Genomic DNA, 71,223 nt, shown 5'->3' with positions numbered 1-71,223 from the left:
GACCTAGATAGGGATCCAAACACGAACCTGGACCCAGAAAGGGTCCAGACCTGGACACAAACCCGAACACAGACTCGGACCTGAACTCAAACACCCACACCTAGAATTAGACCCAAACCTAGACCCGGACCCGGACCCAAACTCGATCCCAGACAAGGATCAGAACCAAGGACATAGACCCAGAACTTAATCCAGACATAGATCGGGATTGGAACTTGGGACTCAAACCAAACCTAGACCAAGACCCAGGAGGCGAACTTACACCTGGAGCCTGATCTGGACCTAGATTGAAATCCGGACCCGAACCCAAACTCAGACTAGGATACGACCTCCGACCCGAACTCAAACGCAAACTCAAACTCAGAATCACAAAAGGAACTAGAACCGAACTAGGACTAGGACCAGGACAAGAACCTAAACCCAAACCCAAACCTAGATCAAAACCAAAACAGAGACCCAAACTCGAACCGAGACTAGGACTCGTACCCGAACCTAGACCGGGACCCAAACCCACACAAGAACCGGGACCTGGAACCAGAATCAGGATAGGGACCTGGGAAACAGAACGAGGACCAGGACCTAGTACCCGACCCAGACCCAAACTTGAACCTAGGACCTAGCTCGTGACCAGACACAAGAAATGGAACCAGACTGGGACCCGAGATTGGGATCCGGATCTTGACCGAAGGCTTGGACAAAACACGTAGTCGGTGCCAGGATTTGGAACAAAGCCCTGGACCCGAACCCTGACAAAGACGTGAACCCACACCCGGACATGAACCCTGTCCCAAACCAAAAAGTGGACCCGAACCCGTACCCTGGGACCCAAAATTGGAACCAAAACTGGAAGTTGACCGGGACTGGAACTAGGACTTGGACTTGGAATCGTAACTGAAATTGGACTTAGAACCATAACCGAAACCGGACCAGTACCCAGACTCCAAATCCGATCTAGACCCGAATTGGGAGCCGGACCTGGATCCCAACCCAAACCTGGACTGAGGACCCAAAATTGAACCTGAACTCATACCCAAACAAGGAAAAAGACTCAGGACAGAGAACCAGGGTCGGGAACTGGGACCGCACCCCAGTCTCGATCCCGAACCCAAATTCAGAAATGGGACCTGGGACCTGAACCTGAACCAGACTGAGACCCGTGACAGTGATCGAGATCTTGACTCGGGATTCAGGTAACGGGGCCTAGAACAGACCAGTAGTCGGTGTCTTGATCTGGGACTCAGACTAGGACCAAAACCCAGAAGAAGAACCAAACCCGAACCAAGACCTAGCCTTGGAACCAAAAATTAGAACCTAAACAAGAATTGGCAAACCATGACCATAGAATAAGACTAGGACCATGACCAAGACCTAGACCAAAACCTAGAACCGAACACAGACCTAGCCTCAGACCAAGACCCAGATTGGGATCGAAATGTTGGACCTAGATCTTGACCGAGATCCTGACCTAGACCCAAACTTGGACCCGCACCCGGGACCCGAACTTGCACTTGGACCCGAACCTAGACCCAGATCGGGGTCCAGACCTGGACACAGACCTTTGACCCGAACTCAAACACCCACACCTAGAATCAGACCCAAAGATAGACCCAGACCCGGACCCAAACTCGAACGCAGACTAGGATTAAAACCGAGGACATAGACCCCAGAACTTAAACCAGACTCAGATTTGGATTGGAACTTTGGACTCGGACACAACCTAGACCAAGACCCTGGACGCGAACCCACACCCGGAGCCTGATTTGGACTTAGACTGAAATCTGGACAAGAACCCAAACTGAGACTAGGACTCAAAATCTTACCTGAACTCAAACCCGAACTCGAACTCACAATCGCAAATGGAACTAGAACCGAACTAGGACTAGGACCAGGACCAAGACCTAAACATAAAACTGAACCCAGATCAAAACCCAGACAGAGACCTAAACCCGAACCGAGACTAGGACTCGAACCTGAACCTAGACCGGGACCCAAACCCACACAACAACCAGGAACTGGACCCAAAATCAGGATAAGGACATGGGAAACAGAAGTAGGATCGAGAGCTAGTACCTGACCAAGACCTGAACTTGAACATAGGACCCAGCTCGTGACCCGACACCAGAAATGGAACCAGATTGGGATCCGGATCTGTACCCAGGGCTTGGACAAAACCCGTAGTCGGTGTCCAGATTTGGGACCAAGCCCTGGACCCGAACCCTGACAAGGACCCGAACCCACACCCTTACCTGAACCCAGTCCCAAACCCAAAAGTGGACCCAATCCCGTACCGTGTGACCCAAAATTAGAACCAAAATCGGAAGTTGACCGGGACTGGAACTAGGACTTTGACTTGGAATCATAACTGAAATTGGACTTAGATCAAGAACCGTAACAGGACCAGGACCTGGACTCCAAATCAGACCTAGACTCGAATTGGGAGCCAGACCCGGATCCCAACCCAAACCTAGACTCAGGACCTGAACCCAAACCTGAACTCAGACCCAAACATGGAACCAGACTAGAGACACCAAACTAGGGTTGGGACGTAGAACCGCACCCCAGTCTCGATCCTGAACACAAACTCAGAATTGGGACCTGGGACCTGAACCAGAACCAGACCAAGACCCGTGACGGTGATCCAGATCTTGACTCAGGATTCGAGTAACAGGGTCTGGAACAGACCAGTAGTCGGTGTCTTGATTTGGGACTCAGACTAGGACCAGAACCCAGACGAAGAACAAAACCCGAACCAAGTCCTAGACCTGGGACCCAAAATTAGAACCTGAACAAGAATAGCTAAACTAGGACCCTAGAACAAGACTAGGACCATGACAAAGACCTAGACCAAAACCTAGAACCGAACACAGACCAAGCCGCGGACCCAAACTGAGACTGGAACTCGGGCCCGAACAGGGTCGTGTAGGAAAATGGAACTGAGACCCCGACGTGGACCTAAATCTGGGACCGGATCCCAAACACAAACTTGGACCTCGATAGGGATCCAGATATGAAACTAGACTCAGACCATGACCTAGAGTGAGATCGGAATGTTGGACATAGATCTGGACTGAGATCCTGACCTTTACCCAAACTTGGACCAGCACTCGAGACCCGAACTTGGACATTGACATGAACTTAGATCCAGATCGGGGTCAAGACCTGGACACAAACCCGGACAGAAACTCGGACCCCTACTCAAACACCCACATCTAGAATCAGACCCAAAGCTGGACCCGGACCCCGACCCAAACTCGAGCCCAGACCAGGATCAGAACCAAGGACATAGACCCTCAATTTAAACTAGACTCAGATCGGTATTGGAACTTTACACTCGGACACAACCTAGACCAAGACCCACGACGCGAACCCACACTCGGAGCCTGATGTGGACTTAGACTAAAATCTGGACCCGAACCCAAACTCAGACTAGGACTCGAACTCTGACCCGAACTCAAACTGAAACTCGAACTCAGAATTGCTAATGGAACTAGAACCGAACTAGAACTAGAACCAGGACCAGGACTTAATAAGGACCCGAACTTCAAAGTGAACTCAGACAAAAACATGGAACCAGACTAGGGGCAAAGAACTAGGGTCGGGACTTTGAACCGCACCCCAATCTCGATCCCGAACCTAAACTCAGAAATGGGAATTGGGACCTGAACCATAACCAGACCGAGACCTGTGACAGTGATCCAGATCTTGACTCGGGATTCATGTAACGGGGCCTGGAACAGACCAGTAGTCGAGGTCTAGATCTGGGACTCAGATTAGGACCAGAACCTAGACAAAGAACCAAACCCGAACCTAAACCTACACTTGGGACCCAAAATTAGAACCTGAACAAGAATTGCCGAACTAGGACCATAAAACAAGACTAGGACTGTGACTAGGACCCAGACCCAGACCTAGCCTTAGACCCAAACTGAGACTGGAACTCGAGCCTGGACACGATCGTGTACCCATACCGAAATTGAGACCCAGACCTGGTTCTTAATTTAGGACCCAATCCCAAACACAGACTTGGACCTAGATAGGGATCTGGGTACGAACCTGGACTCGGACCAAGAGCCAGACTGGGATCGAAATGTTGGACCTAGATCTGGACCGACATCTTGACCCGGACCCAAACTTGCACCCGCACTCGAGACCTTAACTTGGACCTGGACCCGAAGTTAGACCCAGATCAGGGTCCAGACCTAGACACAAACCCGGACACAGACTCGGACCTGAACACAAACACCGACACCTAGACTCAGACCCAAAGCTAGATCCAGACCCAGACCTAAACTCGAACCCACACGAGGATCAGATCCATGGACTTAGACCCAGAATTTAATCTAGACTCAGATTGGGATTGGAACTTGAGACTCGGACCCAACCTAGACCAAGACCAAGGACGCGAACCCACACCCGGAGCCTGATTTGGACTTAGATTGAAATTCGGACCCGAACCCAAACTCATACCAGGACTAGAACTCCGACCCGAACTAAAACCCAAACTCGAACTCAGCATCGCAAATGGAACTAGAACCGAACTAGGACTAGGACCAGGACAGTGACCTAAACCCGAACCCGAACCCAGATCAAAACCCAGACAGAGACGTAAACCCGAACCGAGACTAGGACTCGAACCCGAACACACAAAATAACCGGGACCTGGACCCATAATAAGGATAGGGACTTGGGAAACAGAACTAGGACAGGGACCTAGTTTCCAACCCATTCCCGAACTTGAACCTAGGACCCAGCTCGTGACCCGGCACAAGAAATGGAACCAGATTGGGAACCGAGATTGGGATCTAGATCTAGACCCATGGCTTTGACAAAACCCGTAGTCGGTGTCAGGATTTGGGACACAGCCCTTGACCCTAACCCTAACAAGGACCCGAACTCGTACCCTGTGACCTAAAATTGGAACAAAAACCGGAAGTTGACCGGGACTGGAACGAGGACTTGGACTTGGAATCATAACAGAAATTGGACTTAGATCTAGAACCATAACCGAACCAGGACCCGAACTCCAAATCAGACCTAGACTGGAATTGGGAGCCGGACCCAAATCTCAACCCAAACCTGGTCTCGGGACCCGAACTTGATCTTGAACTCAGACCCAAACATGGAACCAGACAGGGGACGCAGAATCAGGGTCGGTCCTAGAACCGCACCCCAATCTCGATCCCGAACCCAAACTCAAAAATTAGACTTGGGACCTGAACTTGAACCAGACTGAGACCCGTGACAGTGATCCAGATCTTGACTCAGGATTCGGGTAACGGGGCCTGGAACAGACCAGTAGTCGGTGTCTAGTTCTGGGACTCAGATTAGGGCCAGAACCTAGACGAAGAACCAAACCTGAACCCAGACCTAGACCTGGGACCCAAAATTAGAACATGAACAAGAATCGCCGAACCAGGACCCTAAACCAAGACTAGGACCGCGACTAGGACCAAGACCCAGACCTAGAACCGAACACAGACCTAGCCTTAGACCCAAATTGAGACTGGAACTCGAGCCCGGACACGGTCGTGTACCCAGACTGAAACTGAGACCCGAACGTGGACTTAAATCTGGGACCAGATCCCAAACACAGACTTCGACCTAGATAGGGATCCGGATACGAACTTGGACTCAGACCAAGACCCAAACTGGGATCGAAATGTTGGACATTGATCTGGTTCGAGATCCTGACCCAGACGCAAACTTGGACTCGCACTCGGGACCTGAACTTGCACCTGGGCCCAAACCTAGACCCAGATCGCGGTCAAGACCTGGACACAAACCCGGACACAGAGTCAGACCCGAACTCAAACACCCACACCTAGAATCAAACCCAAAGCTAGACCCGGACCCGGACCCAAACTCGAACCCAGACCAGGATAAAAAACAAGGACATAGACCCAGAACTTAATCCAAACTCAGATCAGGATTGGAACTTGGGACTCGGACCCAACCTAGACCAAGACCCAAGACGCGAACCCACACCTAGAGCTTGATCTGGACCTAGACTGAAATCCAGACTTGAACCCAAACTCTGACCGGGACTCAAACTCCGACCCGAACTCAAACTGAAACTCGAACTCAGAATTGCTAATGGAACTAGAACCGAACTAGAACTAGGACCAGGACCAGGACCAGGACTTAATCCCAAACCCGAACCAAGATCGGGACCCAAACCCACACAATAACCGGGACCTAGACCCAGAATCAGGATAGAGACCTGGGAAACAGAACAAGGACCGGGACCTAGTACCCGACCAAGACCCGATCTTTAACCTAGGACCCAGCTTGTGACCCTACACCAGAAATGGAACCAGACTGGGACCCGAGATTGGGATCCAGATCTGGACAGGTGGTTGGACAAAACCCGTAGTCGGTGCCAGGATTTGGGACAAAGCCCTAGAACCGAACCCTGACAAGGACCCGACCCCACACCTGGACCTGAACCCAGTCCCAAACCCAAAAGTAGACCCGAACCCGTACCCTGTGACCCAAAATTGGAACCAAAATCGGAAGTTGACCGGGACTTGAGCTAGGACTTGGACTTGGAATCATAACTTGATGCAAACCAAGAAGCGTCTAGACTTGCCGATCACGAACATGGGAATGGAGTTAAATTTGCACAAGACCATTTGTCACTTCCTAGTTGCCAAATTACAAGACTTAGAGCCAAAAATTTCAAGGAAGCACTAAATGGGCTAATCCAAGATAATTGGGCTGATTCTAAAAAGACCAAAATGGGTTCAAATAATAATCAAGGCTTAGTCCATGTCATCAAAGCCATTGAAGAGACTAATAAGCATACAAAAACGTGGTCAACATGGTTTGACCATTAAAGGGCATGAATCTGTTGAATTTCAAAAGATATTAGGTGGGGGAATAATAATGGCCTTGGTTGGTTATGTTAAATACATTGAATTTAGTCATCTAAATAATTTTGGCAGCCTTAAGAAGTCCAAAAGGCTAAAAACGCGGGACTTGTTTGTATTAATGTTTGTGTTGCTTTTATAGCTATAGTTTTGACTTTTCCTATTCTTGGAGGGTTGTTCCAAGTATAAAAAGGGGGTACTACGAATTGTAAGGGCGGATTATGTTTTCAGAAATATTATTGTGAGGTGTGTTTCTCTTTGTTCTTAAAAGAACTCTTGAACTTATCAAGTTAATCTTGTGGTGTTCAAACAACCAAACTTATCACCTTGATTCTTGAGAGATTCTTAAGTTTCTAGGTGTGGCGTTTCAATCCTTTGTAGTCTTGGTTTTCATCTAGTTAGGTGACGGGTCAAGGCTCAACAAATCTTGTCTACATGATCTTGGGGCTCCAAGCCATCGTTGTTATTGGGTTTCATCACAATTGTTGGTGGAGTTCATATCATAACGGAAATTGGACTTCGATCTAGAACCGTAACCGGACCAGGACCGGACTCAAAATCTGACTTAGACCCGAATTGGGAGCCGGACCCGGATCCCAACCAAAACCTAGACTCGGGACCCGAACTTCAACGTGAACTCAGACACAAACATGGAACCAGACTAGGGACACAGAACCAGGGTCGCGACCCAGAACTGCACCCCAATCTCGATCCCGAACCCAAACTCAGAAATGGGACCTGGGACCTGAACCAAAACCAGACCGAGAACTATGACAGTGATCCAGATCTTGACTCGGGATTCGCGTAACGGGGCCTGGAACAGACCTGTAGTTGGTGTCTAGATCTGGGACTCAAACTAGGACCAGAACCCAGACGAAGAACCAAACCTGAACCCAGACCTACACCTGGGACCCAAAATTAGAACCTGAATAAGAATTGTCGAACTAGGACCCTAAAACAAGACTAGGACCGTGTCTAGGACCCGGACCCAGACCTAGCCTCAAACCCAAACTGAGACTGGAACTCGAGCCCCGACACGGTCGTGTACCCGTAAGGAAATTAAGACCTGAACCTGGTTCTTAATTTAGGACCCGATCCCAAACACAGACTCGGACAAAGACCTAGACTGGGATCAAAATGCTGTACCTAGATTTGGACCGACATCCTGACCCAGACCCAAACATGGACCCGCACTCGAGACCTTAACTTGGTTCCCTAGTCTAGGTCTGAGTTTGGGTTTGGTTCTTCGTCATGGTTTTAGTCCTAGTGTGAGTCCTAGATCTAAACATCGACTACTGGTCTGTTCCAAGCCCCGTTACCCGAATACCGAGTTAAGATCTGGATCACTGTCACGGGTCTCAGTCTGGTTCTGGTTCAGGTCCCATTTCTTATTTTGGATTTGGGATCGAGACTGGGGTGCAGTTCTAGGTCCTGACCCAGGTTTTGTGTCCCTAGTCTTGTTCCATGTTTGGGTCTGAGTTTAGGTTCATGTTCAAGTCCCGAGTCAAGGTTTGGGTTCGGGTTCGGGTTCGGGTCCGGCTCCCAATTTGGGTCTAGGTCTTATTTGGACTTCAGGTCCTCGTCCGGTTACGGTTCTGGATCTATATCCAATTTTAGTTATGATTCCAAGTCCAAGTCCTAGTTCCAGTCCCGGTCAACTTCAAGTTTTGGTTCAAATTTTGGGTCACAGTGTACGGGTTCGGGTCCACTTTTGGGTTTAGGACTAAGTTTAGGTCCGGGTGTTGGTTTGGGTCCTTGTTAGGGTTCGGCTGCAGGGCTTGGTCCCAAATCCAGACACCGACTATGGGTTTTGTCCAAGCCCTGGGTCAAGGTCCAGACCCCAATCTCGTGTCCTAGTCTGGTTCCATTACTGGTGCCGGGTCACGAGTTGGGACCTAAGTTCAAGTTCGAGGCTGGGTCGAGTACTAGGGCCCAGTCCTAGTTCTGTTTCCCATGTCCTTATCCTGGTTCTTGGTTCAGGTCCCGGTTATTGCGTGGGTTTGGGTCACAGTCTAGGTTCAGGTTCTAGCCGTAACCTCGGTTCTGGTTTCGGTCTATATCTGGGTTTTGATCTGGTTCGGGTTTGGGTTTAGGTCCTGGTTCGGTCCTAGTCCTAGTTCGGTTCAAGTTCCATTTGCGATTCTAAGTTCGAGTTTAGGTTTGAGTTCGGGTCGGAGTTCGAGTCCTGGTCTGAGTTTGGGTTTTGGTCTTGATTTCAGTCTAGGTCCAGATCAGGCTTTGGATGTCAGTTCGCGTCCTATGTCTTTGTCTAGGTTGGGTCCGAGTCCCAAGTTCCAATCCCGATCTGACTCTGGATTCAGTTCTGGGTCTAAGTCCTTGGCTCTGATCCTGGTCTGGGTTTGAGTTTGGGTCCGGGTCCGGATTCAGCTTTGGGTTTGATTCAAGGTGTGGGTGTTTGAGTTCGGGTCCGAGACTGTGTCCAGGTTTGTGTCCAGGTCTAAATCCCGATCTAGGTCTAGGTTCGAGACGAGGTCCAAGTTTGGGTCGCAAGTACGGTTCCAAGTTTAGGTCTGGGTCAGGATCTCAATCCAGATCTAGGTCCAGCATTTCCATCCCAGTTTGGGTCTTGGTCTGAGTCCAGGTTCATATTTGAATCCCTATCTAGGTCCAAGTCTGTGTTTGGGACCGGGTTCAAAATCTTGGTCCAGGTCTGTGTCTCAGTTCCGGTCTGGGTACACGACCGTGTCCAGGTTTGAGTTCCAGTTTCAGTTTGGGTGTGAGGCTAGGTGTGTGTTCGGCACTAGGTCTGGGTCTGGGTCCTGGTCACGGTCCTAGTCTTGTTCTAGGGTCCTGATTCAGAGATTCTTGTTCAGGTTTTAATTTTGGGTCCCAGGTTTAGGTCTGGGTTCGGGTTTGGTTCTTCGTCTAGGTTCTGGTCCTAGTCTGAGTCCCAAGTCTAAACACCGACTAATGATCTGTTCCAGGCCCCGTTACCCGAATCCCGAGTCAAGATCTCGATCACTGTCACGGGTCTCAGTCTGGTTCTGGTTCAGGTCCCATTTTTTATTTTGGGTTTCGGATCGAGACTAGCGTGCGGTTCTAGGTCCCGACCCTGGTTTTGTATCCCTAGTCTGGTTCCATGTTTGGGTCTGAGTTCAGGTTCAAGTTCAGGTCCCGAGTCCAGGTTTGGGTTGGGGTCCAGGTCCGGCTCCCAATTTGGGTCTAGGTCTGATTTGGACTTCAGGTCCTCGTCCGGTTACGGTTGTGGATCTATGTCCAATTTTAGTTATGATTCCAAGTCAAAGTCCTAGTTCCTGTCGCGGTTAACTTCCAGTTTTGGTTCCAATTTTTGGTCACAATGTACGGGTTTGGGTCAACTTTTGGGTTTGGGACTAGGTTCAGGTCCGGGTGTGGGTTCGAATCCTTGTTAGGGTTCAAGTTTAGGGCTGGGTCCCAAATCCAGACACCGACTATGGGTTTTGTCCAAGCCCTGAGTCAAGGTCTGGATCCCCATCTCGGGTCCCAGTCTGGTTCCCTTTCTAGTGCCGGGTCACGAGCTGGGTCCTCGGTTCAAGTTCGGGTCTGGGTCAGGTACTAGGTCCCGGTCCTAGTTTTGTTTCCCATGTCCTTATCCTGATTCTAGGTTCAGGTCCCGGTTATTGTGTGGGTTTGGGTCCCAATCTAGGTTCAGGTTCGAGCCCTAGCCTCGGGTCGGGTTTAGGTCTCTGTCTGGGTTTTGATCAGGTTCAGGTTTGGGTTTAGGTCCGGGTTTGGTCCTAGTACTAGTTCGGTCTAGTTCCATTTGCGATTCTGAGTTCGAGTTTAGGTTTGAGTTTGGGTCGGAGTTCGAGTCCTGGTCTGTGTTTGGGTTTTGGTCCGGATTTCAGTCTAGGTCCAGCTAAGGATTTTGATGTGGGTTCGCGTCCTATCTCTTTGTCTAGGTTGGGTCCGAGTCCCAAGTTCCAATCCCGATCTGAGTTTGGATTCAGTTCTGGGTCTAAGTCCTTGGCTCTGATCCTGGTATGGGTTTGAGTTTGGGTCCGGGTCCGAGTCTAGCTTTGGGTCTGATTCATGGTGTGGGTGTTTGAGTTCGGGTCCAAGACTGTGTCCAGGTTTGTGTCCAGGTCTGAATCCCGATCTGGGTCTAGGTTCGGGTCGAGGTCTAATTTTGGGTCGCGAGTACGGGTCCAAGTTTGGGTCTGGGTCAGGATCTCAATCCAGATCTAGGTCCAGCCTTTCCATCCCAGTTTGGGTCTTGGTCTGAGTCCAAGTTCATATCTGAATCCCTATCGAGGTCCAAGTCTGTGTTTGGGACCGGGTTCCAAATCTAGGTCCAGGTCCGTGTCTCAGTTCCGGTCTGGGTACACGATCGTGTCCGGGTTTGAGTTCCAGTTTTAGTTTGGGTTTGAGGCTAGGTGTGTGTTCGGCACTAGGTCTGGGTCTGGGTCCTGGTCACGGTCCTAGTCTTGTTCTAGGGTCCTGATTCAGAGATTCTTGTTCATGTTTTAATTTTGGGTCCCAGGTTTAGGTCTGGGTTCAGGTTTGGTTCTTCGTCTAGGTTCTGGTCCTAGTCTGAGTCCCTGATCTAAACACCGACTAATGGTCTGTTCCAGGCCCCGATACGCGAATCCCGAGTCAAGATCTCGATCACTGTCACGGGTCTCGGCCTGGTTCTGGTTCAGGTCCCATTTTTTATTTTGGGTTTCGGATCGAGACTAGGGTGCGGTTCTAGGTCATGACCCTGGTTTTGTATTCCTAGTCTGGTTACATGTTTGGGTCTGAGATCAGGTTCAAGTTCAGGTCCCGAGTCCAGGTTTGGGTTGGGGTTCGGGTCCGGCTCCCAATTTGGGTCTAGGTCTGATTTGGACTTCAGGTGCTCGTCCGGTTACGGTTGTGGATCTATGTCCAATTTTAGTTATGATTCCAAGTCCAAGTCCTAGTTCCTGTCGCGGTTAACTTCCAGTTTTGGTTCCAATTTTGGGTCACAATGTACGGGTTTGGGTCAACTTTTGGGTTTGGGACTAGGTTCAGGTCCGGGTGTGGGTTCGGGTCCTTGTTAGGGTTCGGGTTTAGGGCTGGGTCCGAAATCCAGACACCGACTATGGGTTTTGTCCAAGCCAGGGTCAAGGTCCGGATCCCCATCTCGGGTCCCAGTCTGGTTCCATTTCTGGTGCCGGGTCACGAGCTGGGTCCTCGGTTCAAGTTCAGGTCTGGGTCGGGTACTAGGTCCCGGTCCTAGTTCTGTTTCCCATGTCCTTATCCTGATTCTAGGTTCAGGTCCCGGTTATTGCGTGGGTTTGGGTCCCGATCTAGGTTTAGGTTCGAGCCCTAGCCTCGGGTCGGGTTTAGATCTCTGTCTGGGTTTTGATCAGGTTCAGGTTTGGGTTTAGGTCCGGGTTTGGTCCTAGTACTAGTTCGGTTCTAGTTCCATTTGCGATTCTGAGTTCGAGTTTAGGTTTGAGTTCAGGTCGGAGTTCGAGTCCTGGTCTGTGTTTGGGTTCTGGTCCGAATTTCAGTCTAGGTCCAGATAAGGACTTTGATGTGGGTTCGCGTCCTATGTCTTTGTCTAGGTTGGGTTCGAGTCCCAAGTTCCAATCCCGATCTGAGTTTGGATTCAGTTCTGGGTCTAAGTCCTTGGCTCTGATCCTGGTCTGGTTTTTAGTTTTGATCTGGGTCCGAGTCTAGCTTTGGGTCTGATTCATGGTGTGGGTGTTTGAGTTCGGGTCCGAGACTGTGTCCGGGTTTGTGTCAAGGTCTTGATCCGGATCTAGGTCTAGGTTCGGGTCCAGGTCCAACTTTGGGTCGCGAGTGCGGGTCCAAGTTTCGGTCTGGGTCAGGATCTCAGTCCAGATCTAGGTCAAGCATTTCCATCCCATTTTGGGTCTTGGTCTGAGTCCAGGTTCGTATCTGGATCCCAGTCTAGATCTAGGTCCAAGTCTGTGTTTGGGATCGGGTTCCAAATTTAGGTCCAGGTCCGGGTCTCAGTTCCGGTCTGGGTACACGACCGTGTCTGGGTTCGAGTTCTAGTTTCAGTTTGGGTCTGAGGCTAGGGGTGTGTTCGGCTCTAGGTCCGGGTCCGGGTCCGGGTCCTTGTCACGGTCCTAGACTTGTTCTAGGGTCCTGGTTCGTAGATTCTTGTTCAGGTTCTAATTTTGGGTCCCAGGTCTAGGTCAGGGTTCGGGTTTGGTTCTTCGTCTGGTTTCTGGTCCTAGTCTGAGTCCCAGATTTAGACATCGACTATTTGTCTATTCCAGGACCTGTTACCTGAATCCCGAGTCAAGATCTGGATCACTGTCACGGGTCTCGGTCTGGTTCTGGTTCAGGTCCCATTTCTGAGTTTGGGTTCGGGATCGAGACTGGGGTGTGGTTATAGGTCTCGGCCTTTGTTCTGTGTCCCTAGTCTGGTTCCATGTTTGGGTCTGAGTTCAGGTTGATGTTTAGGTCTCGAGTCCAGGTTATGGTTGGGATGCGGGTTCCGCTCCCAATTCGGGTCTAGGTCTGATTTGGAGTTCCGGTCCTGGTCCCGTTACGGTTCTGGATCTATGTCCAATTTCAGTTATGATTCCAAGTTTAAGTCCTAGTTCCAGTCCCTGTCAACTTCCAATTTTGGTTCCAATTTGGGGTCACCGGGTACGGGTTCGGGTCCATATTTGGGTTTGGGACTGGGTTTAGGTCTCGGTGAGGGTTCGGGTCCTTGTTAGGGGTCAGGTTAAGGGCTGGGTCCCAAATCTAGACACCGGCTACGAGTTTTGTCAAAGCCCTTGGTCAAGGTCTGGATCCCAACCTCGGTTCCCTATTCAGGTCCATTTCTGGTGCCGGGTGACGAGCTCGGTCCTATGTTGAAGTTTGGGTGTGGGTCGGGTACTAGGTCCCGGTCCTAGTTCTGTTTCCCAGGTCAATATCATGATTCTAGGACTAGGTCCTGGTTATTGTGTGGGTTTGGGTCCCGGTGTAGGTTCGGGTTTGAGTCCTAGCGTCGGTTCGGGTTTAGGTCTCTATCTGGGTTTTGATCTAGGTTCGGATTTGGCTTTGGGTCTGATTCTAGGTGTGGGTGTTTGATTTTGGGTTCGAGTCTTTGTCCGGGTTTGTGTCTAGGACTGGACCCCGATATGGGTCTAGGTTCGAGTCTAGGTCCAAGCTCGGGTCCCGAGTGGGGATCCAAGTTTTGTTTTCGGTTAGGATCTCGATCCAGATCTAGGTCCATCATTTCGATCCCAGACTGGGTCTTGGTCCGAGTCCAAGTTTGTATTCGGATCCCTATCTCGGTCCAAGTCTGTGTTTTGGATCGGGTCCAAGATTTAGGTCTAGGTTCGGGTCTCAGTTCTGGTCTGGGTACACGACAGGTTCGGGCGCGAGTTCCAGTCTTTGTTTAGGTCTAAGGCTAAGTCTGTGTTCAATTCTAGGTCTGTGTTCGGGTCCTGGTCACGGTCCTAGTCTTGTTCTAGGGTCCTGGCTCGACGATTCTTGTTCAGGTTCTAATTTTGTGTCCCAGGTCTAGGTCTGGGTTCGGGTTAGGTTCTTTGTCTGGGTTCTGTTCCTAGTCTGAGTCCCAGATCTTCACACCGACTACTGGTATCTTCCAGGCACTGTTACCCGAATACCGAGTCAAGATCTGGATCACTGTCACGGGTCTCGGTCTAGTTCTTGTTTAGGTCCCAAGTCCCATTTCTGAGTTTTGGTTCGGGATCGAGACTTGGGTGCGGTTCTAGGTCTCGACCTTGGTTCTGTGTCCCTTGTCTGGTTCCATGTTTGGGTCTGAGTTTAGGTTAAAGTTCAAGTCCCGAGTCAAGGTTTGGGTTGAGATCCGGTTCTGGCTCCCAATTCGGGTCTAGGTCTGATTTGGAGTCCGGGTCCTGGTCTGGTTACGGTTCTGGATCTAGGTCCAATTTCAGTTATGATTCCAAGTCCAAGCCTAGTTCCAGTCTGGGTCAACTTCTTGTTTTGGTTCCAATTTTGGGTCACAGGGTACTAGTTCGGGTCCAATTTTTCGTTTGGGACTGGGTTCAGGTCTGGGTGTGGGTTCGGGTCCTTGTGAGGGTTTGGGTCAATGGCTAGGTCCCAAATCCAGACACCGACTAAGGGTTTTGTTCAAGCCCTAGGTCCAGATTCGAATCCCAATCTCAGGTCCCAGTCTAGTTAAATTTTTGGTGCGAAGTCACGAGCTGGGTCCTAGGTTCATGTTCGGGTCCGGGTTGGTTACTAGGTCCCGTTCCTAGTTCTGTTTCCCAGGTCCCTATCCTGATTATGGGTCAAGGTCCTGGTTATTGTGTTGGTTTGGTTTTCGATCTACGTTCAGGTTCGAGTCCAAGTCTCAGTTCGGGATTAGGTCTCTGTCTTGGTTTTGATCAGGGTTCGGGTTTGGGTTTAGGTCTTGGTCCTAGTCCTAGTCCTAGTTCGATTCTAGTTCCATTTGAGATTCTGAGTTCGAGTTTGCGTTTGAGTTGGGGTCGGAGATCGAGTCCTGGTCTAAGTTTGGGTTCGGGTCCGGATTTCAGTCTAGGTCCAAATCAGGCTTCGGGTGTGGGTTCGCGTCCTGGGTCGTTGTCTATGTTGGGTCCTAGTCCAGGGTTCCAATCCCGATATGTGTCTTGATTCTGTTATGAATCTAATCCCTTGTTCTGATCCTGGTCTGGGTTCGGGTTTGGTTCATCGTCTGGGTTTTGGTCCTAGTTTGAGTCCCAGATCTAAACACCCACTACTTGTCTATTCTAGGCCCCGTTACCGAATCCCGAGTCAACATCTAGATCACTGTCACGGGTCTCGGTCTGGTTCTGGTTCAGTTCCCATTTTTGAGTTTGGGTTCGGGATCGAGACTCGGGTGCGGTGCTTGGTCCCGACTATGGTTTTATGTCCCTAGTCTTGTTCCATGTTTGTGTCTAAGTTTAGGTTCGGGTCCAGAGTCTAGGTTTGGGTAGGTGTCCGGGTCCGGCTGCCAATTCGGGTCCAGGTCTGATTTGGAGTCCGGGCTCTTGTCCGGTTACGGTTCTGGATCTATGTCCAATTTCAGTTCTGATTCCAAGTCAGAGTCCTAACTCCAGTCCTGGTCAACTTGCAGTTTTTATTCCAAGTTTGTGTCACAGAGTACGGGTTCGGGTCCACTTTTGGGTTTGGGAATGGGTTCAGGTCCGGGTGTGGGTTTCGATCCTTGTCAGGGTTCGGCTCGAGCGCTGTGTCCCAAATCCAAACACCGACTATGGGTTTTGTTCAAGCGCCGGGTCTAGATCTGGATCCCAATCTCAGGTCCCCATCTGGTTCCATTTCTTGTGACGGGTCACAAGCTGGGTCCTAGGTTTATGTTCGGGTCTGGGTCGGGTTTTAGGTCTCGGTCCTAGTTCTGTTTCCCAGGTCCCTATCCGGATTCTTGGTCTAGGTCCTGGTTATTGTGTTGGTTTGGGTCCCGGGGTAGATTCGGGTTCGAATCCTAGTCTCGGATTGGGTTTAGGTCTCTGTCTGGGTTTTGATGTGGGTTCGGGTTTGGGTTTAGGTCCTGGTCCTAGTCCTAGTCCTAGTTCAGTTTTAGTTCCATTTGCGATTCTGAGTTCGAGTTTGGGTTTGAGTTCAAGTCCTGGTCAGATCTAGGCACCAACTACTGTTCTGTTCCAGGCCCCGTTACCCGAGTCCCGAGTCATCATCTGGATCACTATCACGGGTGCAGGTCCCATTTCTGAGTTTGGGTACGGGATCGAGACTGTGGTGCGATTCTAGGTCCCGACCCTGGTTCTGTGTCCCTATCTGGTTCCATGTTGGGTCTGAGTTCAGGTTTGGGTTCGGGTCCTGAGTCCAGGTTTCGTTGAGATCCCGGTCCGGCTCCCAATTGGGGTGTAGGTCTAATTTGGAGTCCAGGTCTTGGTCCGGTTATGGTTTTGGTTCAAGTCCCGGTCAACGTCGAGTTTTGGTTAAATTTTAGGTCGCAGGGTACGGCTTCGGTTCCACTTTTGGGTTTGGGACTGGGTTCAAGTTCGGGTGATGCTTCGGGTCCTTATTAGGGTGAGGTTCAATGGCTAGGTCCCAAATCCGACACCGACTACGGGTTTTGTCCAAGCCCTTGGTCGAGATCCGAATCCCAATCTCGGGTCCCAGTTTGGTTCCATTTCTGGTGTCGGGCACGAGCGTGGTCCTAGGTTCAAGTTCGGGTCTGGGTCGGGTACTAGGTCTCGGTCCTAGTTCTGTTTCCCTGGTCCCTATCCTAATTCTAGGTCCAAGTCCCGGTTATTATGTGGGTTCGAGTCCCAGTTTAGGTTCGGGTTCGAGTCCTAGTCTCGGTTCGTGTTTAGGTCTCTGTCAGGTTTTGTATCTGGGTTCTGGTTTGGGTTTAGTTCCTGGTCTTGGTCCTAGTCCTAGTTCGGTTCTAGTTCCATTTTCGATTCTCAGTTCTAGTTTGGGTTTGAGTTCGGGTCGGAGTTCGAGTCATGGTCTGAGTTTGGGTTCGTGTCCGGATTTTAGTCTAGGTCCAGATCAAGCTTCGGGTGTGGGTTCGCGTCCTGTGTCTTGGTCTAGGTTGTGTCCCTAGTCTGGTTCCATGTTAGGGTCTGAGTTCAGGTTCGGGTACGGGTCCTGAGTCCAGGTTTGGGTGGGGATCCGGATCTGGCTCCTAATTCGGGTCTAGGTCATATTTGGAGTCCGGGTCCTGGTCTAGTTACGGTTCTGGATCTATGTCCAATTTCAGTGATGATTCCAAGTCCAAGTCCTAGTTCCAGTCCCGGTCAACTTCCGGTTTTGGTTCCAGTTTTTGGTCACAGAGTACGGGTTCGCGTCCACTTTTGGGTTTATGACTGGGTTCAGGTCTTGGTGTGGGTTCAGGTCCTTGTCAGGGTTCGGGTCCAGGGCTGGGTCCCAAATCCAGACACCGACTACGGGTTTTTTCCAAGCCCTAGGTCCAGATCTGGATCCCAATCTCGTGTCCACGTCAAGTTCCATTTCTGGTGTCGGGTCATGAGCTGGGTCCTAGGTTCAAGTTCGGTTCTGGGTCGGGTATTACGTCCCAGTCCTAGTTCTATTTCCCAGGTCCCTATCCTTGTTCTTGGTCCAGGTCATGGTTATTGTGTGGGTTTGGGTCCCGATATAAGTTTGGCTTCGACTCCAAGTCTCGGTTCGGGTTTAGGTCTCTGTCTGGGTTTTGATCTGGGTTCGGGTTTGGGTTTAGGTCCTGGTCCTGGTCCTAGTCCTAGTTCGGTTCTAGTTCCATTTGCTATTCTGAGTTTATGTTTGGGTCAGAGTTCGAGTCTTGGTCTGAGTTTGGGTTCGGGTACGGATTTCACTCTTGGTCCAGATCAGGCTTCGGGTGTGGGTTCGCCTCCTAGGTGTTGTTCTAGGTTGGGTCCAAGTCCCAAGTTCTAATCCTGATCTGAGTCTTGATTAAGTTCTGGGTCCAAGTCCTTGGTTCTAATCCTGGTCTGGGTTCAAGTTTTGGTCCGGGTCCGGGTCCAGCATTTCGATCCCAGTGTGGGTCTTGGTCTGAGTCCAAGTTCGTATCCGGATCCCAATCTAGTAACAAGTCTTTGTTTGGGATCGGGTCCCAAATTTAGGTCCAAGTCCGGGTCTCAGTTCCGGTCTGGGTACACGACTGTGTCCTGGCCTGAGTTCCAGTCTCAGTTTGGGTCTGAGGCTAGGTCTGTGTTCGGTTCTAGGTCTGGGTCCAGGTCCTGATCACGGTCCTAGTCTTGTTCTAGGGTCCTGGCTCGGTGATTCTTCTTCAGATTCTAATTTTGGGTGCCACGTCAAGGTCTGGGTTCGGGTTTGGTACTTCGACTGGGTTCTGGTCATTGTCTGAGTCCCAGATCTTCACAGCCACTACTACTTGTTCAAGGCCCCGTTACCCGAATCCCGAGTCAAGATCTGGATCACTGTCACGGGTCTTGGTCTGGTTCTGGTTCAGTACAAGGGTCCCAATTCTGAGTTTTTGTTCGGGATCGAAATGGGGATGCGGTTCTAGGTCCCGACCATGGTTCTGTGTCCCTAGTCTGGTTCCATGTTTGGGTCTGAGTTCAGGTTCGGGTTTGGGTCCCGAGTCCAGGTTTGGGTTGGGATTCGGGTTCGGCTCCCGATTCGGGTCTAGGTCTGATTTGGAGTCCTGGTCCTGGTCCAGTTAGGGTTCTGGATTTAGGTCCAATTTCAGTTATGATTCCTAGTCCAAGTCCTAGTTCCAGTCCTGGTCAACTTCCGGATTTGGTTCCAATTTTGGGTCACAGGGTACAGGTTCGGGTCCACTTTTTGGTTTGGGACTTGGTTCAGGTCCTGGTGTGGGTTTCGGTCCTTGTCATGGTTCGGGTCTAGGGCTGGGTCCCAAATCCAGACACCAACTACAGGTTTTTTCCAAGCCCTGGGTTTAGATTCGAAACCCAATCTCGGGTCCCAGTCTTGTTACATTTCTGGTGCCGGGTCACGAGCTGGGTCGTAGGTTCAAGTTCGGGTCTGGGTCGGGTACTAGGTCTAGGTCCTAGTTCTGTTTCCTAGGTCCCTATCTTGATTCTTGGTCTAGGTGTCGGTTATTGTGTGGGTTTTGGTCCCTGTCTAGGTTCGGGTTCGAGTCCTAGTCTTGGTTCGGGTTTAGGTCTCTGTCTGGGTTTTGATTTGGGTTCGGGTTGGGTTTAGGTCCTGGTCCTGGTCCTAGTCCTAGTTCCATTTGCGATTCTGAGTTCGAGTTTAAGTTTGAGTTCGAGTCGGAGTTCAAGTCATTGTTTGAGTTTGGGTTCCGGTCCGGATTGAAGTCTAGGTCTAGATTAGGCTCCGGGTGCGGGTTCGCATCCTGGGTCTTGGTCTAGGTTGTGTCGCGTCCCAAGTTTCAATCATGATATGAGTCTGGATTAAGTTCTAAGTCTATGTCAATGGGTCTAATCCTTGTCTGGGTTCGAGTTTGGCTCCGGGTCGAGGTCTAGCTTTGGATCCGATTCTAGGTTTGGGTGTTTGAGTTCGGTTCCCAGTCTGTGTCCGAGTTTGTGTCAAGGTCTGGACCCCGATTTGGGTCTAGGTTCGGGTCCAGGTCCAAGTTTGGGTCCCGAGTGCGGGTCCAAGTTTGCGTCTGGGTCAGGATATCGGTCCTGATCTAGGTCCAGCTTTTCGATCCCAGTCTCGGTCTTGATCACAGTCCAGGTTCGTATCCGGATCCCTATCTAGGTCCAAGTCTGTGTTTGGGATCGGGTCCCAAATTTTGGTCCAGGTCCGGGTCTAAGTTCCGGTCTGGGTACACGACTGGGTACGGGCCAGAGTTCCTGTTTCAGTTTGGGTTGGAGGCTAGGTCTGTGTTCGGTTCTAGGTCTAAGTTTGGGTCCTTGTCACGGTCCTAGTCTTATTCTAGTTTCCTGGTTCTGCGATTCTTGTTCAGGTTCTAATTTTGGGTCCCAAGTCAAGGTCTGGGTTCGGTTTTTGGTTCTTCGTCTGAGTTCTGGTCCTAGTCTGAGTCCTAGATCTAGGCACCGACTACTGGTCTGTTCGAGGCCACATTACCCGAATCTCGAGTCAAGATCTGGATCACTGTCACGGGTCTCGGTCTGGTTCTGGTTATCATGTGGGTTTGGTTCCAATTTTGGGTCACAGGGTACGGGTTTGGGTCCACTTTTGGGTTTGTTACTCGATTCAGGTCCGGGTCCTTGTCAAGGTTCGAGTCCAGGCCTGGGTCCCAAAACCAGACACCGACTACGGGGTTTTGTCCAAGCCCTGGGTCCAGATGCGGATCCCAATCTCGGGTTCCAGTCTAGTTCCATTTCTGGTGCAGTGTCACGAGCTTGGTCCTAGGTTCAAGTTCGGGTCTAGGTCGGGTACTAGGTCTCGGTCCTAGTTCTATTTCCCAAGTCCCTATCCTGATTCTGGGTCCAGGTTTGGTTAGCATGTGGGTTTGGGTCCCGGTCTAGGTTTGGGTTCAAGTCCTAGTCTCGGTTTGTGTTTAAGTCTCTGTCTGGGTTTTGATTTGGGTTCGGGTTTGGTTTAGGTCCTAGTCCTGGTCCTAGTCCTAGTTCCATTTGCGATTCTGAGTCCGAGTTTAGGTTTGACTTCGAGTCAGAGTTCGAGTCATGGTTTGAGTTTGGGTTCGAGTCCAGATTGAAGTCTAGGTCTAGATCAGGCTCCGGGTGTCGGTTCGCATCCTGGGTCGTTGTCTAGGTTGGGTCGAGTCCAGAGTTCCAATCATGATATGAGTCTGGATTAAGTTCTGGTTCTATGTCAATGGTTCTAATCCTTGTCTGGGTTCGAGTTTGGGTCCGGGTCCAGGTCCAAGTTCGGGTCCCTAGTGCGGGTCCAAGTTTGCGTCTGGGTCAGGATCTCGGTCTTGATGTAGGTCCAGCATTTCGATCCCAGTCTTGGTCTTGATCAGAGTCCAGGTTCGTATCCGGATCCCTATCTAGGTCCAAGTGTGTGTTTGGGATCGTGTCCCAGATTTAGGTCCAGGTCCGGGTCTCAGTTCCGGTCTAGGTAGACGACCGGATACGGGGGCCAGAATTCCTGTCTCAGTTTGGGTCGGAGGCTAGGTCTGTGTTCGGTTCTAGGTCTAAGTTTGGGTCCTTGCCACGGTCCTAGTCTTGTTCTAGTGTCCTGGTTCTGCGATTCTTGTTCAGGTTCTAATTTTGGGTCCCAAGTCTAGGTCTGGGTTCAGTTTTTGGTTCTTCATCTTGGTTCTGGTCCTAGTCTGAGTCCCAAATCTAGACACCGACTACTGGTCTGTTCCACGCCCCATTACCCGAATCCCAAGTCAAGATCTGGATCACTGTCACGGGTCTCGGTCTGGTTCTGGTTATCATGTGGGTTTGGTTCCAATTTTGGATCACAGGGTACGGGTTCGGGTCCACTTCTGGGTTTGGTACTCGATTCAGGTCCGGGTCCTTGTCAAGGTTCGGGTCCAGGGCTGGGTCCCAAAACCAGACACCGACTACGGGGTTTTGTCCAAGCCCTGGGTCCAGATACGGATCCCAATCTCGGGTTCCAGTCTAGTTCCATTTCTTGTGCAGTGTCACGAGCTTGGTCCTAGTTCTATTTCCCAAGTCCCTATCCTGATTCTGGGTCCAGGTTTGGTGAGCATGTGGGTTTGGGTCCCGGTAAGTCCTACTCTCGGTTCGGGTTTAGGTCTCTATCTTTGTTTTGATCTGCGACCGGGTTTGGGTTTAGGTCCTGATCCTGGTCCTAGTCCTAGTTCGATTCTAGGTCCATTTGCGATTCTGAGTTCGAGTTTGGGTTTGAGTTCGGGTCTGAGTTCGAGTCATGGTCTGAGTTTGGGTTCGTGTCCGAATTTTAGTCTAGGTCCAGCTCAGGCTCTGGGTGTGGGTTCGCGTCCTGGGTCTTGGTCTAGGTTGGGTCCGAGTCCCAGTTCCAATCACTATCTGAGTCTTTATTCAGTTATAGGTCTTAGTCCTTGGTTCTGATCCTAGTCTAGGTTCGAGTTTGGGTTCGGGTCCGGGTATAGCATTGGGTCTGATTCCAGGTGTGGATTTGAGTTTGGATCTGAGTCTTTGTCTGGGTTTGTGTCCAGGTCTTGACCCCGATCTGGGTCTAGGTTCGGGTCCATGTCCATGTCCAAGTTTGTGTCCTGAATACGGGTCAAAGTTTGGGTCTGGGTCAGGATCTTCGTCCATATCTAGGTCCATCAATTTTATCCCACTCTGGGTCTTGGTCCGAGTCCATGTTCGTATCCGGATCCCTATTTAGGTCAAAGTCTTTGATTGGGATCGGGTCCCAGATTTAGGTCTAGGTTCTTGTTTGGCTCTAGGTCTAGGTCCGGGTCCTGGTCACGGTCCTAGTCTTGTTCTAGGGTCCTGCTTCGGCAATTCTTTTTCAGGTTCTAATTTTGGCTCCCAGGTCTAGGTCTGGGTTCGGGTTTGGTTCTTCGTCTGGGTTTTTCTCCTAGTCTGGGTCCCAGATGTAGACACCGACTACTGGTCTGTTGCAGGCCCAGTTACTCGAATCCTAAGTCAAGATCTGGATCACTGTCACGGGTCTCGGTCTTGTTCTGTTTCAGGTCTCAGGTCCAATTTCTGAGTTTGGGTTCGGGATCGAGACTAGGGTGCGGTTCTATGTCCTGACCCTAGTTCTGTGTCCCTTGACTGGTTCCATGTTTGGGTTTGAGTTCAAGTTCGGGTTGGGGTCCGAAGTCCAGGTTTGGGTTGGCATCCGGGTCCGGCTCCCAATTCGGGTATAGGTCTTATTTGGAGTTTGTGTCCTTGTCTGGTTACGGTTCTGGATCTAGGTCGAATTTCAGTTATTATTCCAAGTCCAAGTCCTAGTTCCAGTACTGGTCAACTTCCCGTTTTGGTTCCAATTTTGGGTCACACGGTACGGGTTCGAGTCCACTTTCGGGTTTGGGACTGGGTTCAGTTCCGGGTGTTGGTTCGAGTCCTTGTCAGTGTTCGGGGCCAAGGCTGGGTCACAAATCCTGACACCGACTACGGGTTTTGTCCAAGCCCTGGGTCCAGATCCCGACCCCAATCTCGGGTCCCAGTCTTGTTCCATTTCTGGTGTCGGGTCACGAGCTAGGTCCTAGGTTCAAGTTCGGGTCTAGGTCGCGTACTAGCTCTAGACCTCGATATGGGTCTAGATTCGGCTCAAGGTCCAAGTTTGGGTTGGGTCAGGATCTCCGTAAAGATCTAGGTCCATCATTTCGATCTTAGTCTGCGTCATGGTGCGAGTCCAGGTTCGTATCCGGATCCTTATCTAGGTCCAAGTCTGTGTTTGGGATCGGGTCCCAGATTTAGGTCCAGGTCTGGGTCTCAGTTCAGGTTTGGGTACACGACTGGGTTTGGGACCGAGTTCCAGTCTCAGTTTGGGTCTAAGGCTAGGTCTGTGTTCGGTTCTAGGTCTGGGTCCGGGTCCTAGTCACGGTCCTACTCTTGTTCTAGGGTCTAGGTTTGGTGATTCTTGTTCAAGTTCTAATTTTGGGTCGCAGGTCTAGGTCTGGGTTCGGGTTTGGTTCTTCGTCTGGGTTCTAGTCCTAGTCTGAGTCCAAGATCTAGATACCGACTACTGGTCTGTTCCAGGCCCCGTTACCCAAGTCCCGAGTCACGACCTGGATCACTGTGACGGGTCTCGGTCGGGTTCTGGATCACGTTTCAGGTCCCATTTCTAAGTTTGGGTTCGGGATCGAGATTGGGGTGCGGTTCTAAGTCCCGACCCTTGTTCCGTGTCCCTAGTCTGGCTCCATGTTTGGGTTTGGGATCCAGTTCCGTCTCTCAATTCGCGTCTAGGTCTGATTTGGAGTTCGGGTCATGGTTTGATTACGGTTCTGGATCTAGGTCCAATTTCAATTTTTATGCCAAGTCCAAGTCCTAGTTCCAGTCTCGGTCAACTTCCGGTGTTAGCTGTGGGTTTGGGTTTGGGTGTTAGCTGTGGGTTTGAGTTCGGGTTCGAGTTTGTGTCCGGGTTTGTGCCGAGTCGTGTCTTGGTCCGAGTCCAGGTTCTTATTCAGATCCCTATCTATCTCCAAGTCTGTGTAGGGATCGGGTCCCAAATTTAGGTCTAGGTCCTGGTCTCAGTTTCGGTCTGGCTACACGACCGTGTCCAGGTACACGACCGTGTTTGGGTACACAACCGTGTCCGGGCCTGAGTTCGAGTCTCAGTTTGTGTCTGAGGCTAGGTCTGTGTTCGGTTATAGGTCTGGGTCCGGTTCCTGGTCATAGTCCTAGTCTTGTTCTACTGTCTTGGTTTGGCGATTCTTGTTCAGGTTCTAATTTTTTGTCCCAGGTCCTGGTCTAGGTTTAGGTTTAGTTCTTCGTCTGGGTTCTGGTCCTAGACATAGTCCCAGATCTAGACACCGACTACTGGTTCTAGATCTAGGTCCAATTTCAGTTATGATTCCTAGTCCAAGTCCTAGTTCCAGTCCCGGTCAACTTCTGGTTTATGTTCCAATTTTGGGTCACTAGGTACGGGTTCGGGTCCACTTTTGGGTTTGGGACTGGGTTCAGGTCCTTGTCAGGGTTCGCGTAGAGGGTTGGGTTCCATTTCTGAGTTTGGGTTCGGGATCGATACTGGGGTGCGGTTTTAGGTCCCGACCTTGGTTCTGTGTCCCTAGTCTGGTTCCACATTTGGGTCTGAGTTCAGGTTCGGGTTCGAGTCCCGAGTCCAGGTTTGGGTTGGGATGGACTGCCTCCCAATTCGGGTCTAGGTCTGATTTGGAGTTTGGGTCCTGGTCCGGTTAAGGTTCTTCATCTAAGTCCGATTTCAGTTATGATTCGAACTCCAAGTCCTAATTCTAGTCCCGGTCAACTTCCGTTTTTGGTTCCAATTTTGGGTCATAGGTTACGGGCTCGTGTCCACTTTTGGGTTTGGGACTCTGGGTGTGGCTTCGGGTCCTTGTCAGGGTTCGGGTCCAGGGCTGGGTCCCAAATCCAGACATAGACTACGAGTTTTGTCCAAGCCCTAGGTCCAGATCCGGATCCCAATCTCGGGTCCAAGTCTGGTTCCATTTTTGGTACCGGGTCATGAGCTGGGTCCTATGTTAAAGTTCGGGTCTGGATCGGGTACTAGGTCCCGGTCCTAATTATGTTTCCTAGGTCCCTATCCTGATTCTTGGTCCAGGTCCCGATTATTGTGTGGGTTTGGGTCCTCGTCTAGGTTCAGGTTCGAGTCCTAGTCTCGGTTCGGGTTTAGGACTTTGTCTCTATTTTGATCTTGGTTTGGGTTTGGGTTTAGGTCCTGGTCCTAGTGCTCGTTCGGTTCTAGTACCATTTGAGATTTTGAGTTCGAGTTTGGGTTTATGTTTTGGTCGGGAGCTAGGTCTGTGTTCGGTTGTAGGTCTGTGTATGGGTCCTGGTCACGATCCTAGTCTTGTTCTAGGGTCCTGGTTCGCCGATTCATGTTCAGGTTCTAATTTTGGGTCCCAAGTCTAGGCCTGGGTTCGGGTTTGGTTCTTCGTCTGGGTTCTGGTCCTAGTCTGAGTCCCAATTCTAGACAACGACTACTGGTCTGTTCCAGGCCCTGTTGACCGAATCCCGAGTAAAGATCTGGATCACTTTCAAGGGTCTCGGTCTGGTTCTGGTTTATGTCCCAAGTCCCATTTGTGAGTTTGGGTTCGGGAGCGAGACTGGGGTGCGGTTCTAAGTCCCAACCCTGGTTCTATGTCCCTAGTCTTGTTCCATGTTTGGGTCTAAGTTCAGGTTCGGGTTTGGGTCCCGAGTCCAAGATTAGGTTTAGATGGTCCGGCTCCCAATTCGAGTTTAGGTCTGATTTGGAATCCAAGTCCTTGTCAGTTACTGTTCTGGATCTAGGTCCAATTTCAGTTATGATTCTAAGTCCAAGTCCTTGTTCCAGTCCCGGTCAACTTCCTGTTTTGGTTACAATTTTGGGTCACAGGTTTCGGGTTTGGGTCCACTTTTGGGTTTGGGACTGGGTTCAGGTCCGGGTGTTGGTTCGGGTCCTTGTCATGGTTTGGGTTCAAGGCTGGGTCCCAAATCCAAACACAGACTACAGGTTTTGTCCAAGCCCGGGGTCCAAATCCAGATCCCGATCTCGGGTCTAAGTCTAGTTCCATTTCTGCTGCCGGGTCACGAGCTGGGTCCTAGGTTCAAGTTCGGGTCTGGGTCGAGTACTAGGTCCGGGTCCAAGTCTGTGACCGCAATTGTGCCCAGGTCTGGACCCCGATATGGGTCTAGGTTCGGCTCAAGGTCCTAGTTTGGGTCTGGGTCAGGATCTCCGTCAAGATCTAGGTCCAGCATTTCAATTCCAGTCTGGGTCATGGTCCGAGTGCAGATTCGTATCTGGATCCCTATCTAGGTCCAAGTCTGTGTTTGGGATCGGGTCCCAGATTTAGGTCCAGGTCTGGGTCTCAGTTCCGGTCTGGGTTCACGACCGTGTGTGAGACCGAGTTCCAGTCTCAGTTTGGGTCTAAGGCTAGGTCTGTGTTCGGTTCTAGGTTTGGGTCCGGGTCCTGGTCATGGTCCTACTCTTGTTCTAGGGTCCAAGTTTGGCGATTCTTGTTTAGGCTCTATTTTTGGGTCCCAGGTCTAAGTCTGGGTTCGGGTTTGGTTCTTCGTTTGGGTTCTGGTCCTATTCTGATACCAAGATCTAGACACCGACTACTGGTCTGTTCCAAGCCCCATTACGCGAGTCTCGAGTCATGACCAGGATCACTGTCACAACTCTAGGTCTGGTTCTTGTTCACGTCCAAAGTCCCATTTCTGAGTTTGGGTTCGGGATCGAGACTGGGGTGCGATTTTAGGTCCCGACCCTGGTTCCGTGTCCCTAGTCTGGTTCCATGTTTAGGTTTGAGTTCAGGTTTGGGTTCGGGTCCTGTGTCCAGGTTTGGGTTGCGATCTGGGTCTGGCTCCCAATTCGGGTCTAGGACTGATTTGGAGTCCGGGTCCTGGTTTGGTTACGGTTCTGGATCTAGGTCCAATTTCAGTTATGATTCCAAGTCCAAGTCCTAGTTCCAGTCCTGGTCAACTTCCGGTTTTGGTTCGAATTTTGGGTTTGAGTTCTAGGTGTGGGTTTGAGTTCGAGTTCGAGTCTGTGTCTGGGTTTGTGCCCAGTCTTGGTCTTGGTCCGACTCCAGGTTCGTATTCGGATCCCTATCTAGGTCAAAGTCTGTGTAGGGATCGAGTCCCAGATTTAGGTCCAGGTCCAGGTCTCAGTTCTGGTTTTTGTATACGATCGTGTCTGGGCCTGAGGCTAGGTCTGTGTTCGGTTCTAGGTCTTGGTTCAGTTCCTTGTCACAGTCCTAGTCTTGTTCTAGGGTCCTGGTTTGGCGATTCTTGTTTAGGTTCTAATTTTGGGTCCCAGGTCTAGGTCTGGGTTCGGGTTTGGTTCTTCGTCTAGGTTCTGGTCCTAGTCTAAGTCCCACATCTAGACACCAACTATTGGTTCTAGATCTAGGTCCAATTTCAGTTATGATTCCAACTCCAAGTCCTAGTTCCATTCCCAGTCAACTTTTGGTTTATGTTCCAATTTTGGGTCACTAGGTACTGGTTCGAGTCCTTGTCAGGGTTCGGGTCCAGGCTGGGTCCCAAATCCAGACACCGACTACGGGTTTTGTCCAAGCACTGGGTCCAGATCCGGATCCCAATCTCGGGTCCCAGTTTGGTACCATTTTTGGTGCCGGGTCACGAGCTGGGTCCTAGGTTCAAGTTCGGGTACTAGGTCCTGTTCCTAGTTCTGTTTCCCAGGTTTGTATCCTTATTCTGGGTCCATGTCTCTGTTATTGTGTGGAGTTGGGTCTCGGTCTAGCTTCGGGTTCGAGTCATATTCTCTAGTCGGGTTTAGGTCTGTGTCTGGGTTTTGATTTGGTTTGGGGATTGGGTTTAGGTCCTAGTCCTGGTCCTAGCCTGAGTTCTGTTGTAGTTCCATTTGTGATTCTGAGTTCGAGTTTGGGTTTGAGTTCGTGTCGGAGTTTGAGTCCTGGTCTGAGTTTGGGTTCGATTCTGAATTTCAGTCTAGGTCCAGATCAGGCTCTGGGTGTGGGTTCACGTCCTGGGTCTGGATTCAGTTCTCGGTCTAAGTCCTTGGTTCTTATCCTGGTCTGGGTTCGAGTTTGGGTCCGGGTGTAGCATTGGGTCTGATTCTAGGTGTGGGTGTTTGATTTCGGGTCCTTGTCTTTGTTTGGGTTTGTGTCCATGTTTGGACCCCGATTTGAGTCTAGGTTTGGCTCTAGGTCGAAGTTCGGGTCCCGATTGCGTGTCCATGATTGGTTCTGTGTGAGGATCTCCGTCCAAATCTAGGTCGAGCATTTCGATCCCAGTCTGGGTCTTGGTCCGAGGCCAGGTTCGTATCCACATCCCTATCTAGGTCCGAGTCCATGATTTGGGTCCAAGTCCGGGTCTTTGTTCCGGTCTGGGTACACGACCGTGTCCGGGCCAGAGTCCCAGTCTCAGTTCAGGTCTGAGGCTAGCTCTGTGTTCGGTTCTAGGTCTTGGTCCGGGTCCTGGTCAGGGTCCTAGTCTTGTCCTAGGGTTCTTAATTCGGCAATTCTTGTTCAAGTTCTAATTTTGGGTCCCAGGTCTAGGTCTGGGTTTGGGTTTGGTTCTTCGTCTGGGTTCTGGCCCTAGTCTGAGTCCCAGATCTAGACACCGACTACTGGTTTGTTCTAGAACCCGTTACCCGAATCCTGAGTCAAGATCTGGATCACTGTCACGGCTCTCGGTCTTGTTCTGGTTCATGTCCCAGGTTCCATTTCTGAGTTTCGATTCGGGATCAAGACTAGGGTGCAGTTCTAGGTCTCGACCCTGGTTTTGTGTCCCTTGTCTAGTTCAATGTTTGGGTCTGAGTTCAGGTTCCGATTCGGATACCGAGTCTAGGTTTGGGTTGGGATCCGGGTCCGGCTCCAAATTCGGGTCTAGGTAGGATTTGGAGTTCGGGTCCTGCCTCGCTTACGGTTCTCGATAGAGGTCCGATTTCAGTTATGATTCCAAGTCCAAGTCCTAGTTCCAGTCCTGGTCAACTTCCAGTTTATGTTCCAATTTTGGGTCACTAGGTACATGTTCAGATCCACTTTTGGGTTTGACACTGGGTTCATGTCCAGGTGTGGGTTCGGGTCCTTGTCAGGGTTCGGGCCCAGGGCTAGATCCCAAATCCACACCACGACTACGGGTTTTGTCCAAACCCTGGGTCCAGATCTGGATCCCAATCTCGGGTCCCTGTCTAGTTCCATTTCAGGTGCAGGGTCACGAGCTCAGTCCTAGGTTGAAGTTCGGGTCTGGGTCGGGTACTAGGTCCCGGTCCTAGTTCTGTTTCCCAGGTCCCTATCCTTATTAAGGGTCCAAATCCCAGTTATTGTGTTGGTTTGGGTCCCGCTCTAGGTTCGGGTTCGAGACCTAGTCTCGGTTCGGGTTTAGGTCTCTTTCTGGGTTTTGATCTAGGTTCGGGTTTGGGTTTATGTCCTGGTCCTTATCCTCGTCCTAGTTCGGTTCTAGTTCCATTTGCGATTCTGAGTTCAAGTTTGGGTTTGAGTTCGAGTCTTGGTCTGAGTTTGGGTTCGATGCTTGATTTCAGTCTAGGTCCAGATCAGGTTCCAGGTGTGGGTTCGCGTCCTGGGTCTTGGTCTAGGTTTGGTCCGAGTCTCAAGTTCCAATCGCGATCTGATTCTGGATTCAATTCTGGGTCTAAGTCCATGGTTCTGATCCTAGTTTGGGTTCGAGTTTTGGTCCGGGTTCGGGTCTAGCTTTGGTGTGAGTTTTTTAGTTCGCTTCCGAGTCTGTGTCCGGGTTTGTGTCCAGCTCTGGACCTCGATCTGGGTCTAGGTTCGGGTACATGTCCAAGTTCGGGTCCCGAGTGCGGGTAAAAGTTTGGGTCTTGGTGAAGATCTCCGTCTTGATCTAGGTCCAATATTTCGATCCCATTCTGGGTCTTGGTCCGAGTCCAGGTTCGTATCGGGAGCACTATCTAGGTCCAAGTCTGTGTTTGGGAATGGGTCCCAGATTTAGGTCAAGGTCTGGGTCTCAGTTCTTGTCTGGATCTCAGTTTCGGTCTGGGTACACGACCGTGTCTAGGCCCGAGTTCTAGCCTCAGTTTGGGTCTGAGGCTAGGTCTGTGTTCGGGTCTAGGTCATATTTGGAGACCGGGTCCTGCTCCGGTTACGGTTCGGGATCTAGGTCCAATTTAATTTATGATTCCAAGTACAAGTCCTAGTTCCAGTCGCGATCAACTTCCGATTTTAATTCCAATTTTGGTTCACAGAGTACGGGTTCGGGCCACTTTTGGGTTTGGGACTGAGTTCAGGTCCGGGAGTGGGTTCGCGTGCTTGTCAGGGTTCGGGTCCAGGGCTGGGTCCCAAATCCAGACACCGACTACGGGTTTTCTCCAAGCCCTTGGTCCAAATCTGAATCCCAATCTCGGGTCTCTGTCCGGCTCCATTTCTGGTGCCGGGTCACGAGCTGGGTCCTAGGTTCAAGTTGGGTCTGGGTCGGGTTCTAGGTCCCGGTCCTAGTTCTGTGTTCCAGGTCCCTATCTTAATTCTAGGTCAAGGTACCGATTATTGTATGGGTTTGGGTCCTGGTCTAGGTTCAGGTTCGAGTCCTAGTCTCAGTTCGGGTTTGAGTCCTTGTCTCGGTTCAGGTTTTGGTCTCTATCTAGGTTTTCATCAGGGTTCATGTTTGAGTTTAGGTCCAGGTCCTTGTCCTAGTCCTAGTTCGGTTCTACTTCAATTTGCGATTCTGAGTTCGTGTTAAGGTTTGAGTTTGGGTCGGAGTTCGAGTCATGGTCTGAGTTTGGGTTTGGGTTCGGATTTCAGTCTAGGTCTAGATCAGGCTCCGAGTGTGGTTTCGAGTCCTAGGTCTTGGTCTACGTGTGGTTCGAGTGCCAAGTTCCAATCCCGATCTGAGTTTGGATTCAGTTCTGGCTCTAAGTCCTTTGTTCTTATCCTGGTCTTGGTTCGAGTTTGAGTCCGGGTCCGATCCTAGCTTTGTGTCTTATTCTAGGTGTGGGTTTGAGTTCGGGTCTGATTCTGTGTCCGGGTTTGTGTCCAGGTCTGGACCCCTATCTGGGTCGAGGTTTGGGTCCAGGTCCAAGTTCGGGTCCTGAATGCGGGTCCAAGATTGGGTCTGGGTCAGGATCTCGCTCCAGATCTAGGTCCAACATTTCGATCCTAGTCTGCGTCTTGGTCCGAGTCCAGGTTCGTATCAAATCCCTATCTAGGTCCAAGTCTGTGTTCGGGATCGAGTCAAGGCCCGAGTTCCTGTCTCAGTTTGGGTCTAAGGCTAGGTTTGTGTTCGGTTCTATGTCTGTGTCCTGGTCCTGGTCACGGTCCTACTCTTATTCTAGGTTCCTGGTTCGGCTATTCTTGTTCAGGTTCTAATTTGAGTTCCAGGCCCTGTTAGCCGAATCTCGAGTCAAGATCTGGATCACTGTCACGGGTCTCGGTCTAGTTATGGTTCAGGTCCTAGGTCCCATTTCTAAGTTTGGGTTCGAGATCGAGACTGGGGTAGGATTCTATGTCCCCACCCTTGTTTTATGTCCCTAGTCTGGTTCCATGTTTGGGTCTGAGTTCAGGTTCGGGTTCCGTGTCAAGGGTTGGGTTGGGATCCGGGTGCGGCTCCCGATTCGGGTCTAGGTCTGATTTGGAGTCCGGGTCTTGGTCCGATTACGGTTCTGGATCTAGTTCCAATAATAGTTATGATGCCAAGTCCAAGTCCTAGTTCCAGTCCTGGTCAACTTCCGGTTTATGTTCCAATTTTGGGTCACTAGGTACGGGTTCGGGTCCACTTTTGGATTTTGGACTGGGTTCAGGTCCGGGTGTGGGTTTGGGTCCAGGGCTGGGTCCCAAATCCAGACACCGACTACGTGTTTTATCCAAGCCTTGGGTCCAGATCTGGATCCCAATCTCGGGTCCCAATCTGGTTCCATTACTACTGCCGGGTATCAAGTTGGGTCTTATGGGTCGGGTACTAGGTCCTGGTCCTAGTTCTGTTTCCCAGGTCCCTATCCTTTTTCTTGGTCGAGGTCCCATTAATTATGTGGGTTTGGGTCCAGATCTAGGTTCGAGTTCGAGTCCTAGTCTTTGTTCGGGTTTAGGTCTCTGTCTGGGTTTTGATCTGGGTTCGTGTTTGGGTTTCGGTCCTTGTCTTGGTCCTAGTCCTAGTTCGGTTCTAGTTCCATTTGCAATTCTGAGTTCGAGTTTGGGTTTGAATTTGGGTCGGAGTTCAAGTCATGGTATGAGTTAAGGTTCGGGTCTGGATTTCAGTCTAGGTCCACATCAGGCTCCGGGTGCGGGATCGCGTCCTGGGTCTGGATCCCAATCTCGGGTCCCAATCTGGTTCCATTACTGCTGTCGGGTAACAAGTTGGGTCTTATGGGTCGGGTACTAGGTCCCGGTCCTAGTTCTATTTCCTAGATCCCTATCCTGATTCCGGGTCAAGGTCCCGGTCTAGGTTCGGGTTTGAGTCCTAGTCTCGGTTTGGGTTTAGGTCTCTGTCTGGGTTTTGATCTGGGTTCGGGTTTGGATTTAGGTCCTGGTCCTTGTCCTAGTCCTAGTTCGGTTCTAGTTCCATTTGCGATTATGGGTTCAGCTTTGGGTTTGAGTTCGGGTCGGAGTTTGAGTCCTTTTTTGAGTTTGGGTTCGGGTCCGAATTTCAGCCAACGTTCAGATCAGGCTTGGGTTCGCGTCCTGGGTCTTATTCTAGGTTGGGTCCGAGTCCCAAGTTCCAATCCCGATCTGAGTCTGGATTTAGTTCTGGGTCTATGTCCTTGGTTCAGATCCTACTCTGGTTTCGAGTTTGGGTCCGGGTGAAGGTCTAGTTTTGGGTCTAATTCTAGGTGTGGGTTTGAGTTCAGCTCTCGAGTTCCAGTCCAATTCTGGATTTGGTTTCAGGTTCAGTTTTGGTCCTTGTTCGTGACTAGGTTCCTATCCTAGTTTGGGTTCGGGGTAGGTTTTTGGTCCGGGTCTGGGTCCAACGTCGAATTTCCAGGTCAAGGGCAGGTCCTGGTTCCAGTTTGAGTCCCGAATTCTAATTTGTATTTGGGCTCTCGAGCCTAGGTCCATGGTCTTGGTCCCCTATCTAAGTCCGATTCCTAGGTCCTAGTCTTTGTCAAGGTTCGGGTTTGGGTCCCACAGTCTTGGTTTGAGTCCAGGTCCCGGTTCAGGTTTTGGTCCAGGTTTCGGCCCCAGTCTTCGGCCGAGTTCAGGTTCGGTTCCTTGTTAGGGTCTAGATGCTGGTTTGGGTCCCAGTGAGGGTTTAGGACCAGGCCAGGTCCATGTCCCGATCCAGGTTCAGGCCCTAGGTCTCAGGTCCCAGACCTAGTCAAGGTCTTGGTTGAGGTTCTTGTCTGAGTTTGGGTTATGGTTTGGGTTCTGTTTTGGTCTCACGTTTGGGTCCTAAACACAGTTCCAATTCTTATTCTTGGTCCGGCATCGATTCCGAGTCAAGGTCAGAGTCTAGGTTGGGGTTGGGGTCCGAGTCTTAGTCTGAGTCCGGGTACGGGTTTTTCGGATCTCGGACTGGGTCTAGGTCTGAGTAAAGCTCCCATGATCGGGTCTAGGTCTTCGTCTGGGTCTGCGTCTGAGTCCTGGTCCCATGTTTCGATCCCTATTTTGGTCTGGGTTAGTATTCGGTTTCGGCTTTGGGTTCGTGTCCATGACCAGGTCTGAATCCTAGTCTCGGTCAAAGGCTTATTCTGGGTCTGGGATCGAGTCCCGTGTTCAGGTTAGGGTTCGTGTTCAAGTTGGGGTTCGTGTTCGAGTCTCAGTCCTAGTGTGGATCTGGGACCGGACTAGGTCCGAGCTCAAGTTTCAAGGCTTGGTTATGGTCTAGTTCGGGTTCGAGTCCTGAGTTCGGATCTAGGTCTGGGTTCCGACGCCAAGGTCTAAGTCCCCCATCAAGGTCCGGGTCCTAGATCCCAGTCTGGGTCCATGTTCGGGTTTGGGTCCAAGTCCAAGTTTCGATTTTGATTCAGTGTCTAGGTTCGGGTTTGGGTCTGAGTCTGGGTTGCGGTTTGAGTCCTGATTTGACTCTGGGTTCGGGTCTAGGTCTAGGTCCAAATCTCGGTCTGGGTCTGGGTTCAGGTCCTGGTCCGACTTTGGGTCCCGAGTGCGGGTCCATGTTTGGGCATGGGTCAGGGTCTCGATCAGGATCTAGGTCCTGAGTTTTGATCCCGATCTGGGTCCAGATCTGGGTTCGAGTCCAAGTTGTATTTGAATCCCTATGTAGGTCCGAGTTTGGGTCTGGGATTGGGTCCCAGCTCTAGGTCCAGGTCCGGGTTTAGGTTCGGATCTTTGTCCCAGTCTGGGTACACGACCATGTCTCGGCCCTAGTTCCGGTCTCGGTTTGGGTCTTGGGCAAGGTCCGAGTTCGGTTTTAGGTCTGGGTCCGGGTCCTGGTCATAGTCCTAGTCTTGTTAGAAGGTCTTGGTCTGCCGGTTCTTGTTCAGGTTCAAGTTTCGGGTTCTAGGTTTAGTTCAGGGTCCGAGTTTGGGTCCTGGTCTGAGTCTCAGATCTGGATCCCTATCACGTGTCCCAGTCTTGTTCTGGTTCAGGTCCTGGGTCCAAGGTCCGAGTTTGGTTTCGGGGCCTTGATTGGGGTGCAGTTCTAGGTCCCGGACCCAGTTCTGTGTCTTGAGTCTGGTTCAATGTTTGGGTCTGAGTTCGGGTCCCGAGTCTAGGTTTGGGTTGGGATCCTGGTTAGGGTCTAGGTCTAGGTTGGAGTTCGAGTCCTGGTCCATTTACGGTTCTGGGTCTAGGTCCAGGTCCGGCTACGGTTCCTTGTCTAACTCCAAGTCCTAGTTCCGCTCCCGTTCTCGGGTCCTAGTCTACTTCCAGTTTCGGTTCCAATTTCAGGTCACAAGGTCCGGGTTCAGGTCCAAGTTTTGGTCTGGGACTGGGTTCGGGTGGAGGTGTAGGTTTGGGTCTGATTCTGGGCCTTGGGCTAAGTTCGAGCTCCCTGTTTGGGTTCGGGTTCGTGTTCGGGTTTTGTCCTGGTGTGGGTGCGGGTTTAGGTTACTAACCTGGTTTGGGTCCTGGGAAGGTTTCGGGTTTAGGTTACTGTCCTTGGTCCAGGTCAGGTCGTAGTTCGGGTTCTAGTCCTGGATTCAGATCTGGGTCTGGATTTTGGGGTCTAGGTTCCCTATCCATGTCCCGTTCCTAGGTCCTAGTCGGGGGGTCCAGATTCGGGTTTGGATCCTGAGTCTTGGTTTTAGTGCATGTCCCAGTCCGGATTTGGGTCCAAGTCTCGATCTCAGTCTTGGTTCGGGTTCGGGGTCGGGTCCTTGTCAGGGTATGGATCCTGGTTTGGGTCGCGGGTCTCAGCTCTCGGTGAGGGTTTAGGACCAAGTCAGGTCCCAGTCTCGGTTTAAGTCTGGATCCAAGGTCTCAGGTCCCAGTCCTAGTCAAGATCTCAGTCTAGGTTCTGGTCTGAGTTAGGGTTACGGTTTGGGTTCGGTTCTGGTCTTAGGTTCGGGTCCTAGTCATAGTTCCAGTGCTAATTTTGGGTCTGAGTTTGGTTCTGGGTTCGGGTCTGGGTCAAGGTTGGGGTCAGGGTTTGGGTCTTAGTTCGAGTTCGGGTACGGGTTTTTCGGATCCCAGTCTGGGTCCAAGTTAGAGTTCGGGTCCAAGTTCAGGTCCTAGGTATGGGTCTTAGGTTCAGATCAGGGTCTGCATTTGGGTCCGGGTCCAAGTCCCGTGTTTCGATTCCGGTCTGCGTCTGGGTCGGTATTCGGGTCCGGGTCTAGGTTCATGTCCATGTCAAGGTCTAAATCCCAGTTTAGGTCAGGGGATTTGTCTGGGTGCGGGATCAAGTCCCGAGTTCGGGTTTGGGTTCACGTTCGAGTTTCAGTCCTACTCTCGGTCTGGAACCGGGTCCAGGACTAGGTTTGAGCCTTAGTTCCGTGGTTGGGTTCTGGTCTAGGTCGTTCTCCCGGTCCCGATCCTGTTATATGGTCTTGGTCACGTTCTGGTTCAAGTTTCGGTTTAGGGTTCAAGGCTTAAGGTTTAGGGGTATGTATAAAGAGTTTAGGATTTAGGGTTTAAGGTTTAGGGTTCGGGTCACAGGGTACGATTTAAGGTTCGGGTGTGGGTCTGGGTCTGAGTCTTGGTCTGTGTCTAGGTCCGTGTTTGTGTTCAGGTCCGAGTAATGTTCCCAAATCCAAACACCAGCCACATGTCGAGTCTTATTCGAGTTCTGGTACAAGTTCAGTTTCTGATTCGGGTCTAGGTCTGGGTCTAGGTCCAATTCAATGATTTAGACATTGACTATGGGTCGGGTCCGAGCCTCGGGTCTTGGGTCCCATGTTGGAAATTATTTTACCAGGATCTAGATTTACTAACAAGTATGTTGGATTAACAACCTAATATGAATTCTAAAACAATGAAAATAAACAAATATAAAGTTAGAAAACCTTACAGTGGGTGCAGCGGAATAATATGACTCCTTCCGTTCAGATCTCTAGCCCTTGATTCCTTTCTGTAGCAGAGCATCACCAAGATCTGAACCTGGATCTTCTTTTCTCCTTCTTTGATGCAGAAATTCCGTAGTCTTCCATACTATGATTGAGATACCACTTGATGTGTGTGGGCACTACTCATCTCACAAGGATTTCGAAAATTCTCTCTCTTTTCTCTCTTAATTTCGTGGCTTTTCATCCATATAAGAGAAGAGAGCAAGGTTTCTTTATATAGGAAAAAGGGAGAGCACAACTTTCCAAATAAAACAGTTTCCTTAATTACTGTGTAATCAATTAACTGTCTTATTTAGTGTGATCTACCACTTTCCTATTTTTGCTAGGCTTTGATTAGCAATTACATGGCAATTAAAAAATAAAAATAATAATTGGGAAACACAAAGGGAGTGCTCGGCCATAGAGGGAAATGGGTCTCACTTGGATTTTGCAGTTTCCTCAATTTTATTTCTATTTCTCCAAAAATGCCACTTTTCCAATTCTAATCATTTAAATGCCAAAACTAATTATTTAATAACTAAAATAGATTATTAAATAATATTGTCATTTAAAATAATTATTAATTAGACATACAAAGTCTCTTAATTAATAATTAAACCTAGAAACCCTTTTCTTTACGATTTCATCCTTAAACTCTGAGAATTGATAAAGTAGACATAGTCTAACTTTTAGAATTATAATTGAATAATTAAAATCAATTAACTGAGTCTTACAAGCAGTATGGTCTCAACTAGTATGGGGACCATGGGTCTATATAACCGAGCTTCCAATAAGTCGAACCGAATTTACCAAGTAAATTCCCTAACTTATTAATTCCTCATTGAATCCACACTTTGAACTTGGAATTGCACTCTCAGTCATATAGAAACGCTCTATATGTTCCACGATATAGAAACGTCATTAGTTATCCATTGTTATAACCCTAATGTGATCAATGATCCTCTATATAGATAATTTACACTGTACAGGATTAAATTACCGTAACACCCTACAATGTATTTTATCCTTAAAACACTTAACCCTGTATAAATGATATTTCACCTAAGTGAAATGAGATCTCCACCATTTATCTTCGTTTGGTTAAGCTCGAAGGAAATCATCCTTTACTTCTATTTGCCACATAGAAGCTATAGATTCCATATTTATGTTAGCCCTCCCACTCAATTGCATTACCGTGTTCCCAAAATGTACGTATCACCCTGATACAAAACTAGGCTTAACTAACAAATCAAAGAACACGAATAATACTCTTGAAATTGAGCCTAACCATATCAGGATTTCGATCATGTGATCTAGGATCAACTTATGATATTGAATTGAATAGATGTTTACGGTAAGTTTCAAAATCTAATTCAAAGTTCAATATCGGTCCATTCCAATGCATACTCCATGCATCCGATACTGGTAAACTTTGCCAATGTCCTGGAAAGGACATAACACTTTTCGAAGGTGTAAGAATACCTATCGCTGATTATACCATGTCAGTCTAAATCCAGTGTTCTGACAAATCAGGGAATCAACTTTTGAACATATAATAAAGATTATATTCCACTATGCTGACAACACTATAATCTTTAAACCAACTCATATGTTCTGGACTTAAAAAGAATTCATACATTATATACATATAATCATGAAATAAATCATGTGAACCATGCAACATAAAATGTTATTTCTGATCTTTATTAATAAGTAAATCTGATTATATGAAATCAGTTTTATTTAGGGCATAAAACCCAACATCCCAGGTCCAAATCAAGATCATGGTCCATTTTCTAGCTGATGTCTTGGGTCTTGGTTCAGGTCTAAGGTCTAGGTTTGGGTCTAAGTTTGCGTCTTGGATCCTGAGTCATGGGTCTGAGTTCCTGATTCAGGTCATGGCCCTAGGTCCCTGTCTAGGTTAGGGTCCCAGTCTGCGTGTAGGTCTCGGTCTGTGTTCGGTACTGATGCTTGTCTCGGGTCTTGGCCTGGTTTGGGTTTGGGTCTCGGTTCGTTTCTTAGGTCCCGGTCCTGGGTCTCGCTCTCAGTCCCGGGTCCTGGTCTCTGTCCTAGTCCGAGTTCTCGTCCCAATCCAGGTTTAGGTCTCGATCCTAGTTCGGGTCTAGGTCTCAATCCTAATCTCGGTCCGTGTTCGAGTCCTGTGTTTGAGTCCGAGTTCTAGTACGAGTCTGGGTCTAGGTCTGGGTCTGGGTCCTGGTTTCAGTCTGTGTCTGGTTATGGGTCTTGGTCTGGGTTTGGGTTTGGGTTTGGGTTCTGGTACGGGTCTCGGTTCTGGTCCAAGTCTTGGGTAACGAGTCCTGGGTTCTGGGTTCTTGGTCGTAGGTCCTCGCAAAATTCTGGGTCTGGGTGCGGGTATCGATCCCGGTCTAGGTCCAGTTCCGTGTTTGGTTTTGCATTTAGATCTTGTTTTGGGACAGGTCCAATTCCTGTTCTAGGGTCTTGATTCTGGTTCTTGTTCGTATTTTAGGTCTCGGGTCCAAGTCTGGGTTTGGGTCCTGGCCTAGAAATTGTTCCAAGTTCAGGTCCAAGATCTAGACACCGACTACTGGTTGGGTCCAAGGCCCGGGTCGTGGGTCAAGATCTAGATCCCAATCTTGGGTCTCGATCTCATTTCAATTCGGATCTTGGGTCACAGTCCGTGTTCCTGTCCGGGTTCGGGTCTGCGACCGAGACTGGGTCGGGTCTTGGGTCCCAGTCCCATTATTAGGTCTCGATTCTACTTCTAATTTTTAGTTTGGGTCCTCAATTTAGGTCAGGGTCCTGGGTTCAGGTCTGAGTCTCTAATCCCTGTTTGGGTCCTAGGTTCGAGTATGGGTCCAAGTCCGTGTCTTGGTTTGGGTACGTGCCCCGAGTCCCGATCTGAGTTTTTATTCGGGTCCGCATCTCGGTCCGGGTCTAGGTCTGTGTCCTGTCAGATTCCAGTTCTCGACTCAAACCTAGACTCGGACTGGGACCTAGGTTTGGGGTACGGGTTTGGGTCTGGGTCTGGGTCTTGGTCCGAGTCTGGGTCTGGGTTTGAGTCCGGATATGGGTCCCAGATCCAAACACCGACAACAGGTTATGTCCAAGCCTCGGGTCTAGATCTGGATAACAGTCTCGGGTCCCAATCTAGTTCCAGTTTGGGTACCCAGGTCCTAGTCTAGGTCCTAGGTGTTGGGAATATTTTACTAAGATCTAGATTTACTACCATGTATGTTTCATTAACATCCTAATATGAATTCTAAAACAATGAAATAAACACATATAAAGTTTAGGAAACCTTACATTGGGTGCAGCGGAATATAATGACTCCTTTCGTTCAGATCTCTAGCCCTTCGTTCCTTTCTGTAGCAGAACATAATCAAGATCTGAACTTGGATCTCTTTTTCTCCTTCCTTTGATGCTGATTCTCCTTCTTGTTGTTTGGAATCTCCTACAGTCTTACACAATATGATTGAGATACCACTTGATGTGTGTGGGCACTACTCATTCACTAATGGCTGAAATTATTTAGTGTGAAGATAGGCTTAGTGTTTCGAATTGAAGAAGAAAGAAGAAGGAAGAGGTCTCATCTAGGTTTTTAGCTTTGGAGGCATTAGTTGGATAATGAGACCATAACCTTCCTTTTATACTATTCTTCAATAGGGTTAGGATTGAATTAAATGGATTTAAAAAGAATAAAATATTAGGCAATAAATCACACTTGGCCGTACACTTAAGTGAGCCAATCTCTAGTTACAATTTTGCCACTTTATTTCAACCACTTATTCTTCTTTTCAATAATACCATATTTTCCAATTCAACCTTATAAATGCCAAACTATTTATTTAATAATTAAAATAACTATCAAATAAAATTGTCATTAATAATATTTATTAATTAGACTTCATAAAGTCTCTTAATTAACAAATAAATCCCAAAACACTATTTCTTCACAATAAAGCCATAACATAGTAAAAATTCATAAACTAGACATAGTCTAACTTTAGAATTATAATTGATTAATCAAAATCAATTAACTGAGTCTTACAAGCAGTATCGTCTCAACTAGTAAGGGGACCATAGGCCTATATAACCGAGCTTCTAATAAGCCGAACCGAATTTACCAAATAAATTCCCTAACTTATTAATTCCTTATTGAATCCACACTTAGAACTTGGAATTGCACTCTCAGCTATATAGAACGCTCTATATGTTCCACGATATAGATATGCTATTAATTATCCATTGTTATAATCCTAATTTGATCAATGACCCTCTAATAGATGATCTACATTGAATAGGAACTAAATTACCGTTACACCTTCAATGTATTTTATCCTTAAAACACTTAGCTCCGTATAAATGATATTTCAACGAAGTGAAATGAGATCTCCACCATTTATCTCTGTTTAGCCAAGCTCGAAGGATATTATCGTTTCACTTCTAAATTCCTATAGAAGTTATAGAGTCCATATTTATGTTAGCGCTCCCACTCAATTATACTATAATGTTCCCAAAATGTACGTATCACCCTGACCCAAAAGTAGGCTTAACCAACAAATCAAAGAACATGTATAATACTCTTGATATTGAACCTAACCATATAAGGATTAAGATCATTTGATCTAGGATCAACGGGTGATATTGAATTGAATAGATATTACGGTAAATTTTAATATATCTAATCAAAGTTCAATATCGGTCACTTCCGATGTATACTCCATATATCCGATAATGGTAAACTTTGATAATGCCGTGGAAAGGACATACCACTTATCCAAGGTGTAAGAATACCTATCGCTGATTATACCATGCCAGTCTAAATCCAGTGTTCTGACAAATAATCAGGGAATAAACTTTCAAACATATAACTAAGATTATATTCCACTGTGCTGCAACACTATAATCATTAACAAATTCATATGTTCTGGACTTAAATAGAATTCATACATTATATATATATAATCATGAAATAAATCATGTGAACCATGCAACATAAAATGTTATTTCTGATCTTTATTAATAAGTAAATATGATTATATTGAAATGAGTTTTATTTAGGGCATAAAACCCAACACTAGGTCATGGTCTGGGCCCGGGGTCCGGTCCGGGGTCTCGATCCTAGTTCTGATGCCCGTGTCTCGAGTCGAGGTCCCCCATCTAGCTCCGAGCCCTAGGTCTCGATCCGAGTACAAGACCCAGTCAGGGTTCAAGTCCTTGTCCGAGTTTGGGTTCGGGTTCTAATCTCGGTCTGGGTGTAGATCTGGGTTCTAGTCTGGGTCCACGTTCGGGTCTGAGTCTCGAGTTCCGATCTGGGTCTGGGTTTCGAGGCCCAAGTCTAGGTCCCCCATCCAAGTTTGGGTCGTAGGTCTCGGGCTGGGTCCATGTTCGGGTTTGGGTCCTAGTCCTAATATCGATTTCGATTTAGTGTCTGGGTTTGAGTTTGGGTCTGGGTCTGGGTTGGAGTCTGAGTCCTGGTTTGACTATGGGTATGGGTCTGGATCCAGGTCTAGATTCTTGTTTGGGTCTGGATTCAAGTCCAGGTACGAGCTCAGGTCTCAGGTGCGGGTCTAGGTCTGTGTATGGGTCACGGTCTCGGTCAGGATCTAGGTCGCGAGTTCTGATCCCAGTCTGGGTCCAGGTCTCGGTTTGAGTCCAAGTTAGTATCCAGATCCCTATCTAGGTCTGAGTCTGGGTTTGGGATTGCGTCCCAAGTCTAGGTTCAGAGCCGGGTCCAGGTTCGGGTCCGAGTCCGAGTCCGAGTTCAGGTTCGAGTCTCGATCCCGGTCTGGGTACACGACCGTGTATGGGCCCAAGTTCCGCTCTCGGTTTGGGTCTAGGGCTAGGTCCAAGTTCGGTTCTAGGTCTGGGTCCGGGTCCTGGTCACAGTCCTTGTCTTGTTCGAGGGGCCTAGTCTTGCGATTCTTATTCAGGTTCCAATTTTGGGTCCCGAGTTTGGGTCAGGGTCTGGGTTTGGGTCCTAGTTTGAGTCCCGAATCTCGATCCCTGTCATGTGTCCTGGTCTAGTTCTGGTTCAAGTCCCGAGTCCTTGGTCTGAGTTTATGTTCGGGAACGAGACGGGGTGCGGTTCTAGGTCTCGACCCCAATTCTGTCCCAAATCTGGTTCCATGTTTGGGCCTAAGTTCGAGTCCAGGTTCGACACAGAGTCTAGGTCTAGGTTGGGATCTGGGTCCAGGTCCAAGTTCGAGTCTAGGTTTGGGTTAGAGTCATGGTCCTGGTCCGATTACGATTCCGGGTCTACGTGCAGGTCTTGTTACGATTTCAGGTCCAGGTCAAAGTTCTCGTTCTGGTCCCGTTCCCTGGTCCTGGTCTACTTCTAATTTGAGTTCCAATTTTGGGTCTCAGGGTACGCGTTTCAGTCTAGGTTTTGGTTGGGACTGGGTTTGAGTTCAGGTCTGGGTTCCAGACCTGGTCTGGGTCGAGGTCTGGGCTGGCTGCCAAATCAAAACACCGATCTCGAGTCCTAGTCTGGTTCCATTTCGTGTGTCAGATCACGAGCTTGGTCCTAGTTTCAAGTCCGGGTTTGGGGTCGGGTCTTGGGTATCGGTCCTTGTTCAAATGCCCAGGTCCCTATCCCGATTCCGGTTCCAAGTCCCAGTTCTAGTCTGGGTTTGGCTCCCGGTCTAGGTTCGGGTTTGGGTCCTAGTCGCGGTTCGGGTTTGGGTCTCGGTCTGGTTTTTTATTTGGGTTTGAATTCGGGTCTAGGTCCTGGTCCTGGTCTTGGTCCTAGTCCTAGTCCCATTCCAACTCCAGTTTTAATTCTGAATTCGAGTTTGGGTTCGAGTTCGGGTTGGGGCTCCAGTCTTGGTCAGAGTGTTGGTTCGGGTCTGGATCTCGGTCTAGGTTCAAATCGGGCTCCAGGTGTGGAATAGGGTCCTCGGTCTGGGTCCAGGTTTGGGTCCGAGTCCCAGGTTTCAATCTCGATCTGAGTCTGGGTTTAGTTCCGGGTCTAAGTCTTTGCTTCCAATCCCAGTCTGGGTTCGAGTTCGAGTGCGGGTGCAGGTCTAGGTTTGGGTCTAGGTCTGAGTTTGGGTTTGGTCCTGGTATGGGTTCATGTCTAGGTTCCTTTCCTAGTTTCGGTCCGGGGAACGTTTTGGGTCCGGGTCTGGATCCGACTTCGGATTCCTGGGTCCAGGTTTGGTCATGGTTGAGGTTCGAGTCCTAGATTTAGATCGAGGTCTGGTTCCAAGACCTAGGTCCCTTGTCTAGGTCCCCCATCCTAGTCCGGCTCATAGATCCTAGTTCGGGTTCGCGTCTCGAGTCTAGGTCCAAGTCTGCGTCCATGTCCCAAGTTCTGATCTTTGTCTAGGTTCTAAGGCCCAAGTCCAGGTCCCCCATCCAAGTCCGGGTCCTAGGTCCCGGTCTGGGTCCATGTTCGGGTTAAGGTCCTAGTCCCAGTTTTGATTTCGATTGAGTGTTTGGGTTCGGGTTTGGGTCAAGGTTTAGGTCAAGGACTGAGTCCTAGTCCGAGTCTGGGTCTGGGTTTTGGTTTGGGTCCAGGTACGGATCCCGGTCTGGGTTGAAGTCCAGGTCCAAGTTCGGGTCCCAAGTGCGGCTCCAGGTTTGGGTCTGCGTTAGGGTCTCGGTCCGGATCTAGGTCCCAAATTTCGATCCCAGTCTGGGTCCAAGTCTTGGTCCAAGTCCAGGTTCGTACCCGAATCCCTATCTAAGTCCGAGTCTGGGTCTTGGATCAGGTCCCATGTCTAGGTCTGGGTCTAGGTTTGGGTCTCCTTCTCGGTCCCAGTCTGGGTACACAACCGTGTCTGGGCCCGAGTTCCGGTCTCTGTTTGGGTCTGGGGCTTGGTCCGAGTTCGGTTCTAGGTCTGGGTCCTAGTCCAGGTCACGGTCCTAGTCTTTTTCGAGGGTCCTAGTCTAGCAGTTCTTGTTCTGGTTCCAGTTTTAGGTCCCGGGTCTGGGTCAGGGTCTGGGTTTGGGTGCTTGTCTGGGTTCGGGTCCTGGTCTAAGTCCCAGATTTGGATCCCTATTGTTATCCCAATTTTTGCACTCTAACGTGGCCTCACATGATGGTGACACGTGGAATCGACTCTGAGTATATGCTGGCAGGATATAGTCTAAACAGGATACCTCATATGCATGCTCGAAGCAAAGCGATCAACTATCTGCATAGCGCGATCAACACTTACCGAATTTAGCTTTCGCATCGTGAGTCATCAAAGAAATCCCTATAACTTGGGGATCAGATTGCAGAGATATGGCAAGCTGTCCAAATCCCACGATCAGTGTATTCTGTATTTACTATGCAATCTTTCTGCTTATATCCATTGTAACGAGAAGGGAAATACTTCCTCTCCAAGCCCATAGCCCTATAAATAGTGATGCATGTTTAGGTCTCTGTCTGGGTTTTGATCTGGGTTCGGGTTTGGCTTTGGGTCTGATTCTAGGTGTCGGTGTTTGAGTTTGGGTCCAAGTCTTTGTCCGGGTTTGTGTCCAGGTATGGACCCCGATCTGGGTCTAGGTTCGGGTCTAGGTCAAAGCTCGGGTCCCGATTGCGGGTCCAAGTTTTGGTTTCGGTCGGGATCTCGGTCCAGATCTAGGTCCAGCATTTTGATCCCAGTCTAGGTCTTGGTCCGAGTCCAGTTTCGTATCCGGATCCCTATCTAGGTCCAATTCTGTGTATTGGATCGGGTCCTAGATTTAGGTCCAGGTCCGGGTCTCAATTCCGGTCTGGGTACAAGACAGGTTCGGGACCGAGTTCCTGTCTCAGTTTGGGTCTGAGGCTAGGTCTGTGTTCGGTTCTAGGACACGGTCCTAGTCTTGTTCTATGGTCCTGGTTCGGCGATTCTTGTTCAGGTTCTAACTTTAGGTCCCATGTCTAGGTCTGGGTTCTGGTCCTAGTCTGAGTCCCAGATCTAGACATCAACTATTGGTCTGTTCCAGGCCCCGTTACCCGAATCTCGAGTCAAGATCTGGATCACTGTCGCCGGTCTCGGTCTGGTTCTCGTTCAGGTCACAGGTCCCATTTCAGAGTTTGGGTTCCTGATCGAGATTGGGGTGCGGTTCTATGTCCCGACCCTGGTGTCGTGTCCCTAGTCGGGTTCCATGTTTTGGTCTGGTTCATGTTCGGGTTCGGGTCCCGAGTCCAGGTTTTTGTTGGGATCCGGGTCCAGCTCCTAATTAGGGTCTAGGTCTGATTTGGAGTCCGGGCTTTTGTCCAGTTACAGTTCTAGATCTAGGTCCAATTTTGGTTATGATTCCAAGTACAAGTCCTGGTTCCAGTCCCGCTCAACTTGGGCTTTTGGTTCAAATTTTTGGTCATAGGGTACGGGTTCGGGTCCACATTTGGGTTTGGGACTGTGTTCAGGTCCGGGTGTGGGTTGGGGTCATTGTCAGTGTTCGGGTTCAGGGCTGGGCCCCAAATCCAAACACCGACTATGGTGTTTTGTCCAAGCCCTGGGTCCAGATGCGGATCCCAATCTCGGGTCCCAGTCTGGTGCCATTTTTGGTGTCGGGTCACGAGCTGGGTCCTAGGTTCAAGTTCGTGTCTAGGTTGGGTACTAGGTCCCGGTCATAGTTCTGTTTCCCAAGTTCCTATCCAGATTCTGGGTCCAGGTCCCGGTTATCAGGTGGGTTTGGGTCCCGCTCTAGGTTCCGGTTCAAGTCCTAGTCTCGGTTCGGGTTTAGGTCTCTGTCTGAGTTTTGATCTTGGTTCGGGTTTGGGTGTAGGTCTTGGTCCTGGTCCTAGTCCTAATTATGTTGTAGTTCCATTTGCAATTCTGAGTTCGAGTTTCGGTTTCAGTTCGGGTCGAGTTCGAGTTCTGGTCTGAGTTTAGGTTCGGGTCCGGATTTAAGTCTAGGTCAAGATCAGGCTCTGGGTGTGGTTTCGCGTCCTGAGTCTTGGTCTAGGTTGGGTCCCAGTCCCAAGTTCCAACCCCGATCTGAGTCTGGATTCAATTTCGGGTCTAAGTCCTTGGTTCTGATGCTGGTCTGGGTTCGAGTTTGGGTCTTTGTCCGGGTCCGGGTCTAGCTTTGGGTCTGATTCTAGGTGTGGGTTTGAGTTTGGGTCCTAGTCTGTGTCCGTGTTTGTGTTCAGTCCTTGACCCCGTTCTAGGTCTAGGTTTAGGTCCAGGTCCTAGTTCGGGTCCCGAATGCGGGTCCAAGTTTTTGTCTGGGTCCAGCATTTCGATCCCAGTTTGGGTCTTGGTCCGAGTCCAGGTTCTTATCTGGATCCCTATCTAGGTCCAAGTCTGGGTTTGGGATCGGGTCCCAGATTTAGGTCCAGGTCCAACTCTCATTTCCGGTCTGGGTACACGACCGTGTCCGGGCCCGAATTCCAATCTCAATTTAGGTCTGAGGCTAGGTTTGTGTTTGATTCTAGGTCTGTGTTCGGTTCTGGGTCTGGGTCCGAGTCCCGATCGCGGTCCTAGTCTTGTTCTAGGGTCCTGGTTCGACGATTCTTGTTCAAGTTCTAATTCTGGGATCGGGTTTGGTTCTTCGTCTTGGTTCTGGTCCTAGTATGAGTGCCAGATCTAGACACCAACTACTGGTCTGTTCCAGGCCCCGTTACCAGAATCACGAGTCAAGATCTGGATCACTGTCACGGGTCTCGGTGTGGTTCTGATTCAGGTCCTATGTCCCATTTCTAAGTTTGGGTCCGGGATCGAGACTAAGGTACGGTTCTATGTCCCGACCGTGGTTATGTGTCCCTAGTCTTGTTCCATGTTTGGGTATGAGTTCAGGTTCAAGTTCGGGTCTCGAGTCTGGTTACTGTTCTGGATCTAGGTCCGATTTCAGTTGTGACTCCAAATCCAAGTCCTAGTTCCAGTCCCAGTCAGCTTTCACTTTTGGTTCCTGTTGCCCCTGATTTCGCCCAATATACGTGGACCAACCGGACAGGGACACGTGGATCAAATAATTTATAAATATTCGCTAAGTCTTTGTATGCCGCTAGGAAACATCCTGGGCATAGGTCCCGGAGGATGCACCTGGAGGGCAAGGTGCTCCCGGAAGCTCGCATAGCATAAAGCCTCTACGCGAGGTGTCAGGCTTCTCCTGAGCCATCAATTCGCATTTAATGCTGCATGGGAGGAAGCGTGTTGGGACTGCAACACGCAATAAAGTCTGACGGCACAACCTCCAACCAGCAGCGCCACAGTAATGATCATTTAAGTCTAGCGACGGCTACACTGCGAAGAGTCACATCAATCACAAGGCAAAAAGGACATTCTTCATAAAAACCCTACAGCGCCTAGGGATTTGACCATGCATTACTCATGGTATATTCATTGGGAATACCCAACTTTATGGATACTTACAGATACACTTGTAAGAACAATTCTAGGGATTACCCCACCAAAACACTATAAATACCCCCTTAAAGCTCATTAAATGGGATCGAGAATCTTGGGCTGCATATGAGCAAGAAGAGTAAATACTCACCAAGAACATTCTCTGTATTTATAAGGGTGACATTCTCCCAAGTATAAAATTTGTATTAAATACATCCATAAATAACAAAGACTCGTGGACTAAGGCTCATTAACGCCCCAACCACGTAAAAATCCTTCTCTTACTTTCTTACAGCTCAATAGTATAATCATATTTTATTAGTTGCCGAAAACCTCGGTCAACATTTTGGTGCTTTCATTGAGAGCTGAAGAAAGCTGCTACAAAACAAGCATTTGACTTCACAAAAATGGTGGAGACAAGAAGAAATACTCGTCAGCCTCGCCCTCTGGAAGACGCTCAAGACCCAAACGAGGAAGATGTAGCCTCAAGAGCAGCAGAGGAGTCCGAGGAAGAAGAAATAGTCCCCGACGATGACTACGAGGGAAACCTCAACGAGTACGCCTATGACGAAGGTAGTTACTCAGAACTGGTGCTTCTTAGACAAAAAGCTATCGATCACGAAGCCGAGATCGAAGATCAGAAAGCGCAAAACCACAAAATGCAGGAAGTGATGCTGGCCATGCAAAAAGCCATGGAAGCAGCTGGCATTCACGTGCACCCCAAGGCAATGACCGCTGGACTCAACAAGGAGCCAGCGACATCTTCGCCTAATTCCCAGCAGCAGAAATCTAGGGAGCCTAGCTCTATAAGATATCCTGCTGAGGGGAATCAAACAAAAAACCCTACTTCTACCCCTGGGCGAAAGAAAAAGGTGCAGGATCCGCGAAAGGTCTGCTCAGATTTCCCTAAAGGGAAAGGTCCGCAGAGGGGCAAGCCCCAAAAAGGGAGTCTTGGTCCTCAGGATCGAGGGGACCGAAAAAGCGTTTCTGTACACCAGAAACCCGGGGGTAGAGGGAGAAGAGGACAGAGATGTCCTCCCGTTGATCTGAGAAATCAAATCAATGGGAACCAAGGTGACCTTCGGGATCACCTTGACCAAAAAAGATACGGACCCGTGGTTTCCTCGGGTACGTTGAATGAAGGAATTATGGCGGAACTCGCCATACTCTGAAAAGACATTGCCCGAGTCTCCCGGAGGCAGAAGGGAGACGACTCCGATTCGGACAGCGAGGATCAAGAGCCATGTGTCAAGCACATCCTGGAGGCGGAGCTCCCTAAAAACTTTAAGATGCCCGAAATGGCAGCATATACCGGGAACTCCGATCCCAGCGACCACCTGTCACGGTTCAACCGTGTCATGAAGGTCATGAGGGTCAGCAATGACGCCAAGTGTCTGTGCTTCCCACTCACTCTAAGTGGGTCCGCGGAGGAATGGTTCAAAAAACTTGAACCAGGATCCGTGGGCTGTTGGAACAAGCTACAGACCAACTTTCGGAGACAGTTTGTCGCCGCAAGAAAGGTCAACCTGGAGGTCAGTGCCTTGACTAATATCAAGCAACTGCCCACCGAGACCTTGAAAAATTACATCAAGAGGTTCCAAGAGGAAGCCTCGAAAACCAAGAAGGTTGATGACGGACAACAACTTGCACTTCTCCAAGCAGGAATCCGTACTGGGACTCCTTTCTGGAATGAGTTGCAGTAAGAGGGGGCTGCTAGCCTCCAGGACTTCCAGAAGAGAGTGCAAAAATATATCAACCTCGAAGAAGCCCAAATCGTGGCTTATGGGGGCTACTACCCCACCAGAATAGCATGGTTTATGCCCAGAGTATCGCCCTCGGGTACTGCCCCGACTGCGACCCCACAAACAAGTGGTATACAGTTCTCTGCTACCCCCGGGTATAGCCAGGGCCAAGCTTTGGCACCAGCATCTTCTCATTTTGGCAACCCGTCCGGAGCAAATGGGCAAGCTCCTTCACACTCTACTCCGGCTGCTAGCTTAACAGGCCCTTCCCAGGGATCAAGGAGTAAAAGGTCCTCCAAAGGCAGCACCCGGACGGGAGAGAAGCGCCAGAAAAAGGGGTACACCCCCCAATATACTCAATACACGGAACTATCGGACTCCCAAGAACGTGTGTACTTCGCCACTAGGAAAAATACACACTACCGGAGACCACAGCCGTTGTACAAAGACAGCTCCCGGAGAGATCTGAGCAAAAGATGCGAGTACCACAACGACATTGGTCACAGCACCAATGAATGTAAGAATCTCAAGGACGAGATCGAAAATCTAATCCGATTGGGCCACCTCTATGAGTGGATCAAGAATAGGTTGCCCCACCTCAGTCCGGGTCAGGTGGCTGGGGGTATGCCTCCGGGAACACCAGGGGGTACAGCAGGAGTATTGGCTCCAGCTGCTCCCGCAGGTGACGCCCAGCATATCCCCGGACTGTCGCCCCGGCCTAATGGACGGGTAGCCATGATCTCCGGAGGTCCCCATATCGGAGGGAATACTCGCAAGGAGCGAAAGCCATACGCTGGGGCCGCAAAACACAATGAGATATGGGAAGTTACTCAACTCCCAGCTCAAAGGCCTCGCCTGATGGAAGAAGACGCCAAGACGGTGCGCTTCCCTAATCACGACACGTTGGTCATAGAGACCCCCATCGCGAATAAAGTGGTGGCCAAAGTCTTAATTGACAATGGGAGTTCCGTGAACTTGCTCTTCAAAGAAGCCTTCACCGCGATAGGCTTGACAGACCGTGACCTCTCGCCTAGTGGATCCAAGCTCACAGGGTTTAACGGGACGACACTTATCCCAATGGGAAAAGTGAGGCTCCCGGTCACGCTGTGCCCGGACACTCCCCAGAGCACATTTAAATACTGCACCTTCGTGGTGGTGGACTGTCCGACAGCCTACAATGCGATCCTCGGCCGACCGGCCCTAGTGGACTTTGGCGCAGTCACTTCAATCTGACATCTGTGCCTAAAGTTCCCTACCCAGGAGGCCGGAGTCGGGATTGTAAGGGGAAATCAGGGGGAAGCAAGGCAATGTTATAATGTCGCAACCCACCTGCCCGTACTTATGGTCCGGGAGTCCGCTGAGCCAGAAATGGCTGAAGAGGATGAGTTGGACCCTCGTGTAGGGTCCGAAAGAATCGTTGAACCAATGGAGGACGTCGAAGAAATATCAGTGTGCGACGACGACTCCACCAAAGTACTCCGGTTAGGGAAAAACCTTGACCAAGAGGAAAAAGACAAAATAATAAAAACACTGAAGGGCGCCATCGACATCTTTGCATGGCGCCAAGACGACATGACTGGCATAAGCCCTCATGTCATCACACATGTACTCAATGTCAACACGGACATGCCTCCTGTCTAGCAAAAGAGACGCCCGCTCGACTCGGTGAAAGCCGAAGCTCTAGAGAAAGAGGTGGACAAACTTCTGACTAACGACATGATCCGCGACGTGTACTATCCGGAGTGGCTGGCCAATCCGGTCCTGGTGCCCAAGCCGAAGGGAACTTGGCGAGTTTGTATAGACTTCACCGATCTAAACAAAGCTTGTCCAAAGGACTGTTTCCCGCTGCCCAGGATCGACCAAATGGTAGATGCCACTTCCGGATTCAAGTTGTTATCCTTCATGGATGCCTATGCTGGGTACAATCAAATAAAAATGCATACGGCAGACCAGGAGTGCACTAGCTCCAGGACCGATAAGGGGGTATACTGCTACGTAGTCATGCCTTTCAGACTGAAAAACGCCGGAGCGACCTATCAAAGAATGGTTAACCGGATGTTTAAAGGCCTCCTGGGGCGAAACATGGAGGTGTACGTGGACGACATGCTCGTCAAATCAAATGCAAGAGACTTAGAAGAATGCTTTGAAGTTGTCCGGAGATACGGCATGAAACTCAACCCAAAGAAATGCACCTTTGGGGTCAAATCAGGAAAGTTCCTGGGTTTCATAGTCAGCCAAAGGGGGATTGAAGCAAATCCGGAAAAAATCCAGACTCTCCTGAATATGCCATCCCCCAAGAAGTATAAAGATGTGCAGAGCTTGACCGGAAAGGTAGCTGCATTGAGCCGTTTTATCTGACGGTCCACGGACAAGTGCATACCCTTCTTCAACGTGCTAAAGAAATGCCAGAAGTTCGAATGGTCGGACGAGTGCGAGGAGGCATTCAGAAAGCTAAAAGACCACATGGCCAAGCCTCCTATCCTATCAAAACCCGTCCTCGGAGAAGACTTATTTCTTTATTTGGCCGTCTCCGAACACGCGGTCAGCGCTGCCCTGGTCCGGGAAGAAGAAAAAACTCAGCATCCCGTGTATTATGTCAGTAAGCGCATGATAGGGGCCGAAACGAGATGCCCAGTCATTGAAAAACTGGTATTTTGTCTCCTGATGGCGTCAAGGAAGTTTAGGCCATATTTCCAAGCCCATCCGATCAAGATTCTGACCAATCACCCGCTCCGACAAGTTCTCCATAAGCCTGAAGCGTCTGGAAGGCTCCTCAAGTGGGCAATGGAACTAAGTCAATTCGACTTGCACTACGTCCCCCGGATCTCTATAAAAGGCCAAGCCTTGGCAGACTTCATTACTGAATGCAACGAAGCCGAGGCAACAGCAAATACGCCGGTACCGCCAATCCCCACGTGGAGGGAGCTTCTAATGAGAACGGTTCTGGATTCGGAGTGGCCATGATATCACCAACTGGACTGCGACTCCAGGCGGCCCTCCGATTCGACTTCGCCGCTTCAAACAATGAGGTCGAATATGAAGCCCTGATAGCAGGGCTGAAATTGGCAAAAGTTGTAGGAGCCAAAAGAGTGGAAGTCTACAGTGACTCCCAAATGGTCGTAAACTAGGTATCCAGAGAATACCAAACCCGCGGCGAGCGGATGGCCGCGTACGTAACAATAGTCCGAGAACTGCTCCACGAGTTCGCGGACTACAAAATAGAAAGAATCCCCCGAGAAAAGAACGCTCACGCAGACTGTCTGGCTAAGTTAGCCTCGAATAGCGAAATCGAAGAGCTGGGGGTAGTACCAGTGGAACGCGTGGCAAAGCCAAGCATCAAAATAGAAGAGACCACACTAACGGTTGGTCAAGAACCCAGCTGGATGGTCCCCATCATAAAATACATAACAACAGGTGAGTTGCCCCAAGAAAGGGCACTGTCTCGGAAGATTCAGTATCAGGCTCATCGTTATGTGATGATGGATCAAATTCTCTACCGGAGAGGACTCAGCATGCCTTATTTAAGGTGTGTATCGGACCCTGAAGCTAGAAAAATCATGCTAGAGGTCCACGAAGGGTTCTGTGGAGATCATACGGGAGGACCCAGCCTCTCAAAGAAAATATTGAGGCAAGGGTACTTCTGGCCAACAATGAAAAAAGATTGTATAGACTATGTCCAAAAGTGTGACTCGTGCCAAAGGGACGCGAACATACCGAGAGCTCCTCCAAATGAAATCACCCTGATGACTAGTCCTTGGCCCTTCGCGGTTTGGGGAATAGATCTCATCGGGTCCCTACCAACAGGAAAAGGAGGGGTAAAGTATCCAATAGTAGCAGTAGACTACTTCACCAAATGGACAGAGGCTGAGCCTATGAAGACAATAACTGCCAAGAAAGCATTGGACTTTGTTATCAAAAACATAGTGTGTCGATATGGCTTGCCTCCCAAAATAGTCTCTGACAATGGAAAGCAATTTGATTGCGAGGAATTTACTGACTTCTGTAACCAACACGGAGTAGTGAAAAGCTTCTCCGCGGTAGCCAGGCCTCAAACAAACGGCCAGGCGGAAGCAGTCAATAAAATCCTGAAGGTCACCTTGAAGAAGAAGCTGCTGGCCTGCAAAAACAACTGGCCTGAAGAATTGCCAAGGGTATTATGGGCCTACCGAACGACCCCCAGAACCACGACCGGCCACTCGCCTTTTTCAATGGCGTACGGTTGTGAAGCGATGGTCCCGGTAGAAACATTATTCCCATCCCACAGGAGGACGACTTACGATCCTGCCACGAATCAAGCTCTGCTTCAAGAGGCTTTGGATCAAGTCGAAGAACTCCGGGATGAGTCTCAAATACGGATGGCTGCTTATCAAAAGAAGGTGACCAACTATTTTAACTCTAAGGTTAAAAACAGAAAATTTGCTATTGGGGATATGGTACTAAGAAGAGTCTTCCCTGCCACCCAGGAACCCGGAGTAGGGGTACTTGGGCCAAATTGGGAAGGACCATATGAAATCGAGGACGAAATCGGCTCCGGCACTTACAAGATAAAAAGAATGGATGGAACCATTGTGCCAAGAGCCTGAAATGCCGATCACCTCAGAAAATATTACCAATAGCAAAAATATAACTTTGATTTTGTTCAAAGAGTTTGTACCGTCCAAATGTATACCTCCTCTACATGTTGAATAAAACTGAGTGCCTTAAAAACAAAAGTTTCTATGCCACTCAGGGGGGTACTAGGGTATACCGCACGGACAGACAGAAAAACAAACTAAGTAAAATATCCTGACCCAAAGGGCAGGTCAAAAAGTGTGCACAAAAATAAAAAGCATAAGTATAAAAATCCTGATCCAAAGGACAGGTTAAAAAGAGAAATATGTGGCAAAAGAAAGATCACATATAAATATCCTGACCCAAAGGGCAGGTCATATACATACAGACGGCCCGTGGATAGGCCTTAAAAAATTGTCTCCCCTTCGAATAAAAACTGCTACCTAAATATATTGTTCCAAGGCAGCAGCAAATATGTACAAAGAAAAAAAAAGAGATAATAATAATAAAAGAAGCGGGTGGAATCTTGGTTGCACTGGGTCAATCTCAAAGCAGCTCAGTCAATGCGCGGAGGAAGGCGAGGTCCAATACGCGCCTCTACCATGGCATCAAGCTTCTTCTTCTTCTCTCGAAATTTGGCAATCATTTCCTCAGGTTTGGGATAGAAGGTAAGCTTGATATTTTGGTCGTTGGTAGACCAAGGCATGTAGACTCCATCGTCGAAGCGCTTTGGGCACCGGCCGCAGGAAACAGGAGAAAGGAGCTCAGCTCTTTTGCCTTCTTGATGGTTTGCTCCTTGAAGTCCCTGAGCTCCTTCAACTTCGCGGCTAGAGCGGCCTTGGACTCTAAGTTCGCCTGGTGAGTTTCCTCTAAGGATCTCACCTTGGCAACCATTTTGTCCAAAGCTTCCCTGGCCTCCCGGAGCTCCCGCTTGTGCTTATCCGCAGCCTCGCTTTGTGCCCTCAGCTCCTCCTGATGCTGGCCCTCCAGCCTGTCCCTCCGCTGGGCCTCTTCCCAGATCATGGCCTCCGCTTGGGCCTCCCTCCGTTTGGCCTCCTCCTCATTGGCCTTGGCAGCCGCCTCCCGGCTCTCAGCAGCCTCCTGGTAGAGCTGCCTCTCCGCAGTGAGGTCCTGAAGGACCTTCCTGACGTCGTTCGTGTCCCCAAAATCAGACAGAACGAAGCAATGATTAATGATGTTCTTGGAGAGGCGGCCAGCCTCAGCAGCAAGCTGAAAAACAATACAAGTGTAAGAAAGAATCCCCAAAAGAAAAAGAAAAATAAAGGGAAAAGCAAAATTACAAAGCACTTACCACAGTGAGGGAGTGGTAGAGGTCCTGGACCTGGAAGATAGAGTTCAGGGAGGCACAAGTTGCGAACCGCTTGGGCACGCACCGGGTAAGCTGAGAAGCAAACTCACCAGTCATCTCCGCGGCGAAGGGAGCCAAGGTGGGCCCAAGGAAGCGACGGAACCAATCCGACAGAGGGTCCAAGTTTAGGTCCCACGGATCCTGGTACTCCGGGTTGTTGATGGTTTCGTGCATCTCAACCCGCAGAACCCTCCTAAGGGCTTCCACCTCGGCAAACCCCCGGGAGTATTCGTCCATGGCATAGTTATGCTTGGCTATCCGGAGCTCTTGCCTCACCTCATCCCCAGGAACTGGAGTCAGCACAATGTTGGGAGGAGCAGGATGTTCTCCCATGGGGGAGACCCCACCGTCTAGACCATGGGCAGGAGTGTCAGCTCTCCGAGGCCGCTTGGGCTCGTCCTGGGCAACCATCTTGCCCTTGCGCTTGCGAATCAGAGCAACCTCAGGCTCCTCTTCACCTTCTTCAGCGTCTCGAAGAAGAGCCTGGAGCTCTCCCGCACCTTCTGCGACTTCCTCAGAAAAGCCCCGGTGCTTTTCTTGACCTTCTCCCGGTAGCACCTCCTCGTCATCCACTAAGTCAATAGTGTCAGGGGGAGCGCTGGAAGAGGCCTTTAGGGCAGGGGCTATTGGGGAAGAAGTAAAGGCCGGAGGAGCCTCAGGAGTATGAACTCCGGCAAGCTGGTCCAAGATGGCATCCATGGAGGTACCTGTTTAACAAAAATAGGCAAGTGTTAGACATCCGTGGGAAACCACTTACACAAGATATGGCAAATAAGCTACTCCGACCCGGACTTCCTAATTCAGCCCTAGCAAAGTCCTGAACTTTAATGCTGGCAGTGTCATCTCCAAGATAGCTGTCTGAAGGCCGGAACCAGCTGGATGTAATGTAAGCTGAAGGACCTAAGGGAACAGGTTTCGGAGGACCAGAACCCATCCGGGACTGACCTAGAAAATCTCCTAAGTTTGAAAAATAGAACTCCTTCAAACGATCCCCCCACCGGGTCGAGGGCATCCTAAACCTATATAGACGCTCGTCGAACCCTACGGGCCTACGACTGGCATATTCGCCAACGGAAGGAACATAATGAATTGTCAAAGGAGACTTACCGCCAGCACCGGAAGTGCTGGCACCAGGAGCCCCTGAGTTTGGCTCTGGAACCGAAGGCTGTGGCCTGGGAGCCCTTCTCTCCGGAGAATCCTCAATGCGAAGGGGCCTCCCGGCGCGACGATCTCCAATCTCTTCTTGAAGAATCTTGTCAAAAAATTTAGCCTCGAACTTCCCGGCAATCGCCTGGCTTCTTCTTACCACCGGACTCCCCACACGAAGTCCCCTCCCGGAGGCCGCCTGGGCCTGAGAGTATGCCTTCTCCTGGGCCTTCCGGTAGAGATAGTCCTGGTATTTCTTCTCCGCCGTGGCGATAATCTCGTCCCGGAAGGTCTTCTCCGCGACCGACGCCCTTACATTGGGACAGATGACCCGGGAGAGGTTTGAGTCCTCCACGGATTGATGCGGAAGGATAAGTTTGGCCTTCCTGCAGTATTCCGTAGTGACCAAACCCCCGACGTTAAGGTCGACTCGGTCATAGGAGGCAAAGGCCTGGGCCCTCCGGAGGAAGGTCTGTGTAGGGGCCGTCCGCTAATAGGGAGGGATCCTCACCCACTCGGTAAGGAGCTCCGGGTGGTCCATTACCCTGAACTCGGAGGAAAAGAAAAAGCGATGGCGATACTCCTTGACGTGAGTCTGCCTATTATACGAAACCACCCCTTCGTTAGCAGGATGGATCCAGAACCAATAAAAACCGTCCTTAAGTTTGTCCCCCTTCTTGGGGACGGATACAAGTTCATAAAAATACAAAATTTCCACCGGGCGGGGAGATCCCATCCGCGGGCGGCATAAAAAATAAATAAGCCTGAGAGTAGGCGATAAGCTTAGGGAATGAGTTGGTAGGGCGCAAGGCCGACAAAAACAAGAAAATTAACAAAATAGTCCTGAAGAGGAGGCATGGCACCGGCCATCAGGTGCGTCTGGCTCCAGGCTCCAAAGCCGCCATAATTATGGTTGGGCGTCTCCGAGTCGCGAGGTGGCCGATGGTAGGTTCCTGATGTGGAAGGCTTGATCCCAGCAACTTCCACAATATTATCCAGTTGATGGGGACAAGTTAAGGTGGAATGAAGCTCGGCCGCTTCCCATCCGGTTGCCCGGGACTTATACCCCTCCTGGGCAACGGGTCCCAAGGAGACCTCCTCTAGAGTAGCCATGCGTTTTCGAAATAAGATATTTTCTAGATAATTATTTCTAGACTACTTATTATTTCTAATATTAAATAGGAAAATATTATACATTGTGAAATTAATTATTTAAATAATTAATTTTGGTACAATTTATTTTTTCCTAATATTAAACTAGAAATTAATAATTAAGCCTTCTCTACACTTCATTATTTATTTCTTGAAGTTAATACATTTAATTAATTTGAAAATTAAATATCTAAGTTGATTTTCATCATGATACTTAAATATTTCTTTTTCATGACACTTAATTAAATAGAAAATTATTTTTAGTTGAAATTTATTTTTTCAACTAAATTTAAATAATTTTCAAAATATATTTTTTTTTATTTTATTAATCAAATTTCGAAATTACATTTCTTAAATGCTGGAATTTCAAATTTTATTTGAAAAATAGATTAAAGTTGTAAATTTTTTATTTTAATTTTGGACCAACTTAAATCAATGATTTTTTCATTTATTGATTAATTTAAAATAAATTGAATTAAAGTATATTATTAGAAATTGAATTAATTAGTCAAAGAAAAATCTAGATAGATGATATTTTTGCTTGAAGTATTTTTCTAGTGTATTTAATTAAATAGAAAATTAATATTTAAGTTGATTTTCATCATCATACTTAAATATTTGAAATTTTTATTATATATTTAATTAAATAGGAAAATTATATTTTTTGTTGTAAATTAATTTTATTAATTAATTTTGGGCCAACATTAAATTAGAATAATTTTTTCAGGATTAATTTTTTATTTTAACATGCATTTTTTTCGAAAATTGTATTCTTAAATACTTTAATTTTTCGAAATGCAATATATATATTTATAAAAAATAAAATTTGAGTTGTAAATTAATTTAAATTAATTTTGTAACAACTTAAATTGAATATTTTTCTAAATATTTATTGGAAATTATTACTAAGATGGAAAGAATTCATGTTATTTTCATATCCATCTAAGTAAAATTTATAAATATTAAATTAAAATTTACATTTAGAATTTTTCATTCTAAATTGGAAATTTTAAATAAATATATATTTAAAATAAATAGAATAAATAAAGAGAATCGAAGAAAATACAACTCTTTTTAAATAATGAGCTTTATTATTAAGATATTCGATCTCCATTGTGTGTTTTACATCGCGTTTGTTTTAGTGAGTAATCCTCCCTAATGGAGGAACGTTCATTAGCAATTTCGCACCGTTTAACCTAGCATGATAAGTAGTTTGTAAGTGTTTTGTATGGTATGGATCACCCTAATGGTGGCGACCATACTTGACTTGCAAATTATGAAACAATGGTGGAAGCTCATAAGATAGAATTGCCTTGACTCTCGCCTAAACGGGACAACGCTGAATTCCAATCTTGATCGAATAAAAGGTTGCTAGAATGGTTATCATTTTAGATGAGCTGACAACTCTATTCAATGGATGATGCTTTGACTCTCGCCTAAACGGGACACTGTATCAGTTTGTTGAAAAACCGTGGAAATTATTTAGGATTTATGTTTTAGTATTTTCACTTGTCATTCCTACTTGCTATATGCTTATAATTTCTAAATTGTGTATGACTTTATATTGAACCATGTTATTTTCTGTTATTAAGTTGTAGTTTAATTTTGAATCTTCGTTGTTGGTCTAACATGTTTGTTTTTCTAATGAGATAAATCCCTAATGGATTTTCACCATTAGACACACATAATAGTGTAAGATCTTGAAAGATAAATATTGTATATGCAACATCTAGCTGTTCATCAATTGATGACACCTTATACTAGTATTTTTACAATATGAAACAAGAAGATTACATAAATAAGATTACTTTGTCTTTCGCTAATCGAAGCATCGTTGGATTCTTATTTATAAACGAAATTATCCTAATTCCTCTAAGTTTATTCATTTCGAATTAGCTCAATAATATATCATTGGATGAATGGTCTATAAATCATCTCATGTCATTATATTTTCTCTTAAGAAATTAAATGACGCATATGATTATAATCCCGAAATTCTATTCCCAATTGATATAAATCCTCAATCTTAGAAATCTCCTACTTGTATGGGCAAATCACTTAGAGTTAAATTAGTAGTGTTGGTCCAAGATAAAATTACTCATTATATTTGGTATAAATTTAAGTCTTTGACTTTAATTTTAGATTCCAAATAGAAATTTTCTTATATTTCTAATTCCAGAATACAATACAGTTACACTTTCTCAAGTGTTTAATATCCATCTTCTATTAATGGATTAAAACTGTATGGAATATGAGTTAGGTATTCTGTGACCAGGATCCACTTGCACTATTCTAAGAACTATTTGATGTAACTATACCTAAATCATCAAAAGAATCAACCACATTTTTCATTAATCTATGGCATTTGTATCTTGTTCATAGTGGATTTGACAAGATCAATCTCTGCAAAGAGTTAATATGCCTACATCCACTGAAAGTAGTTCATCTCAGTCGTAGATGGATGTACATTCAGGGGTGGATATGAGCTTTTCGTTGTATTCTTAAAACGATAACTCTAGATTATACCTTTTAGCCAAGAAATTTGAAATGTTTGAAAAATTTCATTAATTTCTAGCAATGGTTAAAACCATTAAGGTAAGTGGTTGAAGATCTTGCGAACTGATAGGGGTGGAGAAAAAGTTAGTAGATATGCAGTTCAAAGATCATTAAATTGATTTTTGAATTATATCCAAACTTACCTCCTCAGAAATTTCGACTTGCATGTTGATGATTAGTTACTAGTCGTTGCCTAATTCCTTCAATGGTAATACAATTTCAGAATGATGTACTTGTTGTATACTTAATGTAAATCATTACTAGATTCATGGATGACCTAATCAAAATCTTAAGAAAAGCTAGAACTGTTAACCATGGTTTGTTAGCTATTCTAAGTGATTAGGGGTGGACCATCCCATTGTCAATAGATAAGAAAGTGTTTGATCAAACAAATACTACTTTTCTAAGAAAATGACTAAGTCTGAAAATAAAGTAGCAAATAAAGGAGATATTTAATTCTTGATTCCAAAAGTGTTCTATCATCTTATATAACATATGATGATCCCACTGCCTCTGTTGTCTTGTCACAACCGAAGAGATTTATACCATTTAGTTTTCTTCGACATAATTCACGGTACCTTCTCATAGTGGGAGAGTTTCTAGGAGCTCACCTTCTTATGACTTGGGAGACACTAGTGATTAAAATCCATTGTGAGTTTAAACAAGTAATGGATTGTGAAGATAAGAAACTAAGAAGAAAGCCAATACAACTATGGTTTAATCCATTCACATGGAGTAACCTAAAGTTTTCTATTACAAGGACATAAAAAAAAATTTAGTTAATAAGTCTATTCTATGGACTTAACAAAACTTCCTGTTCATAATAATATAGGTTTGAGTTTATCTAAACCTATGGCTTGTACCTGGTAATTACTTACTCTAATGCAAGCAACTTACTTTAGTAAGATGCTGAAACATTTTCTTTCTAATGGCAATCTATAGAAGCTTTGCAACTTCTTAGGCATAGATTTTATTTATCTAAGGAAAAGTCTCAACTATTCCAGAAAAGATAAAGCCATGAAAGAATTTCTTAAATCAACAGTGAGAGGTCTTAGATATGCTTTTGTATGCCTTAGACCAGACACCTGTTGTTGAGTGGGAGTAATGAGTAGGTATCAGATTAATCCAGGAGAAGAACATTGGAAGACAATAAAGTAAATCTTAAGATTAAGAAGAGGAACTGTATGTTAGTCTATAAGGGTGTGTTTAAAACTCTTAGACTACACCATATCAGATTTCGAAATTTGCCTTTGTGCTAGTAAATCTTTCTGATAAGATGGTGATTACTCTGGGGGTGGAATAGTGATTTTGGAGAAGTGTAAAAACCTATCTGAAGTCTCTAGGTCTACCAAAGAGAGACTGAATGTTAAAGTTGCAGGAAAGGTACTTATTCAGTCTAAGGAAAGTTCTATACATCTTTGGCACCATTCCGAATTGCCTTAAACTACTAGTGTTAATTTCCTGATTAACCAAAAGTAGTTGCCAAAGGTATAGAATCCAGTATCCCAAGAGAGTAGACATATAGAGAGGAATTTCACATTATCAATTATTTTGTGATTAAAGGAAGAGTAATAGTGGAGAAAAGGTTGTGTTTAATTCAACCTTTCAGATCCTATTACGAGGAGTTTACTACTACTACACTTGATTTGTATATCGAGGTGTTGAGATTATTTGAAACGCACTTTTTGTTTTATATTAGTGCAAGTGGGAGTTTGTTGGGTTTTATGCCCGAAATAAAACTCATTTCAATATAATCAGATTTACTTATTAATATAGATCAGAAATAACATTTAATGTTGCATGGTTCACATGATTTATTTCACATACTTGATCCTGTTTATTGTGCCGTCAACACATTGGAAAGTAAACATGACTATGTGAATAAAGTTTCCTAGATTTATCAGACATAGGGTTTTACTGATATGATAATCTACAACAGAGTTTACTTGCATTTGGAGAAGTGCTATGTTCTTTCCAGAGCATTGGTTAAAGTAAAGCTCAGGTTGGATGCATGGAGTACGCATCGGAAGGGACCGATATTGAACTTTGACTTAGATTTATTAAACTTACCGTAATATCTATTCAAGTCAATATCGCCTAGTTGATCCTAGATCAAATGATCTTAATCCTGATATGATTAGGCTCAATCTTGAAAGGCTATTCGTGTTCTTTGATTTGTTAGTTAAGCCAACATTTACGTCAGGGTGATACGTACATTTTGGGAACACGGTAGTGCAATTGAGTGGGAGCGCTAGCATAAACATGGAATGTATAGCTTCTATCTGGCGAATAGTAAGCAAAGGATGATCTCCTTCGAGCTTGACCAAACGAACATAAATGGTGGAGTACTCATTTCACATAAGCTAAAATATCATTTATACGGGGTCAAGTGTTTTAAGGAATAAATACATTGTAGGGTGTAACGGTAATTTAATCCCTTTACAGTGTAGATCATTCATATAGAGGATCATTGATAACATTAGGATTATAACAATGGATAACTAATGATGTGTCTATATGGTGGAACATATAGAGCATTCTATATACTGAGAGTGCAATTCTAAGTTCTATGCGTGGATTCAACAAAGAATTAATAAGTTAGTGAATTTTAGTAATAAATTCTTGATCTACTTATTGGAAGCTCGGTTATATAGACCCATGGTCCCCGCACTAGTTGAGATAATATTGCTTGTAAGACTCATATAATTGTTCTTGATTAATCAATTATAATTCTCAAATTAGACTATGTCTATTTGTGAATTTTTCAATAAGTAAGGGCGAAATTGTAAGAAAGAGTTTATAGGGGCATATTTGTTAATTATGATACTTTGTATGGTTCAATTAATAAATATGATAAATGACAATATTATTTAATAATTATTTATAGTTATTAAATAGTTAGAATTGGCATTTAAATGGTTGAATTAGAAAATTGGCGTTTTTGAGAAAATCGGATGCAGAAAAGATAAAACTGCAAAATTGCAAAAAGTGATGCCCAATAATTCAAACCTTACCCTAGTGGAATGCTATAAATAGATAGTGAAGGCTCCAGGAAAATTACACTTTTCTTCTGACACTTTCTGAATCAGAAAAAACTGAGCCTTCTCTCTCCCTATCTGGCTGACCACTCCCTCTCTTGTTTTCTTCCTTCAATTTCGAAATTCTTAGTGTATGAGTAGTGCCCACACACAGCAAGTGATACCTCAATCATAGTGAGGAAGATCGTGAAGAAAGACTTTCAGCATCAAAGATTCAGAGAAAAAGATCCAGGTTCAGATATTGATAATGCTCTGCTACAGAAAGGAATCAAGGGCTAGATATCTGAACAGAAGGAGTCATTATGTTCCGCTGCACCCAATGTAAGGTTTCCTAAACTTTATATGTGTTTATTTCATCGTTTTAGAAAGTTCATATTTAGGGTGTTAATCAACATACTTGTGAGTAGATCTAAGATCCTGGTAAAATAATTTCCAACAGTTCAGGTTTGGGTCGGGTACTAGGTCCCGATCTTAGTTTTGTTTCCCAGGTCCCTATCTTGTTTCTGGGTCCAGGTCCCGGTTATTGTGTGGGTTTATGTCCCGGTCTAGGTTTGGGTTTGAGTTTTAGTCTCAGTTCGGGTTTAGGTCTCTGTCTGCGTTTTAATCTTGGTTTGGGTTTGGGTTTAGGTTCTGGGTTTAGGTTCTGGGTTTAGGTCCAAGTTCGGGTTCCGAGTGCGGGTCCAAGTTTGGGTCTGTGACAGGATCTCGGTCAAGATCTAGGTCGAGCATTTCGATCCCAGTCTGGGTCTTGGTCAGAGTCCAAGTTCGTATCCGGATCCCTATCTAGGTCCAAGTCTGTGTTTGGGATCGGGTCCCAGATTTAGGTCCAGGTCCGTGTCTAAGTTCTGGTCTGGGTACACGATCGTGTCCGGGTACGATTTCCTATCTCAGTTTGGGTCTGAGGATAGGTCTGTGTTCAGTTCTAAGTCTGTTTCCGCATCGTGGTCACGGTCCTAGTCTTGTTCTAGGGTCCTAGTTCAACGATTTTTGTTCAGGTTCTAATTTTGGGCCCCAGGTCTAAGTCTGGGTTTGGGTTTGGTTCTTCGTCTCGGTTTTGGTCCTAGTCTGAGTCCCGGATCTGTACACCGACTTCTGGTCTGTTCCAGACCCCGTTTCCAGAATCCCGAGTCTAGATCTGGATCACTATCACAGGTCTCGGTCTGGTTCTTGTTCAGGTTCCAGGTCCCATTTCTGGGTTTGGGTTCGGGATCGAGACTCGGGTGCGGTTCTAGGTCCTGACCCTGGTTCCGTGTCCCTAGTGTGGTTCCATGTATGCGTCTAAGTTCGGGTTCGCGTTCAGTTCCCAAGTCCAGGTTTGGGTTGGGATGGTCCGGCTCCCAATTCGGGTCTAGGTCTGATTTGGAGTCCGGGTCCTGGTCTCGTTACAGTTCTTCATCTACGTCCAATTTCAGGTATGATTCCAAGTCCAAGTCCTAGTTCCAGTCCCGGTCAACTTCCGGTTTTGGTTCCAATTTTTGGTCACAGGGTACGGGTTCGGGTCCACTTTTGGGTTTGGGACTGGGTTCAGGTCCGGGACCTTATCAAGGTTTGGATCCAGGGCTGGGTCCCAAATCCAGACACAGACTATGGGTTTTGTCCAAGCCCTGGGTCCAGATCCAGATCCCAATCTCGGGTCCAATCTTGTTCCATTTTTGGTTCTGGGTCACGAGCTGGGTCCTATGTTAAAGTTCGAGTTTGGGTCGGGTACTAGGTCGCGGTCCTAATTATGTTTCCTAGGTCCCTATCTTGATTCTGGGTCCAGTTCCCAGTTATTGTGTGGGTTTGGGTTTGAGTCCTAGTCTCGGTTCGGGTTTAGGTCTTTCTCTCAGTTTTCATCTTGGTTTGGGTTTGGGTTTAGGTCCGGGTCCTGATCCTAGTCCTAGTTCAGGTCTAGTTCCATTTGCGATTCTGAGTTGGAGTTTGGGTTTGAGTTCGGGTCAGAGTTCAAGTCCTGTTCTGAGTTTGGGTTCGTGTCCGGATTTTAGTCTAGGTCCACATCAAGCTTCGGGTGTGGGTTCGCGTCCTGGGTCTTGGTCTAGGTTGGGTCCGAGTCCCAAGTTCCAATCCCGATCTGAGTGTGGATTCAATTCTGGGTCTAAGTCCTTGGTTCTGATCTTGGTCCGGGTTCGAGTTTTGGTTTGGGTCTGGGTCTAGCTTTGGCTCTGATTCTAGGTGTGGGTTTGAGTTCGGGTCCCAGTCTGTATTCGGGCTTGTGTCCAGTTCTAGACCCTGATCTGGGTCTAGGTTCGAGTCCAGGTCGAAGTTTGGGTCCCGAGTGCGGGTCCAAGTTTGGGTCTGGGTCAGGATCTCGGTCCAGATCTAGGTTCAACATTTCGCTCCCAGTCTGGGTCTTGGTCCGAGTCCAGGTTCGTATACGGATCCCTATGTAATTCCAAGTCTGTGTTTGGCATCGGGTCCAAGATTTAGGTCCAGGTCCGTGTCTCAGTTCCGGTCTGGGTACACGACCATGTCTGGGCCCGAGTTCCAGTCTCAGTTTTGTTCTTAGGCTAGGACTGTGTTCGGTTCTTAGTCTGGGTTCGGGCCCTGTTCGCGGTCCTAGTCTTTGTGTAGGGTCTTGGTTCGGCGATTCTTGTTCAGCTTCTAATTTTGCGTCGCAGGTCCCGGTCTGGGTTCAGCTTTGGTTCTTCGTCTGGGTTTTGGTCCTAGTTTGAGTCCCAGATCTAGACACCAACTACTGGTCTGTTCCAGGCCTCGTTACCTGAATCCCGAGTCAAGATCTGGATCACTGTCACGAGTCTCGGTCTGGTTCAGGTCCCAGGTCCCATTTCTGAGTTTGGGTTCGGGAGCGAGACTTGGGTGCGGTTCTAGGTCTGGACCTTGGATCTGTGTCCCTAGTCTTGTTCCATGTTTGGGTCTAAGTTCATGTTCGGGTTTGGGTCCCGAGTCCATATTTGGGTTGGGATAGTCCGGCTCCCAATTCGAGTTTAGGTCTGATTTGAAATCCAGGTCCTGGTCTGATTACTGTTCTGGATCTAGGTCCAATTTCAGTTATGATTCCAAGTCCAAGTCCTTATTCTAGTCACGGTCAACTTCCAGTTTTGGTTCCAATTTTCGGTCACAAGTTACGGGTTCGGGTCCGGGTGTGGGTTCGGGTCCTTGTCAGGGTTCGAGTTCAAGGCTGGGTCCCAAATCCAGACACAGACTACGGGTTTTGTCCAAGCCCAGGGTCCAGATCCGGATCCCAATCTCGGGTCCCAGTCTGGTTCCATTTCTAGTGCCGGGTCACGAGCTGGGTCCTATGTTCAAGTTCGGGTCTGGGTCGCGTACTAGGTCTGGACATTGATATGGGTCTAGGTTCGGGTCAAGGTCCAAGTTGGGGTCTGGGTCAAGATCTCCATCAAGATCTAGGTCCAGCATTTCGATCCCAGTCAGGGTCATGCTCCGAGTCCAGGTTCGTATCCGGATCCCTTTCTAGGTCCAAGTCTGTGTTTGGGATCGGGTCCCAGATTTAGGTCCAGGTCCGGGTCTCAGTTCAGGTCTGGGTACACGACCGTGTCCGGGACCGAGTTCCAGTCTCAGTTTGGGTCTAATGCTAGGTCTGTGTTCGGTTCTAGGTCTGGGTTTGGGTCCTGGTCACGGTCCTACTCTTGTTTTAGGGTCCAGGTTCGGCGATTCTTGTTCAGGTTCTAGTTTTGCATCCCAGGTCTCGGTCTGGGTTCGGGTTTGGTTCTTCGTCTGGGTTCTGGTCCTAGTCTGAGTCCTAGATCTAGACACCAACTACTGGTATGTTCCAGGCCTCGTTACCGAAATCCCGAGTAAAGATCAGGATCACTGTCACGGGTCTCGGTCTGGTTCTGGTTCAAGTCCCAGGTCCCATTTCTGAGTTTGGGTTAGGGAGCGAGACTTGGGTGCGGTTCTAGGTCTCGACCCTGGATCTATGTCCCTATTCTTGTTCAATGTTTGGGTCTAAGTACATGTTCGGGTTTGGGTCCCGAGTCCATATTTGGGTTGGGATAGTCCGGCTCCCAATTCGAGTTTAGGTCTGATTTGGAATCCGGGTCCTGGTCCAGTTACTGTTCTGGATCTAGGTCCAATTTCAGTTATGATTCCAAGTCCAAGTCCTTATTCTAGTCGCGGTCAACTTCTAGTTTTGGTTCCAATTTTCGGTTACATGTTACGAGTTCGGGTCCACTTTTGGGTTTTGGACTGGGTTCAAGTCTGGGTGTCGGTTCGGGTCCTTGTCAGGGTTCGGGTTCAAGGCTGGGTCCCAAATCCAGACAAAGACTACGGGTTTTGTCCATGCCCATGGTCCTGATCTGGATCCCAATCTGGGGTCCCAGTCTGGTTCCATTTCTGGTGCCGGGTCACGAGCTGGGTCCTATGTTCAATTTCGGGTCTAGGGTCGCGTACTAGGTCTGGACCTCGATATGGGTCTAGGTTCAGCTCAAGGTCCAAGTTGGGGTCTGGGTCAAGATCTCCATCAAGATCTAGGTCCAGCATTTCGATCCCAGTCTGGGTCATGGTCCGAGTCAAGGTTCATATTCGGATCCCTATATAGGTCTAGGTCTGTGTTTGGGATGGGGTTCCAGATTTAGGTCAAGGTCCGGGTCTCACTTCAGGTCTGTGTACACGACCGTGTCCGGGACCGAGTTCCTGTCTCAGTTTGGGTCTAATGCTAGGTCTGTGTTTGGTTCTAGGTCTGGGTCCAGGTCCTGGTCACGGTCTTACTCTTGTTCTAGGGTCCAGGTTCGGCGATTCTTGTTCAGGTTCTAATTTTGGGTCCCAGGTCTAGGTCTAGGTTCGGGCTTGGTTCTTCGTCTCGGTTCTAGTCCTAGTTTGAGTCTAAGATCTAGACACCGACTACTAGTCTATTCCAGGCCCCGTTACCCGAGTACCGAGTCATAACCTGGATCAGTGTCACGGGTCTCGGTCATGTTCTAGTTCACGTCCCATTTCCCATTTCTGAGTTTGGGTTCGGTATCGAGATTGGGGTGTGGTTCTAGGTCCCGAGCCTAGTGTCGTGTCCCTAGTCTGGCTCGATGTTTGGGTTTCAGTTCAGGTTCGGGTTCAGGTCCTTAGTCTAGATTTGGGTTGGGATCCATGTCTGGCTCCCAATTCGGGTCTAGGTCTGATTTGGAGTCCGGGTCCTGGTTCGGTTACGGTTCTGGATATAGGTCCAATTTCAGTTATTATTCAAAGTCCAAGTCCTAGTTCCAGTCCCAAATTTAGGTCCAGGTCTGTGTCTGAATTCCGGTTTGGGTACACGACCATGTCCAAGCCTGAGTTCCAGTCTCAGTTTGGGTTTGAGACTAGGTCTGTGTTCGGTTCTAGGTCTGGGTCGGGTTCCTAGTCATAGTCCTAGTCTTGTTCTACGGTCCTTGTTCGGCGATTCTTATTCAGGTTCTAATTTTGGTTCCCATGTCTATGTCTGGGTTCGGGTTTGGTTCTTCGTCGGGGTTCTGGTCCTAGTCATAGTCCCAGATCTGCACACCGACTACTTGTTCTGGATCTAGGTCCAATTTCAGTTCTGATTCCAAGTTCAAGTCCTAGTTCAAGTCCCGATCAACTTGGTTGGGGCGTTAATGAGCCTTAGTCCACGAGTCTTTGTTATTTATGGATGTATTTAATACAGATTTTATACTTGGGAGAATGTCACCCTTATAAATAAAGAGAATGTTCTTGGTGAGTATATACTCTTCTTGCTCATATGCAGCCCAAGATTCTCGATCCCATTTAATGAGCTTTGAGGGGGTATTTATAGTGTTTTGGTGGGGTAATCCCTAGAATTGTTCTTACAAGTGTATTTGTAAGTATCCATAAAGTTTGGTATTCCCAATGAATATACCATGAGTAATGCATGGTCAAATCCCTAGGTGCTGTAGGGTTTTTATGAAGAATGTCCTTTTTGCCTTGTGATTGATGTTACTCTTCGCAGCGTAGCCGTCGCTAGACTTAAATGATCATTACTGTGGCGCTGCTGGTTGGAGGTTGTGCCGTCAGACTTTATTGCGTGTTGCAGTCCCAACACACTTCCTCCCATGCAGTATTAAATGAGACTTGATGGCTCAGGAGAGGCCTGACACCTCGCGGAGAGGCTTTATGCTATGCGAGCCTCCGGGAGCACCTTGCACTCCGGGTGCCTCCTCCGGCACCTATGCCCAGGGTTTTTCCTAGCGGCATACAAAGACTTAGCGAATATTTATAAATTATCTGATCCACGTGTCCCTGTCCGGTTGGTCCACGTATATTGGGCGAAATCAGGGGCAACAATTACCCCCCAAGCCTTGTTTACTTGAAAAATAAACCAAGGCTTGCTCAGGTGTTTTCGGTTGACTCCTCGGTTTTGTCGGCACGAGCTTAGAGCGCGTGAGGGTGTATTTAATGATGGCATTAAATGCACCGGTTCGCTTTTTCCAGAGGTCGATTCGTTTCACGCCCATTGATTGATACGGCGCATTAATGGTGTCAGGCGGATACTCAAACGTTTCCACCGCCTTTACTGCAAATCAATCTGGCCCGTTAATCTTTGGGTATTCGAATCGTGCGTTTCCCCCACCGTTTGATTGGTAGGTGGTGACGCCTGTTCCTCATGCACTTTTGCCTATAAAAGCCACCATCTTTCCTTCATTTCGGTTACTTCCCATTTCTTGCCAACTTTGTTTGAATTTCCTAGAGAGAAAGTTCTCAAACCCAGCACGAAACCTTTGAACACTTTGCAATTTTCCCAGTTCTCCCTTGCTCGCTGCTATCAGTCCTTCTCGTCTTTACTCGACTCACATCAGGACCCCCAGTTCAACACTTCATTGTAAGTTTCTTGCATCCTTTGGTAGTGACATGCTTTTACTTGTTCTGTTTGTTCTTTTCTGGGTTCGCATTTGAGATTTCTGGGCATGCAAGTGTTTAAGTCCTTCATGCATTTTGTTATGCATTTACTGCTTTAGTTGTAGGATTGCCATTATTATGCCTCTGTTATTATTGTGCATTTTAATTGTAGAAGACCATACGCTCTTCGTTCAATGGTTGTTTAGGGCATAGAATAGGGTCTTTTCTTTTTGTTCCCCTTATTGTGTAAAACCACCTTCTGCGATTTTACTGCACCCGACACTTGTTCAGGGAATCTTTCTAGGGTTTCCCGTGTGACACGTGTCCGGAGGGGGCCTCTTTCCAGCGGTTAGGGGACCCCCATTCCCGTTTTCTTGACTTAGGGTTTGGTACGGGGCCTAACTGTTGGAATTTTCTCTTTCTTTTTTTTTTCACAGAATAGACAATGTCTGCCTCTGGTTCGAAGTCCTCAAAGGCAAGCGGGAAACGCATGGCTACTCTAGAGGAGGTCTCCCTGGGACCCGTTGCCCAAGAGGGGTATATGTCCCGGGCAACCGGATGGGAAGCGGCCGAGCTTCATTCCACCTTAACCTGTCCCCATCAACTGGAGAATATTGTGGAAGTTGCTGGGATCAAGCCTTCCACATCAGGAACCTACCATCGGCCACCTAGCGACTCGGAGACGCCCAACCATAATTATGACGGCTTTTGGAGCCTGCAGCCAGACGCACCTGATGGCCGGTGCCATGCTTCCTCTTCAGGACTATTTTGTTAATTTCCTTGTTTTTGTCAACCTTGCGCCATACCAACTCATTCCCCAAGCTTATCGCTTGCTCTCAGGCTTATTTATTTTTTATGCCGCCCGCAGATGGGGATCTCCACGCCCGGCAGAAATTTTGTATTTTTATGAACTTGTATCCGTCCCCAAGAAGGGGGACAAACTTAAGGACGGTTTTTATGGGTTCCGAATCCATCCTGCTAACGAAGGGGTGGTTCCGTATAATAGGCAGACTCACGTCAAGGAGTATCGCCATCGCTTTT

This window comes from Cannabis sativa, chromosome 7 (assembly GCF_029168945.1).
Source record: "Cannabis sativa cultivar Pink pepper isolate KNU-18-1 chromosome 7, ASM2916894v1, whole genome shotgun sequence".
Taxonomy (NCBI): Eukaryota; Viridiplantae; Streptophyta; class Magnoliopsida; order Rosales; family Cannabaceae; genus Cannabis; species Cannabis sativa.
This window is presented reverse-complemented; position numbering follows the sequence as displayed.